Source organism: Protopterus annectens, chromosome 8.part0, assembly GCF_019279795.1.
Source record: "Protopterus annectens isolate FY-2018-M chromosome 8.part0, PAN1.0, whole genome shotgun sequence".
Lineage (NCBI taxonomy): Eukaryota > Metazoa > Chordata > Ceratodontiformes > Protopteridae > Protopterus > Protopterus annectens.
The window spans coordinates 831,421,864-831,493,952 of record NC_056741.1 but is presented as its reverse complement, the minus strand read 5'-3'; positions in this window follow the sequence as shown (position 1 = coordinate 831,493,952).

The following is a 72,089-nucleotide window of genomic DNA, read 5'->3' as shown; positions in this document are numbered from 1 at the left end:
GGCATGAAGGATGGGTTAATTTTGAGGGATACCCTATCTGCATGGAAGATGAAGGGTACCACAGCCATAAGTGCTTGCAGCTCAGAGACTATTCTGGCTGAAGTGATGGACAGAAGAAATACTGTCTTCCAGGAGAGAAATTTTAGCTCTGCATAAGTAGCTGGTTCCAGATGGGGAAGGGTTAGCTTTTTCAATACAAAGTTAAGGTCCCAAGCTGCTATTGGTGCCCTTCTGGGTGGCCTCAGGTTGCTAGCCCCTCTTAGGAACTGTTTGATCAAAGGGTGTGAGAAAAGGGGCTGCTCAGTGGGAAAATGAGCAGAAATAGCAGAGACATGAATTTTAATAGAGGAAAATGAGAGGCCACTGTGTAGTAGGTCTGCTAAGTAATCCAGGATGAGAGGGAGGGAGGGATTTGCCATATTGGCTCCCTTAGCCTGGATCCAGGTGCAGAACCTTTTCCATTTATCAGCATAAGTCTTTCTGGTGTAAGGACATGTGACATCATGGATAACATCCAGAACCTGTTTACTGAGGTAGAGATGACCGCAGGATCCTTAGACGAAGAGGAGTTTTGCGGCATACCTGATTCTGAAAGGGTCTCGGTAGTGACCTGTGAATCAACAGAAACGGGCATCGGGGACTGCGAAAGTGCCTCACTGAGTAACAGAGAACTGACTACTAGCTTAACATAAGCGTCATTGGTAGGTTTTGACCTGTGCGGTCTGTCTCTGTCTCTATCTTTACGTTTTTTTCAGAAGATCTGCTGTCAAATGGCTTACTGAAGCCATATTGGAATTTGAGGACTGTAAGTGAAAATATCTGGCTACAATAAGGGCCCGACAATGGATAGTTCTGGCATTGAACAAAGCACAGAAGCGACAATAAGGGACGTTGTGGTCTGGGCCTAAACAAGTGATGCAGTAAGTTTGTCCCACACAATCACCATGTGATGTGATGGGCACCCTGTCCACATCAGGCAGGGTAGTTACCTACACCTTTGCATGCATAACCTGGTCAGCTGGATGGTTAACAGCACATACAGCCGTGGGATACCAACTGCATCTCTGTTGGATGGGGACATCAGCTGCTGCCTTGCATGCACATGGGCTCAGATGTGGCCTAGAGATATGGCTGCTCAGGGACCATAGCCTAGTAACCAGGTATGGTACCAGGAACATCTTATATGTTCAGACTGCTGTTTCTGTTTATGTCTTGCACCATGGAGCTCAGGTTGTGACTCAAGAGTCTCTCAGCCTCCCACTTGCAATTAACAAGTACACAAACAAACAGCTGAATAAAGAAATAAGGGAAAACACATCAAATGATTTCAAACAGAGATTAACTTTAATTTCTGGTAACTTGGAGAGTACAGTGCACATCTATTTGTTGTTTTTATTACATACTGAAACAAACAAATGGTTGCTAACAGATACCTTGTTATGTGTGTATATAGTTGGTAGTCTTACAGTACATAAATCACAGTAGGGGTATTCAGACAGGAAAAATAGCACACTGTGGAAAGCTAAACTATGCAGTCAGTGTTGATGTGCAGGGCATGTGCAATTCAAAGGTATTTGTAGCACAATCATGGTAGTATAAAAATTGGTGTGGTCAGTAGTTTATATTAATGACCATATAATGACATTCAAATGAGAGTGCTTATAGAAATACATTCATCAATTAATTGATGTTTTTGTCTGCATATATATTCTATATGCAGCATGTACATTTGTAAGATACCTGGTAACTGTATATTCGTTTGATAAGTTTATTGGTATATAGTAGGCATGGAGTTAAAAAACATTAATAAACATAACCAGCTAAGCCCAAGCACTGTTGAGTGAGCTAAGCTCCATGGTTAAGAAGCACCATGCTATATACCCCAGAGAGGATTAATGATTTACAGGCTATTCGTTCAGAATATTACTGAATACAGACCATGTGTAGTATTGCTTGACATGCACAGGAAGTTTTATTGAGTAAGTATAGGATTCCTTGTGGTAGAAATCTGTTGCCAGCCATTTTCCATTTCTGTCTATAAAAGATTACAGTCTTTGTTGGTGGTGTGCATATTGCATAGCTGTTAGAGGTCAAGCAGGGTCGAATGGGCCATGTACCATATGGATGGACAGTAGTCTGTCTGCTGAAGAATGGCATACAGAGCAAGAACTGCACATTTCAAAAATACCATTTGAACCCTTGATATAAGTATCACCATGAATAGTAGGCAACATTAAGGGTTGTGGAAGAGTGTACAGCTCAGCAAACTTTGTGGCCTCAGTGTAAATATCATAATTTGGGCTTTAACTCAAATTTTACGTTATGCCTTTGATACCACAATACATTGCAGGTAATGTCAGCATGTTCCAAGAGGTGATATACAAGACAGGTGTTTACATTCACATGGAAGAGCAAGAACAAGGTTCCAGGTGATCAAACATGCAGGAATCTCCAGTCAACAAAGTATTGTTGAAAGGTACGATGTATGTCTTACAGGTAATACCCAGTTTCTGCAAATAAGAAACAACAATGTTAGGTGTGGTAAAAGAGGTTATTTTTCAGCTATCTTTCAAAAGCATTGTACTACCATCTTCCTAATCTCTTAATGTTCTCCCATGATGTCCTTACCCACTGAACATGAGAAGCTGCCACTAAGCTAAATGAGTGTGGAATCTAACTGAGAGCAGGGTACATGTTTGGGGTATAAACTTCATCACTCCACTGTTTTCTTGAATACAGCCCTCACCTGAAGATGGATAAGCAGGATACCCTTCTCATGGCAGAAAACTACTCCTTCTTAAGTGCCATTCTATGACGAAACTGTGTGAGTGGACTTCTTTGTTGTAGTCACAGCGTTTGGTAACATTGTACCCATTGGACTACATTCTATTCTGTGGCCACTGGTGCTTCACACCCTGATCAGTCATAAGTTGCTCCTATTTATCCTTAGAATATTCTTATTTTGACCAGCTAAATTCTCTACATAGGGCTGATAAACAATAGGCTATGAGAAGCAATCTGTTGTATTACTGATGACATGTATTTTGGAGTTTGTCCCATAAGTCTCACACCGCCTCACCCTGGCTTTGTACAGCCAGCTGATAGCTTGCCAGGTATAATGCTGCCTTCAACTTGTTTTATTCAGCCTCTAACAGTAGCAGAGTGTGTGCCCTCCATTATTTTACTGCTATGAGCCACACAACTGGACAACCTGGCACCTTCCTGGTGTCTCTAACTGCTGTAGTACCCTTCTGTAAGCCACCTAATTACCATTACTGTGGGTGTTAATTATCTGTTATTCTTGTACAGCCACTGTACTGTGAATAAATTTGTATCCGCACTGGTACTGCTGCTGTTTCCAGTGCCACTCTCTTGAATTGACCCCACTGTGAAAGCAACATAGTGTAGAATGTTCAAGTATTCTTCACCTCACCTTTTTGTTGATTGCTCCCTGCCTGAACTATACATCTGTTTTCCGATTTTGAGTTTGGAGTGCCTTGTTTGCCTTCTGTTTGTATATCCAGGAATAACTCAAACTATGTAGTGGCAATTAATGTTTACATGTAATTACTCTTGGCCACCTACTGCTGAGCTTGCTTTCTCCTAAGTTGCTCTCCGAGCCAATTCTTAGGAATATGGCAACAGTTATCCTGAAAAAAAAATCCAGTGCAGTATGAGAGTGTGCCAACACTCAAGTAAGATTACGATCTCTAAAAACTTAGGTGACTGAAGGAAAGAATACTCTTGTTACTTGATAGGTTCATTGGTGGTTACTAGGATACTGACCCAAAGGTCTTTATAAGCCTTTCCATGTGTACCCTATATAATACTAGAGAAACCCAATATAAAGGATCTAGCCTAAACTCAAAATCTTAGTTAACAATGGCTGCACATATCTAGGAGGATCATAGGTGAAATCCTGGCAAGAAATTTATGGTTTCCCATCCAGTCATCCAGGCTACACATAAACAGGCTCATAGAGGGGCTCTGTTTGATGTGAACTGGTTTCCTATTCATGAGGAGTGGCAACCTCAGAGACATATCTGTCTCTCCAGCAGGTTCTATTTATGTTGAAGGCCAGGTAAAGGTCCCTGGAGCAAGTGACCCTTATCCCATTAGTCTTGCGGATATGCAGCATTTCAATTAAGTTTGGATCTGAGATTGCTGTATAGGCCAGGCACAAGTCTTCTCTAAGTAGTCTGTATGCTACTGAGTACAGTGACAATGACTTGAGTCTGTCAATGCATGACATGTGATGGAGACCCTGTAATTTCTTGGTTAGAAATCTCTGGGGTCTCTCAAGTTGCTGCAGGTGCCAGGTGAGGTACATACAAAGGGAGCATTGTACTCAGTTATTGGCCTGATGAGGGTCGAGTACAGGGAGTTATGACCTGTTTTGCTCTTGAGGCAATGCCTTTGCTAATGAGGTGAGCAATGTAGAAGGCCTTCCTTACCACAGTAGACACATGGTGGTCAAAGATTAGGCTACAGTCAGCTTGCATTCCCAATTCTATCAGTGCTGAGTTGTTACTTAGGGTATTATTATCTATATGGTAGTCTGCATGGATATAATTTTTACCGAATGGGATGATAATGCATTTTTTAGCATTGAGTTGGAGTCCATGGCTTTGACACCAATCATTCATTTGTGTAAGTCCTTCTAAAAGTATATTGACATCTTCTGGGCATAAAATGATTACACCTAATTTGCAGTCATCAGCAAAGTTAGGCACAGGCCCTCAGTTTTGGCCTGAAGTTCTGAGAAGTATATTCTAAACAATAGGGGCACAGCACTGACCTCCACTGCTGACAGCTCTGCTGGTCGAGGTAAAGTCCCCAATTTTGACTGAGTGTTATCTGAAAGTCAGATGGTTAGCAACATACCTGACAATGTAAAGGTTTATATTCAACTGGGAGAGTTTATCAGTGGTGCCTGAATGTGGGAGTGTATTGAAGGCCTTTGCTAAGTCAAGGTAGGTTGTATGCACAGATTGGTCTTCATTTATGCCTCACCTTGGTGATGCTTTTGAAGAAGTCTACCAGGTTTAACAGGTATGACCTCTTTGACAAAAGCAAATGTGTCAGATTAAGGGTATGGAGGTCATCTATGTCCTTATTTATAGGGTTCATGATGATTTGTTCCATGGCCTTACAGATAAGGCTGGTTAAGCTTATGGATCTGTAGTTTCTATAGTCTGAACCACACTTTTAATATTGTTGTCAAGTGGCATATGACGAATGGAAAAAAAACTATTACTTGTAAAACTAGCAATAAAGGGTCAGTGGCACGAATGTTGTAAGGAGCAGCTATACTGTCACCTTAGTCAAAATGCCTCCTGCATGACAGTGAATGAGTGTCTGCATGTATATATATTCACAAACACACCACATGTACAGGTGTGTGTACATCTGTGTATATAAACAGAGACACAAACAAATTCAGAGACAGGTTTTTGTGTGTGTGTATGTGTACAGTGTGTGTGTGTGTGCATTTTTTTAGCCTTTTGTATGGGTCTCCACTGAAATGGGCCTTTGGCTCAGTTATAACAAATGTCAAATAAGAAAATAAATAAAAACACACACATATATATATATATATATATATATATATATATATATATATATATATATATTGATCTATAACAAAGATATACAGCAAATCCATTTTAATCAACCAAAGCAATGCATATGATAAACACATAATGACATGGCATATGCATTTATTTCTTTAAATTATTATCTATTTCCTTCTTGATAAGGGGGTAAGTGGTCTCATCAGCACAGCCATTTAAGTTGCAAAAAAGGCAAGTTTGAGAAAAGTTATGTGAATTCCAATATTACAGGTGAAGTATACCATTAAAACAAGTAGGTGCACTGCATGCCAAGGCCTAATAAAATGCATGCATTATTACATATCCAGCCTACAACAAGTAGGTCGCTGCATACAAAGGTCTAATAAAATGCATGCATTATTACATATCCAGCCTACAACAAGTAGGTCGCTGCATACAAAGGTCTAATAAAATACACACATTATTAAATATCCAGCATGATTCCACAGTGGTACAGTGGTAGTGTGGTTACCTCACAGTAAGAGGTTCTCCCGTTCGATTCTCAGCTTGGCTTGGCAGTGCCTTCTGTGTGGAGTCTGCATGTCCTCCCCGCAGTTGGGTAGCGTTCGAAAGACATGCGTGCATAAATGGGCGAGCCTTTGTTGAAGGTTGGGCGTTGAGTTGGCACCTCGGCGTTTCATACAAATCTACTGCCAATCATTAGTGGACCGGAGTTCCGCTGTGGTGACCCCTTACCGGGAAAAAGCCGAAAGACAAACAACAGCAATTAAATATCCAGCATATACAAATTTGACTGACAGTCAAGAATGCCTTGAATTACAAGCCGGTCAGTAAGACATAGCAAGGCTGTGGTTTTACAACCACATGAATATAAACTTAGATTACATATTTCATACATACTTATGCACACAGATAGGGAAATAGAGAGACTGCATTTACCTCAACTTTCAAATGGTAACCAGTGCAACTCTACTGCAGTCAAATATTCAGCAAAAGAGTGAACGATCCAAACATTTTACCACAATGCAGGAAAGATAAAGATAAAGAGAAAGATAAAGATAAAGAAAATAAATTCAGTGGAATGGAATCCATATTATACAGACAGTCACTGCGAGTGATTCATGAAGGGTGTCACCTAATGGGAAAATACTTTTAGTACAGTAACAAGATTCAATTTCACAGTTGTCTGACATTTTTTTTTTTTACTATTATTATAAGATTTTATTCTTCTAGAATCTTAGGATATTTGCAACTCAGGGGATTTGTTTCCAAGACGAAAATGTCCAAAGCAATGCTTCCTGTGAAATGTGGAGAAACTGTGTTATAAATATATGTCTGCATGAGTACATGCACTAATAAGCAACACTGTTGCAGAACATATGACAAATAATTACCAGTGAAGGGAAAAAGCATGTAGCAACTAACATAAAACAAAAGCAAACAAAAGAAAATACAATTGCCTAAGTTGGGATAAGCTTTCCACTAAGTTTTACAAAAAGCAAGCACATACTAAAGATGTAATTTCACTGCTGCAAAGGATGCAGGTTTGAGTTTGACTAGATAGCATCTCAGGCTAATGCTAAACCAGTCATTCAACTAATAGTCTCTGGGTAGGGAGGGAAGTTCAAAACAACAAACTGTAAATTCTAAGCAGTTCCTATCATAAACATCCAACAGTGAAGTTTGTGAAATCTAACCTGCAGTATGCACACAAGCTTGTCTGAAAATTCTGACTCTGTGTGAATATGTGACTTACACTACACTAAAAGGTAAACAAAATAGTCTGGTAAACAACTGATTTTAGAAACAAAATAATGTCTCTTTATAAGAATTGCATTACTGCTGTGCTTTCTAGAGTAGCAGCAGCAGTCTGGTCGTAAAATGTCTGAAAGGCTACTTTTCTGAATGGATAAAATGCACAGATTACACCAATGAATGGCTCACATGGAAAGCTGTTGTCAGTAGAGCTGCAATTTGAGATGGAATGTGGCTAACTCCTTTGAAGCTTCCTGCAGGCACACTTCCCCTACCCCCCTCAGCCACAGGTGAGCATGCTCAGAAAGGCAAACTTGAAAAGTAAACAAAGGCTGAATCAAAACAAAAAATCCCTGGGATTGTCCCTTTAAGTCCCCACCAGTCGAGTCCAGATAAAAAACACTGGATTCTATAAGCAGGATTGCAACATGATGACAGGTAAATTAATCAGCATGGCTGTCACCTCAAATGTATCCAAACAAGGAGCTCTGGAAGGCACACCCAGTGGATAGTATTGAAAACTGTATAATTGTGTTGTATAACTGTGTAAGTCCTGGATAATAATTATATCCTATTTGAAGGAGAATACTATAGACAGTCAAAAGGTGTAGCTATGGGGGCGTCATGTGCCTCCGTTTTTGCTAACCTAGTGCTCTTACAATGGGAGCAAAATTTTGTATTTAATAGACAATTTAATAAGTATATGACATTATACGTTAGATTCCTGGACGACATCTTCATTTTGTGGAAAGGTCCGGAAAACATAATTCAGGACTTTATTTTATATTTAAATGAGTGTACAAGTTTTCTCAGATTCACACACACATACAATAATAGGGGAATTAATTACCTGGATACATATATAGAGAAAGGAAGTAAAGGTTTTAATTCTAAAATATATAGGAAACCTACTTTCAGTAACTCTTATTTAGAATATTCCAGCAACTACCCTACTAAACAGAAAAACAGTATTGTTAAGGGACAGATGATTAGGGTTGCAAGAATGACCTCTGAAAGGAAGGATCTAGATGACAAACTAACCCAGGTTTCTAGAATGTTTGAAGAAAGGGGGTACCCAAAAAAAGTGATTCAGGAATATAAGGAATATGTCATAGGAGAATGGGGTAATAAATATAAGCCTTTATTGGGTGACGAAAAAGGTGTGGAAGAGGGTAAATATGTGAGAGAATTAGAAAATGTTCGATTTGAAAAGGCCATGGTTATACCATATGGTAGTAAAGCAAAAGAGGTTGAAAACATTATTAACAAAAATTGGATCATTCTTAAAAATAACACCAAATTATGGGGTACAGGGGGAGATAAACCCAATTTTGTGTACAAATTAGGGCCGAATTTAAAGAGAAACTTTGAAAGTGTAAAAGGTAAAAAAACCTATGGTGGTACCAAAAAATGTGGACATTGCTCTCAATGCAGATATATATATAGTAATGATCACATAATTTTAAATAATGTGTTATTGTCTAGAATTAATTTTGTTAAGGGTAATTGTCAAACTAGAGGAATAGAGTATTTGGCTATTTGTAAATCCTGTCCGGCCTTTTATGTGGGACAAACAGAACGAAGGCTTAGGGACAGGATTTATGAACATACATATCAGATTGCCACAAAGAATTTTAACAATGCATTATATAAACACTCTATAACTTGTAATGGTTTTACAGAGTTTAATTTTGGAATTTTAGAGAAAGTTTTACATGATCCAAGGGGTGGGGATTACAGAAGCCACATAGATGAGAAAGAAACTTGGCGGCAAATTAAGTTACAAGCTGGGCAAATGCCTGGCTTGAATGAAATTATTTCTATCAAACCCATTTTAAACAAAAAAGCTTTAATTGGGAAATAATTCTAAAGGTTTTAACATGATTCTGTAATATTTATTAAGTTCTTACATAATTTATGTATTTTATGGTAGGATTTATTTAGAATGTTTTAATATAGCAATAACCCACGCCTGGGTGTGGGTAATGCTAAATTTACCCACGGTTGGCATGGTTTGGTCCCGAGGGCGAAGCCAGAGGGACCAAACAAAGCCAACCGTGGGTAAAATTAGCATTACCCACACCCAGGCGGTTATTGATTATACTGACATTATTTAAGAAAAGAAACTGTTACTTTACTTAAATAATGGCATAGTATAATGCCTGTTTACTGCCCTTCCACAGATGTCTGGCATCCGCGGCAGTTCTGATGTACTTGGCGCCTGCCCAGTACATCAGAGTTGTGGAAAAAGCAACGGAGAAAGCAAGATCTCCGTTGCTTTTAGTCTCGCTATGTTAAATGAGTTTAACATAGCGAGACAGTTTAAAATAAGCAACGGACATCTCCGTTGCTTATTTTACTGTCTCGCCATGTTAAACTCATTTAACATAGCGAGACACTAAAAAGCAACGGAGATCTTGCTTTCTCCGTTTTTTAACACTGTTCGCTATGTTAAATGGGTTTAACATAACGAGACAGCTTTAAAATAAGCAACGGCTCCGTTGCTTATTTTAAAGCTGTCTCGCTATGTTAAACCCATTTAACAAAGCGAGACAGTGTTTTAAAAAAACGAGTTATACTAATGGAAAAAAGTCCGGGCGACCAGACCTTTTTCCATTAGTATAACTCGATTTACAACGGGCACGCTGGCCAATCAGCGTGCACGTTCTGGGGGGTCATAGTATAATAAATGTTTTACACATGTTGTTCTTTAACATTGGTCAGAAACCTATTTAATATTAATGAATTTTGCAACATTAATTACTTGTGATGTCATAGTAATTGGCTATAAATGGAAGATTATGGGAACGCTTATTGATTCTGAGGAAATCCCTATGTGAGGGAAGAAAGTGCTCAATCCAGTCGTTCTGTTTATTGTTTTTTAACTTGTTAGTTGTTAATAAAAAATTCAAGTAGTTCCGTCTCAGCAGTGACATTTGTTTTGGTTATTGTGGACTTTGCACTGTTGGGTTCGCTTTACATTGTTTTATTGTCGACTTCTGAACCCTGAGATGGATTCGCTTGATGATTTTCCTGGCATTCTGTCACCCATTAAAAGGGAAGAGTTCCACCAAGTTCAATCGGAACTTGCGCAAATGAAAGGGGAGCTCACGCGTTTGATTGAGCTCTTCACACAGTCGGAAGGGGCTGTTAAACACACACAACCAAAAAGGAAACGTTTTTCGTCGCCCAATGATGACGACATATTAGGCACACAGCGAGGCGAAAGGCCAGGCGTGGATACTTCTGATAGCGAGGCGAATGCCAACTGAAACTTAAGCCCCAACGGTAATTTACAGATTGTTTTGGACCAAAACATTGACAATCAATTTAAAAATCAAGACAATGATGGTAGAACGGGAGCGAGACCAAAAATCAGGGAACAAGGCAGAATGCATTATACTAATGGGAAAACTAATGGGAACTCTAATAGACCTGCTGGTTTTATTGAACGAGACGGAAGCAATTTAATGGACAATACATGTGCCTCAACAAGAATAGTGAGTAATGGACAAAATTATAACAATAGAATAAGAGGAATGAGAGGGGAAGGAGTTGATTATGATTATGTTTTTAATAAGCAATATGGGTTTTCTGACCAACAAATTAGCGAAAAATATGGAAAAAATGCTGTTAATCTTGATGTGAACACAGAAGGTAACCTAAAAGAAATTATATATGGCTTTGAATCTAAACTTTTTTTATTAAAAAAGTTACAGCTGGAAAATGGTTATCTGGCAGAATGTGTGTTAAAAAAGATTATACCAAAGGGACTTAGGTTGTATAAGTTCCCATTCGGGATTGACTACAATGACAGTATAAAAGCAGATTTTATTGACATGTTTGATAGACACAATTTGGAATTTATAGAAAAGATTATCATTTATAATGATAAAAAATTTTGTGGTTTGATAGAACAAATGGAATTATTGAATGGTAGGATAAAAAATGACTTGTTTTCAGAAATGGAAGACTTATATTACAGAAAAATTGAAAATGTGGATTTTGAATGTGATAAATTGTTTCAGACAAAATGCAAAAAACTTAAACGAGATTTGGAAGAATACAAGAGTAATAAGGCATACATTTTGAAAAATGATAATTATGATAAAAAAATCAATAAAGGATGGTATAATAAGCACCATGAGCATAAAGCGAACATAAGATATGCTGAAAATAGAAGAGAGAATTTTGAACATTCTAATAACAATTATGTAGAGAGTAATGACAATTACCATTTTCAGTTTCGACAAGATTGGGATGTGGGCCCAAGGGACAACAGAGGCAGGTGGAACACAGGGTGGAAAACTTACAGACAAAAGAACAAGGAATGGTAGATTTAATAACACAAGATGGGATAGTTTTTACCATGGGAGGGTACCACATTTACAACTTTACAGGAATCGAAATACAAAAAGAACACTTTAATTTATGTATGAAAGGTTTAAAATTTGTTCTCAATAATCCCTTTGATTACATAGAAACAATTGTAGAATTAAAAATGTTTACAAGGAAATTAAATCTAGCCCACATGTTTGATGATCGAAATATATCTAGAACAGTATATAGAAATACAGAGTTGAAAAAGAAGAGTACTTTTAATCCACCAATAGGCCCCACTTTAAGTATTTTTGAAAAAACAATTGAGGAAGAAATCTATAAGCTAAAAATATTGAAAAACAAGGTTTCTCACATTATAATTTAAGTAAAAAGGAAAATGAAATTTTAAAAAAATTTAGAACTGATGAGACTATTCGAGTTATGAAGCCAGACAAGGGAGGGGGGATGGTATTTTATAATTCTCTTGAATATTCCCAAAAGATTTTTGAAATTCTCAAAGACTTAAACACATACCAACCATCATTTCTTAACGAAGTCAACATAAGTTACAAAATAATTGATTATTATTATTTAGAAGATTATTTGATTGAAGAGAGAATTTCGGGGGACCTATATAGATTTCTTAAAGTTTTACAACCTTAAATTGCAACCATTTTTGGTATAACAAAAGTGCATAAAGGCTTGGATCCTCTGTCCTTTAGACCCATTGTTGATGGCAGGGGATCAAAAACTTACCCATTTGGAGTTGTTGTAGACTCTTGGTTAAAACATCAGATTTTTAATAATGAACACTTATTAAAGGATTATTGGGACTTTTTATCAAAAATTAAAAAAGAGTTTTGGGAAAAATATTTGATTTTATTAACTATTGACGTGGTAGACATGTTTTCTAGCATCCCAAAAGAAGAAGAAGACTTGGAATATTTTACAGAGAGTTTAAACAAAAACACCCATTTAGACCGTAATAAAAATGAACTATTAATAGAATTTATGGAGATAGTGCTGGATAATAATTCTATCCTATTTGAAGGAAAATACTATAGACAGTCAAAAGGTGTAGCTATGGGGGCATCATGTGCCCCCATTTTTGCTAACCTAGAGCTCTTACAATGGGAGAAAAATTTTGTATTTAATATTAAATTTAATAAGTATATGACATTATACGTTAGATTCCTGGACATCTTCATTTTGTGAAAAGGTCTGGAAAACATAATTCAGGACTTTATTTTATATTTAAATGAGTGTACAAGTTTTCTCAGATTCACACACACATGCAATAATAGGGGAATTAATTACTTGGATACATATATAGAGAAAGGAAGTAAAGGTTTTAATTCTAAAATATATAGGAAACCTACTTTCAGTAACTCTTATTTAGAATATTCCAGCAACCACTCTACTAAACAGAAAAACAGTATTGTTAAGGGACAAATGATTAGGGTTGCAAGAATGACCTCTGAAAGGAAGGATCTAGATGACGAACTAACCCAGGTTTCTAGAATGTTTGAAGAAAGGGGGTACCCAAAAAAGTGATTCAGGAATATAAGGAATATGTCATAGGAGAATGGGGTAATAAATATAAGCCTTTATTGGGTGACAAAAAAGGTGTGGAAGAGGGTAAATACGTGAGAGAATTAGAAAATGTTAGATTTGAAAAGGCCATGGTTATACCATATGGTAGTAAAGCAAAAGAGGTTGAAAACATTATTAACAAGAATTGGATCATTCTTAAAAATAACCTCAAATTATGGGGTACAGGGGGAGATAAACCCAATTTTGTGTACAAATTAGGGCTGAATTTAAAGAGAAACTTTGAAAGTGTAAAAGGTAAAAAAACCTATGGTGGTACCAAAAAAATGTGGACATTGCTCTCAATGCAGATATAGATATATAGTAGTGATCACATAATTTTAAATAATATTTTATTGTCTAGAATTAATTTTGTTAAAGGTAATTGTCAAACTAGAGAAAAATAGTGTATTTGGCTATTTGTAAATCCTGTCCGGCCTTTTATGTGGGAAAAACAGAACGAAGGCTTAGGGACAGGATTTATGAACATACATATCAGATTGCCACAAAGAATTTTAACAATGCATTATATAAACACTCTATAACTTCTAATGGTTTTACAGAGTTTAATTTTGGAATTTTAGAGAAAGTTTTACATGATCCAAGGGGTGGGGATTACAGAAGCCACATAGAAGAGAAAGAAACATGGTGGCAAATTAAGTTACAAGCTGGGCAAACGCCTGGCTTGAATGAAATTATTTCTATCAAACCCATTTTAAACAAAAAAGCTTTAATTGGGAAATAAATCTAAAGGTTTTAACATGATTCTGTAATATTTTTTAAGTTCTTACATAATTTATGTATTTTATGGTAGGATTTATTTAGAATGTTTTAATAAATGTTTTAGACATGTTGTTCTTTAACATTGGTCAGAAACCTATTTAATATTAATGAATTTTGTAACATTAATTACTTGTGATGTCATAGTAATTGGCTATAAATGGAAGATTATGGGAACGCTTATTGAGTCTGATGAAATCCCTATGTGAGGGAAGAAAGCGCTCAATCCAGTCATTCTGTTTATTGTTTTTTGACTTGTTAGTTGTTAATAAAAAATTCAAGTAGTTCCGTCTCAGCAGTGACATTTTTTTTGGTTATTGTGGACTTTGCACTGTTGGGTTCGCTTTACATTGTTTTAGTATTGAAAACTGATTATGTGTGCATGCAACTTCATATATATTTATGTGTGTGTGTGTGTATGTGTGTGTGTGTGTGTGTGTGTGTGTGTGTGTGTGTGTGTGTGTGTGTGTGTGTGTGTGTGTGTGTGTGTGTATATGTGTGTGTGTGTGTGTGTGTGTGTGTAGATATATATATATATATATATATATATATATATATATATATATATATATATATATATATATATATATATACATATATATATATGGGTTCTGGACGTTTGCTCGAATGAGCAAACGTCCAAAACCCAAATGGCCAGGCATATTTAGGTGAAAGTGCTTTTCACCGAAGAAGCACTTTTGCGTAAGTATGCCTGTTGCCGAGGCTGTATTACGGAGTGGGTAATGGAAAATTCCCTCTCCCCCACTGTAGTGTGGTCTCGGAGGGAGAATATTAAAGTGGGGGGGTGTGGGGAACAGCCCTCCACATGGGGGGTGCAGGGGGGCTTGCCCCCCTGCTAAAATGTTAATGTAGTGTTTTTTTTTTCTAACTTTGTAACACGCTTTAACGAAAGGGCTTTTTCGATAAAAGCGCTTTTGTTAAAGTGTGTTCGGTTGTTATGGATTTGGATGTTTGCTTATTCGAGCAAACATCCTAGATCCATATATATATATATATATATATATATATATATATATATATATATATATATATATATATATATATGTACATATATCAGTGTGGTTCATTTCGCCAAATGCACATTGCGCCGAATGTTATTTCAGCAAGACCAAATCACCAAAAGCACATTTCTCCGAAAACACATTTTGCAGAAAGCACATTTCACCAAAAATAGAAGTGGCAGTGTATATGCCCTTTGCCCCACTGTAGTGTGATCCTGGAGTTAGAATATATAGTAGGAGGGGTGTGTGGGGCACTCTCGTAACGGAAACTGCATAGTATAAAACAAGGTAGGTGGGGGCTATGCCTCCCACACCCCCTAATGTCGGGGGCTGCGTCCTTCACACCTTCCTACTATATAGTCTAACTCCTGGATTGCACTACAGTAGTAGTCCATTAGAGGTTTTTAATTGCCCTTGTGGGCCATTTTTTTCAGCCTAGCCAATTTCATGTTCAAACTTAAGAATCAAGTCCTGTACTTTGTGTCTGTGATGTAAACACCTTAACCATTATACCAACCCCAAGCACAGTAAGTGTACATATAGATCCTGGCCATTATACTGACCATTATGTATCAATGACTCACCTTTCCAATATATCAATGGAAGTAGCTAATTCTGTCTCATCAGTGACTGACTTACCTCACTGCTTTGGAAATGCATTTTTTTTATAATCTTTATGCTTGTCTGTGTTTGTAGAATAATGCTATCTTGCATTATCCTTGACTTAATTCCTCTTATTCAAATCTCTGCCTAAGTTTCTTTTTCTGTAAGATGGTGGCTTGTGGATGTGATACATTTATATAAGACATTTTAATAATTTTGCTGTGGCCTTCACATCTAAAATATACATACTACAATATTTTAATCTGTAAACTATCCAGCCCCCTGCTATCCAGCCCCCTGCTATAAAGCACGCTTTGGCGGGCTTTTCTGGCTATAGAGAACTCAGCACAGCTCCTCGTGGTGTCCAGCAGAGTTCCTAGAGCAGCAGAGACCAGAAAAGACAAACTTTCCAGATTTTAAGTATTTTTTTCTGCATTTTCGACTTTTTAAGCCTTTCGATTGCTACTTCTGCCTGTTTTATTCTGCTATTACCTATTTTTACTGTTTTTCATAGCTTGAACTGTTTATTGCACTTGCTTGTTTAAGTTTTGCTTAAAAGTTAAACAACAGGCTAATACACTCAAGTGTACTAGCTTTTGATAGCATTTAGTCAAAAACACAGCATTTATTGTATTTTCTGCCTTTCTGAAAAAACTTGAAAAAAAAAAAAAAATACTCTTGTTTTCCATACTTTTCTAATAGTTTGTTCCAGTGATCAGATTTTGCTGATCCCTGGGCTTTGTCTTGGTTCCTGTTTTCTCCATTTTCCTTGTTTGGTCAAGGGGTAGTTTCTTTACTCACTAGTGGGAGTAGGGAGTACTGAGCTGCCTGTTTGTCCTTAGAGGAGTGGTTTAAAGCAGTAACTTGTAGTTTATTGGCCATTTTGGGTCATTTCCTGTCTTTTCCAGCCCCCTGCTATAAAGCACGCTTTGGCGCGAATTCGCGCGATTTAGCCACTGTTGCACACTAGGGCAGCGCCGGTTAAGCAGATTTAAACTATTCGGGCTACCTAAAGTCCACTCTTCAAATTTTCCCTTAGAACTACCTTCCTCGAACTATACTACTGATCAAATCAGATCATCCTTTAACTAAAAAGATCATCTCTACTTGACTCCTAGTAGACTATTCTCTATCTGTTAAACCTAGCACTTGCTCCTACAGTACTTATTACCTTGATACGGCACTCTTGTCATAGATAGTACCCCAAAAAGGCAACCCCCCAATTCTCGGTCACCCACATCCCCCGGAATCTTTTTTTAAAGTTTTTGTCTATCCGTCTAGCATGTCGAGGGATCAGTTGCTAGTGTCCTCTCCTGCTCAGCTGGTGAACCTGGGAATATTGAGGCAATGTTACAATTGCCTCATGTACACAGACAGCCCTCTCCTCCTCCCACAAAACACAAATACATGCGAGAGATGCAACTATACGGCCAAACTGGAGGCTGAGCTCTCTCAACATAGGACTGGCAAGACCAGTCAGGAGGAGAAGGTTACCACACACACTATAGACCCAGTCTCACATAGTACCATTACAACCTCAAATCATACACATAAACACACAAAGACATACTCGGAGGCTCTGATCAAAAATCTACCAAAACAGCAGAGGCCACCAAAGCAGACACCCAAACAACCACCACCTCAGAACACAACACCTGCAACACATAGACCTCACAGTCAGAGTGTCAAACAGTCACAGCCCTTAAGGCCAAACACAATGCCTGACACACTAGTCATTGGTGACTCCATAGTCAGACACACTGGCGTCCCGCTCACCAGACTGAGTAAGGAGAAGGTCACAGTAAGCTGTCTGTCGGGCGCTAGAATCCGCCACATAACGCAAGCACTCAGGTCTCTCAACAGCAGGTACAAATATGACTCAGTCATTGTCCACGCTGGTGTAAGCGACCTGAGGCGTACCTCCTTGGACTACATGAAAAGAGACATTGAGGAGCTCTCTGATTATGTAGCCCAGGCAGGTATGACCCTGACCTTGAGCAGTATCCTACCTTCACCAAGAATGATGCCACAATACAGAGATAAGATGATCAGCTTTAACAATTGGCTTAAACACTGGTGTCATTCAAAGGGGATCCAGTATCTGTCTGCCTGGGATGACATGCTGGACAAGCCACGCTGCCATGAGGGACGGCTTGCACCTGTCACCCTGGGATTCTGGATATTGGCAAAGGCTCTTGCCACCCCATAGTGCCTTTTTAGGCAAGGCTCAAATTCTAAACCTACCACCCTAGAACACAAAAAGGAAAAAACTAAGGGTAATGCTGCTCAATGCCAGAAGTCTAAATCTCAAAATGCACGCACTCGAGGCCCTTCTCAGTATGGAGAACATCGATGTCTGTGCTGTGACAGAAACCTGGTTCAAGGCTCCTGAGAGCACCCCAGCGATATCAGGTTTTACCTCATATCATGCGTTCGGCCCCAAAATCCGGACAATACCAAGAGAGGAGGGGGGGGTATCCATATTCATCAAGGACACCCACACCTCAAGACTGGTGGCAACGCATGATGCATCGGAGACCATCCAGGTGCAATTAACCATAGGCAAGACTGCTCTGCAAATTGTAGCATGTTACAGGCCACCCTCACAAACTCAGGAACCTCACATGGCCTTCCTGAAAACACTAGAGGGATAAATGTATCACCAAACACCATCATACTAGGTGACTTCAATTACCCTAATATAGACTGGGAACACTACTCAAGCCCAAACACCCTAGCCCAAAAGTTCCTGGAATTCATAAACTCAAATGCCATGGAACAACTAGTCACCATCCCCACAAGAGGAGATAACATACTTGATCTCATCATCACGAACATGGGAGCACAATGTTCAACACGAAGTATACCCCTCACTGGTGAGATCAGATCACAAACTAATCTCGCTGGAGGTCTTCATCCCACCCCACCTGAAATAAAAAGACCACAGTAAAGAACTTCTCAAAAGCCGACTTCACACTTCTAAAGACTACTGTGGTCTCCTTTAAGGCCCCGAGCGGGAAAACAGTACTCAAGCCGCTGAATCACTTACAAATGCCTTCTACCAGCACCTGCAGGACTGCATGGATAAGGCAATCCCAAGCAAAACAAAGACTCTTTGTACCAAAGGCAAGCGTCCAGTCTGGTGGACCCCAGCCATAAATAAACTCTACAACAAAAGGAGGAAGCTACTACAAGATAGAGCAAAATCCTTAAAAGGTAAGACACCCTTGATCACTATAAGTAAAAACTAAGAGCTCTCATAAAATCATCCAAAGCAAATTTCGAGAGAAAAATAGCTAAAGACTCAAAAGACAATCATAAGGCCTTCTTTAGCTATGTTAGAAACCTAGGAGGAAACTCCCAGATATGCTCAGAACTAGTTCAAAATGATGTGAAGATTACTGATCCTACAGACATTGCCAACATACTGGCTGACAGGTTCAGTGCAAACTTCTCCCCTCCCCAAAGGAGAGATATCTATACCAAACGATTTCAGCCCCCAAACATCTCCAGCCCAAGTGAGAACTGCTCTCTCCAAAGCAAAAACACAGCATCCATGGGACCTGATGGTGTCCCCGGCTGTGTGCTCCACGAACTCAATGAGGAATTAAACCCACAGCTAGGACAGCTGTTTAATCAAAGTCTTACCTCTGGATACGTACCCAGGTAGTGGCGCACTGCAACTGTGGTCCCACTTCACAAAGGCGGTGCCTCCACCGACCCTGGAAATTACCGGCCCATTAGCTTGACAAGCCTTATCTGCAAAGCCATGGAGAGGATCATAATGGACCTCATAAATAAAGACATAGTGAATTTGCAGACTTTGGATCCAACCCAGTTTGGCTTTGTCAAAGGCAGATCATGCCTTTTAAACTTGGTTGACTTTTTGAAACAGTCACCAAAGCCATTGATGAGGGAAAGGCAGTCCATACAGCCTACCTCGATCTGGCTAAGGCCTTGATACAATACCCCACTCGGGTATCATTGAAAAACTCATCAGCTTAAATGTTAACCCATACATCACAAGATGGGTTGCAAACTGGCTGAGTGACAGAACCCACAGGGTCAGAGTTGCTGGCGCCATGTCAGACTCAAAGCCTGTCACAAGTGGTGTCCCACAGGGCTCAGTCCTGGGCCCACTCTTGTTTGGCATCTACTTTTCCAGTAAAAGCAAACACAGGAGGGTTATGGCTGACAAAGTTTGCAGATGACTGCAAACTGGGCCATAGTAGAAAACACATCTGACACAGATATCCTTCAGAAGGGTCTCACAGAAACGGATAACTGGTGCCAGAGCCACGGCCTAAAGTTAAATGCCAAAAATGCATAGTCATACCCTTCGGGAAAAACAAGGTTACCCTAGCTACCAAATAGGTGGCAATCCACTGAGCACAGAAGAAGTTATCAGGGACCTGGGGACCCAGGTTGATAGTAGTCTGTCATTCGACACCCATGTAGCTAAAGTAGTTAGGAAGACCTTCTACATTGCCCACCTTATCATGAAGGGATTCTCATCTAGATCAAGGGAGGTCATAGTCTCCCTTTACTCATCACTCATCAGACCAATGATTGAGTACAATGCCCCATTCGAATGTATCTGACCCGACACTTGCAGCAGCTGGAGAGGCCACAAAGTTCCTCACCAAAAGGATAAAGGGTCTCAAAAATATGTCCTATGCTGCCCGACTGAAAGAACTCCAGCTCTATTCAGTCGCCACTGCTCAGAGGTGACCTTTGCCTAACATACAAGGCCATGTCAAACCCAGATTTGATGAATATGCTTCACCTCAAAAATCTAGATCCATCAGAGCCACAAGGGCGGAGACTTAAACCTCGACACGGCTATTAATAGGACGTGCTGGAGGGATAGATTCATCACCCAAAGACTCCCTATGCTGTGGAACAAAATCCCGGTACATGTGAGGCAGAGCACCTCGCTGGCCTTGTTCAAGAGAAATCTTGACCAATGGATGGGAGATCGCAGATATACCCCAGGGATTACCTCAGTGTCACTGCTCGACAGAGGCACAGCAAAATAATGGGTATAGTTCCCCATACTAAAGGGGTGGCGTAAGCCACAAAACGATGGGCTAGGCTTGTAAATGCCCTTGGGCAGATAGCCTAGTATGAACCTATGAACCTATGAACCTATTTAAACTCATTCTGGTCACTGTGCAGAATCTGAGTGTCCAGAACTAAATTATTAATTTCACAGACTCTAATTGTACCCTAACATAGGCATGGAGTCCAGTCCCATCATTATATTAGAAACCCAAAACACCTTGAGAAATTTAACAGGCACAGGTATTGGTTTCTCAACTGCAGCTTCCTCAAATTTGATTGACGTGCAAATATGTAAGAACCTCAGCACTTTTTAGTGGGTCGTTTGGGTCTCTTTTCATGTAGAATATCTGTGAACATAGATCCTCTTTGTTTTGCATGCCTTCTACTAGACCAGTTATTATCAATGACCAGTATAAAAGACAAAGATCTTGAATACTTGTTAATTACTCCTAGGATTCATTTAATTTCAGCTTTGTACATTTCTCACAAGTCTGTTTACCAAATCCATTTTTTCAGATTGTAGCATTCAAATGTGGCAGAAGCAAAACAAATGATGAATTCAAAGCACATCAGGTGTCTCAAAAAAGGAAGTAGTAGTCCACAAAAAACAAAAAAATAACAGAGCAAAAAAGAAGCATACAGGTAATAATGTTGACTGCTGAGGAAATGCATGAAGTTATGTATTGTTACTATTACACAAGAAGCCCAGCATTTCTGGACAGACGACATTTAGAAGTACAAAGCAAATGAAGTACTAATGATATGCGAATGAGGATGGAGGAAAAATCTGTGACTATCTTATATAGATTTGGAGCTCTTCCCACCTTTGTCCTTTTTATAGTCACTTTTTGATGCACATCAGTATCTTGTGAATAGGCCTAATAAAAAGTGAAGTCACATCTTTTTCATCCACTTTGCTGTTGGTGAAGATGCTTGCATTTGCTGTCAGATAAGCTTTCTCCGACTATGCGATACTCATTTCAGTTGCACCAAAACCAGGTGTGTCCAGAGTTGCTAATTGGTGTAAAAGGCGAAGATATTGGCAAAGGGTAACCCGACCTTTGGTGATTGGGAAATCTTGTATAGGTTTATAGTTGATAGGGGTACAGAAAGACTTTGGAGAGTTTGTATGGCCCACAGACCGAGATCAGCTAAATTCTAATATCTTCTTAATGCAATATCAGTTACAGTTTAAAAGTAAAAATAAAGAAAAATATATATATTTTTAAACCTGAGCACTGTAGTGTTCCCGGCAGACAGGGTATAAACTGTAGCGACTGTTTGCTACATTGGTAGTAAACAGTTGCCTCAGTTTAAATGAAGAATTTATTTTTTAAATAAACTATGTTGGAGGCGGGGCACAGAAATGGGACCTGAATGGGTGGGCCAGGAGGGAGAGGGTGTGTGTCATGCATTTGGCCAACTGGTTGGTGTGGCAGTAGAAGGAATGTCTATTGTTGGCTCAGGGCACTGGATGAACCAGCTACACTTTGGCAGACCAAGAATGGAAGATGTGGCCTTCTTAATACTGTGGATACCAAGTGTTTGTACACACTCACTATACTTTTCATTGCAACCTTCTTACAGAGACAAACTAGGGATATATTGAGTATCTCACAGGCTGCTGCCTGGAAGATGCATCAGCAGTTCTCAATATACTCTTGGCACATGTGGATCAGTACATTTATTTTTCTTTAGAGAGTATGCAACCTGTATATTGCTACTCTGACTCAAGAATTGAACCTTAATGTACAGGTAATGCCTGCTGAAAAATAAGTCCACCACTTCTTGGCAGCATATTTAGCTGTTGTGGAGCTCGGACTGTAACAGATCTAATATCCGCCATTATTTTACACTTGCTAAATAGAGCTTTTTTTGTTTAGTGAGTGTAGAATTACAAAAAATAAATTAATAAATATAAAGTGTGTGAGTGTATGCGTGCATGAAAATAAGAGTGACAGTGGCTGAGCCATTATTTTATACTCTCTAAGCAGTGGGTAGACAGAACCCTTTCTCCACAACAGATGGCATCCATGGGCCTGAGTGCCTCCAGCAGGAGGTCATTCTCAGTTCAGCTGAAATTTTCCATCATCTGCTGTCTGCCCCATATTGATGACTTGATCATATATTTGGAAACAGGAGACATAACTGTAGGTCTGTTACTACTAAGGACAGAATGTCACCAATAACAAACAGTGGGTTGCCATAGGTATAGTCAACCTCACAAGTTTGGGCAGTGATAGAAATGCAGTAGCTGTCACAGATACACTGTTTTATAGACAGTGGGTTAATCCAATGATGTTCCAGGTCAGTGGTAGGGATAGACATGTGCATATATACAGCTGAGCTGGCTGTCATACAGATACCCACAGGAGTATATAGGAGAAGGATAGGCTTCACAGACATTGTGTGTAAGGGATAACTAAGGGGTCACATGTGACAGGAGGTTAATTGGCTTTGATTTTGGGGTTATGAATGATGAGGCTAATTATAGTTGTCCTAGTGTATGCATAATGCATGCCTGTTTTGGGCATACAGGATAATGTAAGGGTAGACTGTCTTCTTACAACTACAGTGTAGATATATAGCTACATATATTATGTCTGGGCTACATGGAGGAACACAAGACATATAAGAACTACATCATACCATAGTACAGCAAAGCACTGTGCACATCAGGACTATGTCTCATTTAATAATAATAATAATAATAATAATAATAATAATAATAATAATATTTATTTGTTCATCCATCCATAGATTAATATATGATTACTAGGCTTGCACCCTCAGGGGACATTTTTAAGTCCAGGCATTCTTACCAAATGTATCTGCAAAGTTTTGATACCCTGGGGTTGCTTTAAGGCATACATGTAGGCTTGAGCATGGATGGTTAAGCATTTTACAGGCTGCGTCTGTCTAATAAAGAACTACATGCTAGACTGGGGTAAATTTCTGATTCCCCATCCCCTGGTCCATGTTATACTTGAATTGGGTTAGGAAAACGTTCTGCTCCACATAAATGGGAAGCCTGTTCCAGAGAAGCAGTAGTGTCTGAGATGCATACATCTCCCTCCAATATGTCCTATTTATGTTGCATACAAGGTTTAGGTCTCTAGGTTGGGCAATTCTGATGCTACTTCGTTTGCAGATGTGCAACAGGTCCATCAGAGCAGGATCAGAGGATGGCAACCAGGTAGGCCCATTGGACACACATACTCTTATCAGGGGTAACCTAGAAGCAATATCTGGTTAAGTAGCTTGCTCAAGGTCACACAGTAGGCAAATGAGGGCTGAGGGGTCCAAACCCTGTATCACAGGAGCTACAGTTCACAATCTTGACCCTCTGCACCAACTGCAGACATTTTTCTTTATGTTTCTCTGCTACCTGAAACTTGCTTCAGACTGCAGTACTGATGCTGCTGCTACTGCTGCTTCTTTTTTTAGGTCATGGTTTGGCATTTAAAATGGCAGCATGTCTCCTTGAACTGCAACTATATACTGCACTATGCATGTATTTCTACAAATGAAACTAGGTTTCACATATGCTTTTGAACTGGTGTATTTCACTGAATTGCATAGCTGACATGATACTAAGCTAGGTTCTACCACACACCACTGATATACAATGTCCAGGGCATATGCATAAAGCCAGCATATGTATGCTTATTGTGTTTCAATATGATACTAAGCTGCATTGCTCATGATACAGAAATGTTTTTAGTGTGAATCATGGGCTACCATTCTGTTTTACATGATATTTGTAGCAATGGATCCTAGTGCAAATGCTGCACACAGAGTCTTGCCTGGTGTACTGAGGTGACCACAATCAAGCATTTCTCCTGCATAACCAACTAGGGGAGAATTTCAGAAGATGCCTGCTCCTGATTCCTTTTGGTTCAGCTTTTGACTGTGACTACTGCCATCCCAGGTCATGAGCAATGCGACACTTTCAAGCATTATTCTATCTTGCATTTATATGGGAGTGTATTTTTTGCATTGCTGCCTGTATATCACTTACACTTGCATCCAGACTGTTTTTCCTCTTTTGTCTTTCAGCATAGACAGAATAAAAGATCAGACATGCTGGCTGCTGCAGGAGGCATCTGAGATATTTGGAACAGCAGGGTTAATTTCTATATTAGCTAGTGACCTGTACTTTATTAATGTGCCATTTGTACAATATCTTGTATATGTCGGCATTCCTATTGTGTCTCCCTGCTGCAGGTCATCATACCTATGAAGTTCATGTGCATTAGCTGTCAGTTCCAACTGTAGCTGCACCTGTGGTAGGCGAGAGGATTGGGAATGACTTACCATGCATGTTTCTGTCCTCTCTCAGGCAGGCAGTCCAGCTTAATAACCTTCTTTGGCAAAGCAATAAATGTTGCAGAAGGTACAGGAGGTAGGTTGGAATGTGATGGCTCACAGGATAGTCGCTACCATGCCTGTCTTGGAGATCATCACTGGTGCAATTGACTACCAGACCCTTGACATTGGACCACATGATGAGAGTGTAGCCTTTGCCATGGCCTCCCTGACACATTTCAGCAACTGGATGGGATACTTCAACATCCATCTGGACCAGTTAGCAGTCAACATGCTTTCTATATCCTGACCTATACCCAGTGAAGTGTATGTCCCCTTATTGTGCCACAATCCAACAATTTTCCAACCACTTTTTGTTTCTGTCGAGCCTGTGTCTCCTCCTGCTAGAGTGTGCATGTCCACCTATTTGTCTCTAGTATTTTGTGTTTCTGTGCTCCTAGTGCCTACTCTTCCTCAGCTTTCCTTCTTATTTCCTTATCACTCTTTTCACTATCCCTTTTTCCCCCATAAATAGATAGAGAGAGAGATAGATAAACGGGATACCTATCCTTACGACAAAGTGCCCTACCTTTTCCACCTGCATTTTTATACTTCCCTACTTCCCTTCTGTGTGTAGCTCTTCTTTATATGTTCTGTCATTTCCTACTGTCCTTTAGACCCCTTCCTTCCCCATTTTCCAAATGACTGGACATCAGACTTTGATATATGTTATTACTGTGTAACATTTGCTGACAACCTGTTGCACTGCATGCCAACGTATGTACTGCCAGACACTCTGTCAAAGTTAGAATTAGCCTGTGTTTGGTTGTTCCTTTGTTCTACAACTTATATCTTACACTGCTCCATAGCGGTAAGGTTGTGGCTTTTTAGCATTGCTCTTATTTCCACATCAGAACATAGCTTCTTGCTCAGATGTACAGTTTATCTCCCTTTACAATGCAGTGTATCACCCCAATATAGTGCATACCTTCGTCTGATGAACAGCATATCTCTCTGAGTCCTAGCCAAGGTGTTATTACATTGTTTAAAACTGAATTCCCTAACCACATCTATTAGATACCAGTTAATGGTAGTCAACATGGGTATGTGTGAAAAATCAGAGGCAAAACTGCACAATAAGTGATTGCCAAAAATGCACTGTAATAGTGATATTAACCATTGTCTGTCATCAACTATTTATCATTGCCCATGCAGAATACAGTAAGCTGGACCTGGAAAGTTCACTATTGTTGTCAGGCATATTTCCATATTCATTTACAAACTACAGCTTAGCATACTAACCATAAAACCATACATTATACTGGAAAAGTGTTACTGATACAGTAACTGTAACTTATACTCCTTGAGAAATACAGGGTGTTATTTATATTGTCAATTATGCAAGTAAGCATGATTTGCAGATTTCTGTATTTAAAAACAATCATCCAGATTACAATTGCTTTCAGATCTTAAGTATAACTGAGCAAATCAACTGCTGAAATAGAAATAACCAGACCACCTTACTTGTCACTTCAGCAATTTGTATGCAGAACAAGAAACAACCAAACATGCATTAACTGACTGATCAGGATTAGGAAAAGAACATGACAAGACTGTATATTTTAGCCTATATTCAATTTATATGTTGAATAGATCATTCAACATGCTGGGTTAGGTGAATGAAATGCTGGAATCAAAACTGCAGGGAGAAGTATTTACAATCTCAGATATGCAGATAATACCACTCTGATTGGCTGACATGAAGAAGAGCTGAAGGGCCTGTTGATGAAGATGAATGTAGAAAGTGCAAAAGCTGGCTTGTCTTGAAATCAGAAAACAAATAATAAAAGTAGCCTTATCAGTTCTTAAAAACAGACTGCAAAAGTCAATAAAACATATAAACTTAAAACTAAAACATGCAGTGCTTTCATCTTACTGTCAACGGAGACTTCATAAAAACTTCATTAGAGCAACAATTGCTTTAAAACTTTTAGTTTAAATAGGAACTAGTCACATGAATTATGAATAGATCACATCCACAAATCACACCACCAAACATAATTTATATTTAAAACAAACATCAAAAGTATATTCCTAAGTGATAGTGTTATAGAAATGTTTAATAACAGAAACAGTTCTACTCAAGATGCTAGTTCTCATAATTTGCAGAGATCTTGAATGGATGTACCATTGAAGATTAAACTTTAACCCTTCACAACAGTTGTTTTTTGGTACGGTAGCTGTGATTGCTAACACTGGAATTAATGCTACTTCTTTTCTGGCCAAACCAGTACATTGTCTCCAGAATTCAGAAAACACAATGAGCCATGACAATATGTCTGCAAATGGCACTTAACCCTTGAATGGGTAACTGACTGATTAAAAATAAGGAAACTGAGTTTTGAGAATTGAAGGATAGTTAACAATACACATAAGTGAAATACTTAAGCACCCAGTGTTTTCTTTAAAATTCTAAATTTATTTTGGCTGCATTGGATATTTTGAGATATGAAAAAATTATTAAAGGTAGAAAGCAAAAGAAGCTGAACTGTGTAGGCTAGTAAACAGTGAAGAGAGATCATACTCTGTGAAAACTTTGAACCACTTTTTTTCCCTTTGTGTGACAAATAAAAATTATCCAAGAAGCACACATCACCAGGAGGGTGGTTCATAAGTCTTATTACAGCGCTCAGGCCTAATGGCAAGTTAGGAACACTGATTTCTTTAAATAAGGCATATAAATCGTATTCACCATCCAGGTATCCAAACATTTTAAACGTTTCTACGTTCTTTGACGAATGTATTTATATTGGAATATTATTCCAAAGAAATATAATTATATTTATAATAAATTAAAATTTTAATTTAGTCTTAAATAGTGGAATTTGAAAGTTCAAATTATTATGCTTTACATTCTTTTCATTCACAAAATGATACATATTAAACATTGCTTGAAAAATATTATAGGCTAAGATTAGCTTACCACAATGGTATCTACAACTTATTGAATAAAGTTGTAGATGCCTGTGCCTAGACTCATAATGCAGTGACCTAATAGAGCTTATTCTTTCAACAAACTTTCTTTGAAGTCTTTCAAATTTTTTCAATTGTCCCTATGTGAGAATGCAAAAAGTGTTATTATATTCCAAAGTTGGTCTAATAAATGATATTAATATTGACACTAAACATTTCTCTTCCTTTGTAGTTAGTGATTTCAAAATAAATCCCACCCCTGCAATACCAGGCTACAATTCTTACTACACTTTTCGGCCACAAAACCAAGACCAAAACACTAAAGGTGGAGGAGTGTCCGTATTCACCAAGGATATTCACACCTCCGGGCTAGTTGCCCAACACAATGCATCTGAAATTCTCCAGTTGCAACTGACACTAGGTAAGACTGCAATCCAAATTGTAGCTTGCTACAGATACCCCATCATACCCCAAGATTCTCACTACACCTTCCTAAACATACTGGAAAATATTAAGATACAACCAAACACCCTAATACTGGGTGATTTCAACTACCCTGCCATTAATTGGGACAACTACTCAGTTACCAACTCCTTTTCCCAACGGTTCTTGGAATTCACAAATTCCAATGCCCTGGATGAACAAATCCAATGTCCCACCAGGGGCTCCAATATCCTATACCTGGTCATTACCAACATGGGAGATAGATGCTCCACATCAGTGGTCACCCCCTCATTGGTCAGGTCTGACCATAAGCAAATCACCCTTGACATCCACATCCCACCCTCACCCCCCAGTAAGGAAACCTCCTTAAAAAACTTCTCCAAAGCCAACTTCATGCTACTGAAGTCAAAAGTGACAAACTTCACAACACCCACGCAGATGGGATCTGGAAGTTCGACTGCAGAATCCTACACTAAGGCACTGTATGAGCACATCCACTCATGCATGAATCGTGCCATCCCAAATAGAACCAAGATGCTCTTCTCCAAAAAAAGGAAGCCAATCTGGTAGTCCCCTGCTATAAACAAACTATACAACAGAAGGAAGAAACTGTTGCAGAAAAGAGGAAAATCCCAGGATGCAAAAAAACTCCCTCACCAGCCTCAGTAAGAAGCTGAGATCCCTCATAAAATCCTCAAAAGCTAGTTACAAAAATAAAATTGCCAAAGATTCCAAAGACAACCACAAAGAATTCTATAGTTATGTCAAGAATCTAAATGGCAATGCTCAGATCTGCTGTGAGCTACAACAGAATGGCATTAAATATACTGATCCCAAGGATATTGCCAATATCCTGGCAGATCGATTTAGTGCCAACTTCACCCCCCTCTCACGCCCTAAAGGGCCCATCTCAATACCAAAAGATTGCCAAATTCCAATAATCACAGCCACACAGGTAGAAACAGCACTGTCCAAAGCTAAGAATGCAGCATCCATGGGACCAGATGATATCCCAGGCTGTGTACTACATGAACTACAAATGAACTGGCACCCCACCTAAGTGTCATGTTTAATCATAGCCTCACCTCAGGCTTTCATGCCCACTGAGTGGCGCACAGCTACAGTTATCCCACTCCAGAAGGGAGGATCTGCCTTGGATCCTGGGAACTACCGTCCCATCAGTCTGACAAGCCTGATCTGCAAGGGCATGGAACACATTATCATGGAACTTATAGACAAAGACGTTGGCAACCTTCAAACACTGGACCCCAACCAGTTTGGGTTTGTGAAGGGCCGATCTTGTCTGCTGAATCTGATTGACTTCTTTGAATCAGTCTCCAGAGCTGTGGACGAGGGTAAGGCGGTCCACACAGCCTATCTGGACCATGCCAAGGCCTTCAACACCATCCCCCACTCTGGAATCATAGATAAACTTACTAAGCTGGGCATAAATCCCTACGTCACTCGATGGGTTGCCAACTGGCTTACTGACAGAACCCAGACTGTAAAAGTAGCCAACTCCAAATCTAGCTCCAGACAAGTGACAAGTGGAGTACCTCAGGGTTCAGTCCTGGGACCACTTTTGTTTGGCATCTACTTCTCTGAAGTACAGGCCAACACTAAGGGACTCTGGCTAACCAAGTTTGCAGATGACTGCAAACTGGGAGCCATTATTGAATCCCCAAATGATGTGGATATTCTACAAAAGGGCCTTACAGAAACAGATGCCTGATGCCACAGCCATGGGCTCAAGCTTAATGCCAAGGAATGTATAGTTATCCCCTTTGGAAAAAAACATGTACCCATGAACTACCACATAGGTGGCAGGACACTAAACATCGAAAGTGTGATGAGAGACATAGGGACACAAGTGGACAGTGGTCTCACTTTCGATAACCACATCGCCACAGCAGTCAGGAAATCCTTCTATGTGGCACACCTCATCACCAAGGGCTTTTCATCCAGAAAAAAGGAGGTCATTGTCCCACTGTACTCATCCATTATTAGACCCATTATAGAGTATAATGCCCCATTTGGTATGTACCTCACAAGACATCTGCAACTACTCATCCCTTATTAGACCCATTATAGAGTACAATGCCCCATTTGGTATGTACCTCACAAGACATCTGCAACAGCTGGAAAGGCCACAGAAATACCTCACTAAAAGAATCACAGGCCTAAAGCAGATGCCATATGCTGACCATCTAAAAAAACTCCAGCTATACTATGTGGCATATCGTCTACTCAGAGGCGATCTCTGCTTAACATACAAGGCCATGTCAAACCCTGAGCTGTTGGACATGCGCCACTTAAAGAAATCCCAATCCCTCAGAGCCACACACTCCAGGGATCTAAACCTTATCATCACAATGAACAAAACATGCTGGAGGGATAGGTTCCTGACCCAGAGACTCCCCATACTCTGGAATAGACTGCCCATACATGTCAAGCAGAGCGCCTCATTGGTTCTCTTCAAAAGGAAGCTTGATGATTGGATGGGAGATAGGAAATTCACCAAGGGATCATGTCAGTCACCCTGCTAGACAGTGGCCCAGAGAAGTAAATATTGTGGGAAGAAATTTACAGGGAATTCTTATGGCTAGGCTTGCATAGGCCTTAGGGCCGATTGCCTAGTACCAACCTATGAACCTATGAACCATCTCCCTAAAGTTTTATGACATACATTTTTAATATGATTATCAAATGACAAGTTAGAAGTTACCAAAATTCCCAAATGATTTTACTGTTGGATACCTTTAACAAAACACTGGATAGATACACTGAATGATTTTTAAATCTCCTTGTAACATATATAATTTTACATTTCTCAGTATTAAACTTTAACCTTGATAACTTCACCCATTTTGATAATGTATTCATATAAGCATTCAGTGATTCACAATAATTATCATTTTATATAGCAAAACCTATTTAACAATTGTCAGCATATTTATATGTTCAAAAGTCACTATTTTGGGGCAGTTGAAAAAAATTATATTAAAATGAATGGTCCCAAAACTGAACCATGTGGTGCACCTAATTTCACTGGCAAGGAATCAAGCAATGTTCCCTTGAATCTTACATATGGTTCTTGAGCCATTCAATACTATCTAATAAGATAGCTATTTACTTTCATTTTTGCAAACATTTCTTAATTTTCAAGAAAAGTAGATAATCAAATGCCTTACATAAATTGAGAAAAGTAATGCCTGGAAAAAGCCCTTGTTCCAAAGCTTCTATTATATACTCAGAAAAAAACAATCAGATTAGTTAATGCAGATCTTCTCTTTATAAATCCATGTTGTTCGATACCTAAAATGATAAATCAGTACCTGTTATTATTAGTAATTATGTTAAACATCTCTTAAAACACTTCCTCAAGGTGGAACCAAAATTTATGAATCTAAAATGTTCGATACAAGTCAAAACTGGACTGTAGATAACCCCTCTTTTATGTGACATGAATATAATTAAAAGATTTCAAATAGAAAGAATATACTAAAACAGACAATGTAAGAAAACCTCCCTTATTTAATACAGGCAGTGGGGATATTCAGACAACAGATTTAAATGAAGGCAACACTGAAGTTTTATTCTTGGGTGATTCTTTTTAAGGCCTTTAGTAAAGGAGCTTTCCAAGTTGGATAAGGCTTCTCATACTATTTCTGTTTTACTTGAGTTAAGACTAATTGTTACACTCAACATGTTAGCAAAATTAAGCTTAATCAAGCTGAAGTATGACTTATATGTACTACATGTTGGAGTTAATAATTTAAGGTTTACACCACCAAAATATATGAAAGAATACTTGTTGGATTTAATAAAGGTTTTGGAAACAAAGGGAGCACAGTTTGTTGAGTGAGATCATTCCTTCTTGAGTGACTACATGTGTTCAAAAGATCACGTGTACTATCTGGTTAAGGGAATTGTTTGTGGTGCACAATATTCACTTAATTAAATATTGGGAAGAAAGTTGCTGTGATTAGAGGCTGTTTTCATGGGATAACACTCATATGAATGAGTATAAATCAAGCTTTATGGCCAGCAAAATTACTTCACAGTTGGACATTTTTCTGGAAGAAGGTGTGAAGTTCAATGCATTTTGTGAAAAATCTAAGGAAACTGTTAACTGTTTTCTTTGTAATGTTAGAAGCTTGGGAAATAAATTTGAAGAACTGTTGGTATTAATTCTTAGGTATCAGGTCAACATCATTGCTATTACCTGGAATTCTTCATGTTATTTAAGGGACTTTGTTAAGTATGAATGCACATATGAAAATCTTACAGCAGACAATATTGTACTCTAGGTACATAAATTTATAACATCTTGCCTCTTGAAGTCTGAGCAGCATATGAAACTTTAATTGTTTACATTCTTAATGGTACTTCTATACATTTTTATACAGATCTTACATACCACCCATCAAGTATAGGCAGTAGTTCTCATTGGAAATATCTAAAGAATCTAAACAACCCTCTGGATAAAAAGGGTGAAATATTACTTACTGGGGATTTTAACTGCTCCAGATGTGATTGGAATAAAAATCTCATCTCATATCTTGACAAGGAATTTTTAATATTTCACATTTTCATCGGACAACTCAACCAGTTAAATTTAATACTAGAGGAAGTAACACACTGGATCTTGTTATCACTAAAGTACCCCAAAAATTTGATTCTTTAAAGTTCCATTCTCTGCTGGGTACATCTGACCACTGTTCTGTGTATATTTGTATTAGACACAGCAACCCATTCCATATTACAATCACTGAAATATGAATTTGATAAAGGAGCCTTACACAATTTACCTTTGTAGTTAATGAAGACTGACTGGTCAAGCCAGGTACAGGGTTTAGACAACTGCTACAGATATCAGAATACTGAAGAATATCTGCAGGCTTGTGTTTATTCCTCAGTGACAAAGACAATAACAAGTCATCATTTCTTTATTGGAGGAATAAATCCTTAATATAACTATTTAAAAAAAAGAGAAGTTATAAACATTTTGGAAATTTTCAACTGACATCAATAGGAAAATACTTAATAAGAATAAGATTTAAAAAATAATGTTAAGGATGTCAAGGATTGGTTTGAAAAGAAAGTTGATTTTTGATTGTACGATCAAGAAAGAATTTTATAAATATATAAATAATTCAGGTAAGAGAGACAATTCAATATTTGATAATGAAACCACTAGAAATGTTAGTAGGGTAGCTAACTAAGTTAATCATTTTTATATTTACATTGAATTGACTTCCATGAGTAATTGGCAATGCAATTTAGTGGCAAGTTCTTGTCAAAATATATCTGAATCAGTCATACTAGTGGCCTATTCAAAGTTAAAGGATACAACATCCATGACCTGGACCTGATTCCAGTCAATCTGTTACCTATTGTGAAGATTATACTTACACCTAGATTAACTTTAATATTTAACAAACTACTGGAAAAGGGTAAGATCCCTGAATCATGGAAAATATCACGTGTAGCGCCTATTTATAAGAATACAGGCCAGTCTGTTTAACTTTATTAATTGTAAAGCATTTTGAGAGATGCTTATTGGACCTTATGACTAATTCTGAGAATAGTACAGATACACTAGATATTGATCAGAATTGTTTCACTAAAGGAACATCAACACTGAGCAACTTAGCTAATTTTTATGACTATATAACAGATGCTCTTGATATTGTCTCCTGAAGCAATGTTTGACTTATCCAAGGCTTTTGATAGCCTACCACATGTGGCTATTATGGAGTCTTTAAGTGATTATAAAATAAACAGTTACATTGCAACATGGATTGGAAATTGGTTGCTGGATAGAAAACACAGCATTATGTTTCAGAGTGTTCACTTTACTTATCTAGATGTAAAAGCAAGCATTCATCAGTGATCTGTGTTATGTCCTGTCTTGTTCAATCTAATGTTATCAACATTTCCTAAGAACAAAAAAATACTGTGTATCAAAGTACACTGATGATTATAAAATTGATTTACACTACAAAACCCTTCAGATGTAGATGAGCTAAATGAATATCCAAAATTAGTGACCGGGTAAAGGACATAGGATTATCAATTAGCATAGGAAAGTACAAAGTTGTGTAGTTTTCAAATAAAACTATTAAACAGCCAGTTTACTTGATGGCTTCTCAACTGTAGGAAGTCCGTGAATATAAAGATTTTGGAATGCTGATTACATCAAAATTTTCTTTTAAATCTCATTCTGAGCTCATAAGTAGCCAGAGCTGCTAAACATTTGGGGTATTTGTTAAGAAAATAATCAATAAGGGACGAACATGTTAGCATTAAAAACTGATATAAAACCTCTCCTGGTATATAGTAATTTCTTCTGTGCCTATACAAGAAGACAGCTGAGAAGGCTAGAAGACATTCAGAGAAAATTTAAAAAAAGAAAAAAAAATACAAAGCTGAACAACATGGGATATGGATTATGAAGTGAGACATTAACATTATTTAAGTGTCTATTATAGGTATATTCGAGCTAAATTAATCTTAGTATACAATATTTTTACAATCCAGTTCTACAAATCATGTTCATTTTAGAGCTTAATGCTGGCATTAAAACACATACACATAACAATCTTCAGTTTGTGATGAGGTCTCAGTATACTTCTGTTAGAATGACAAAACTATGGAATGACATCCCATTTAATGTTCAACAGTCTAAGAGCTTGGAAACTTTTAAGGAATATTTAGATAATTGTGCTGGTAGAAAGGCTTACATACCATATTTGCTGGAATCAACATTTCTTCATGAACTTACAAACTTCTAAATACAATTTTTCCAATTTTTTTAAAGATAATAATATGAGAGATATTTCATTATTTTGGTTCATATCATTGTTCCATAAAATATTAAACATAATATGAAGAGCTTGAATAACATATCTTTAATATTAATAAAAGCATTAAGTCTGAATATACTGATGAGCATTTATTTATTTTAGATAATGCCTTAAAATTAAATTTGTTATAATGATCAGGCATACTCGCATAACTTTAATTTCATCATAACTTAATTGTGAGTCAGTAACTGTATCCCAATTCAATGTGAAAAATTAATTGAATTAATTATATAATCCAAAGATCAGTTATATCAACATTATTTATTCTAAATGAGTTAGTTATAACAGAATTATTCTTCAATGCATTAATATACCTATAAAATACTTTCTTATTCAACATATCATTAACTAATCTAAGCACATATTTATTTAGTGTTTCCATAATCTTCAACGTTATATTCCTAGAAGTTTTACTACAGACTGTCTCATTCCTTATTGCTGAATACTTTTTATAGGACTTTAAATTGTCTCTTCTTCCTTTTTAAGACTTAACTCTTTATTCCACCATGGATATATATATTTTTTTATCTTTAGTTGACAAAAATACTGTTGATTTAATACTACCTATTAATAAATCTACAAGTGACTGATATACATTCTCCACTGGAAGGGTTTCAAGTAACCTATCCCAGTCTTCATTTTGACATTATGTATTAGTTGACTGCAGTCAATTTGACCCAAATTATATTTTGAAACTTTAATCAGATTACATTTTTAAACAAACCAAAAAAAACATGTTATTGAATAATGATCAGAAATTCTAAAGGCATAATAACCTCAAAATTCATAAAGATCTCAGGATTATCTGTTATAACATAATCCAACAAAGGTATCCATGACTATTTGGTCAAAACATTACCAAACATTAAGTTAATAAATTTATTCTCAAAATGTGTTTTACTAGACTCTTCATACCATAATATTACTAGATAATTAAAGTCTCCTAACATTATTATGTTCTTATGATCTGAAAGACCCTCCAAAATATATACATAACCAACATGAGCATTATTATCCATACTAGAAGTTCTATAGCATAGAATAACATAAAAATTAATGGAACTCCTTGCATCTTTAATTTTTACAATCAATTGTTTTAATGTGGGTAGCACTTTAATTAATGTGGATGGGACAGAAGAATGAATCCATAATGTCACCGTATCACCGTTGCCATTTTCTTGCAAACATTCATATTTAAAAACTAATCAATATGAAGATATGAAAAATTCCAAGAGTCTACTATTGCATTGATTTTTTAAATTATTTTCTTGCACTAGTCCCAGTAACTCACTAAATTTATTACCCAAACTACATGTGTTACAAAATAAACATTTTACAAATGTATCAGGTCTTCTAAAAGATGCATCTGCTTATCCAATAGAACTTCCCCTAAAATTCATTAAATAATCAGTTATTTTACTTGAAATATACCTAGCTCCATATCTGTTCAAATGAAATGTATCCCAGGAGTACATCCTATAGTAAGTAACACAGTCTTCTCAAAATTTGATTAGTTTTAACCCATACATTGTAGAAAGTTTCCTCTCCCATTTATTAAACATAAATGCCTTAGTAAACACATAGTCAGACAAAGATGGAGTTATTTTGCATAAAGCAAATTCAGCATGGGAAGTTTCCATCTGCTCAACTATATCCCTGATTATTTTTTTATCAAGTAGTTCAGAGGAGTTGATTTCAAGAAATTTTTGCCAATTATAATAATGTATGAGCTATATCTTGACCTACAAGTTGTAAATGTATACATTATTTTTTCAACATCATCCAACTTCAGTCCCGGTAGAATTGGCACAGTAATCAAATTTCTATCAACTTTACACAATTGTCTAACAATAGGTTTTAACATTGAGTTACTCAAATTTTCACTTTTAAGTTTTCTAGATACAGGAGACTCTTAGTCCACATTAATAGCTGCTGATACTGAAGGCTTCAATGTTTCATCACAACCACCACTTACAGTACACATTACCTTCTTTTCTTTTGCAATGCAATATTCTTATTTTCTAAATTTTGTAGTTCTACCTCATTGCAATCAGATAACTCAAAACAAGTCTTCTCTGATTTTTGTTTCATATTAAGTATATGTTTATCAGAAGCATTCACATGATCTTTTCTCAAAATTTTAAATAATCAAGGCAGGATAAAGACAAGTCTGTTTGCTGGAGTGATAAAACATCTCTCTCTCTCTCTCATCAGTTGTTATTATTTCCTTATCAATATTATTCTCTGATACCATTAAATCACTCAGTTCAATAGTTTCAAAAGTATTTATACTCCCCATTGCACTTTTGTCAACTTTGTATAAATCACTTTCACTTATGCACTGTAATTCTAACTTATTATTAACATCTTGTCCATCAATCTAGTTTGGAGAGGACCTTAATAATTTATGACATTTTCTCTTTTGTTCACTCTTTGCTTTATCTAAGGACACTTTTTCTCTTCATAAATTTCACTGCTTTAGAGGAAGAGTCATTATTTATTGGCTTCTTTTGACTAGTTTGTTTTATAATATTTTTTTAGTGTGAACATTATCAATTTTAAAATTCCCTTCTATTATCATCTCCAAAACTATTTTATTTTATATAGAAACTGAAGATTTTGACAATTCATTCAGAAATTTGCATTAATTTCTTTAACATATATTTTAGACAGTCTGCACTGAGTAATATATATCCTATTTCAATCAAGTCCTCTGAAATATAACAATTTAGCAAATCCATCAATTAGAATTATTGCAATTTATCAAATACTTCAAAACAATAAATAAAAACATGAGCTGTTTATTTGAGTAATAAAGAATAGCGTTAATGTTTTTACTTATTGTTTTGAAGTATTTGATAAATTTCAATAATTCTAATTGATATGGATTTACTAAATTGTTATATTTCAGAGGGCTTGATTGAAAATAACTGGGTGATCTCCACATTTTAAAAAAAACAGGAAAACATATGTAAATAAAAAGAAAACCCTGGTATCTTTCTTCAAAACAGGAAGACAACAAACACTGTTCAGTCGAGTACAGATTTCTTTTTAACAAGTAGATTGCCTGTAATAGGTTGATAAGTAGCCACTCCCACTTAGGCAACCAGAAAACAGCAATAAAAATAATTGGTTCTCCATGTCTTTAAAAGACAGGAGACAGTACCTAAATAAAAAGAAAACCCTTGTTGCTTTCTTTAATACAGGAACACAGCAAACACTGTCCACTTGACAATAGACTTATTTTAAACAAATGGATTGCCTGCAATAGGCTGACAAGAAGTCAGTCCCATTTAGACTACTAGGAAAAAAGAAAATCAAAATGACTGACTGCTCTCCACAAATTTAAAAAGATGGGAGAGAACACATAAATAAAATTAAAACCCTAGTCTCTTTCTTCACTCCAGGCCCATCTGGTTCTTCCTTTTCAGAGGTAACAATGAATCTACCTGATCCTCGGTGCTCATCCTGATTGGTTACCCAGAGAAAAAGTAATTTCCAAGCAGGTTCGTTTTTTCATCAGAACCAGTCAGAAGAATTTTTCCCCAAGCTGGAACCATTATCAGCAAACAGGAGTCCATATAATTCTTCAAGAAAGAATACACACTGGGAACAAGCCTGGAGGCATGGCAGGAGAGTGAGATTTCAGCACCAAACAAATCAGTGACTAACATTTGTATACCAAGTGGAACAGACTTGTCTAGTATTTTGAACTTAACAGGATGGACATTTTTATGAATATGAGCTATATGTTCTCAGAAAATGGTTTTCCTTTGTGCCAGCAAGAAGGGCTAATTTAACAAATGTTTTAACTGCAATGAAGCTATGTGCTAGAACATTAAACTTACAATATATTTTTATTCAGAGGAATGTAGGGCTGTCATTTCAGAAACTAGATTTAGTTTAATAAGTTTTACAATTTGAGTGTGCTAGAAAGGCAGGCCATAATACATTTAAGATCTCACAAAGATTTTAGGTACATGAAGATCGGAAAATTGTGGTGATTAAGAAATCTTTGATTATAGGTTAAAAATGTGTCAGTTATTAAGTGAATGTGTTTATTACACAGAGGTTGCATTAAATATGAGTAATGATTCCTACTAAAAAAATAAATGTTTGTCTTTTTGGACATGTTTCAATATGATATAACTGTTGATTTATACAATTTTTTGCAAGTTCCCTCTCCCACAATTGGTGTTCTCTTTGGAATGCTCAGTGTACATAAGGACAATTTAAACCCAATGTTTCAAATTATAGTCTCTGTGATGGGACCAAAACCAAGACCCTAGCTATATATGTGGAAGAAAAGATCAATGCTGCTCTTGAAAATGGGGAACGATACAGGGGCTTTTGACATTTTCTGAGGAAAATTGGCTAATGTAAATATTAGTGCTGGTTCTAAGTCAGTTTTTATGGCAACAGTGGATATTATTTCCCTGTATACACGTGTTCCACAAAATATGGGGATACATTTTATAAAGAATTGGTTTAAAAAATATATAAACCTGACCAATGTTCATATTAATATATTGTTTTGCATTATTTACTGCAGCTATGGCTATAGCATGATTATTACCCTCAGCATTTTCTAATATTGTCCATAGAGAATGGGATAAGAGCATATTATATAATAGTAATTTCTTTGAAATAGTTGTTTTTATGTTTGTTTTATTTATTTATTTAGATTTTGTTGATCAGATAGTCCAACTGAGCAGTGGTAGCCCCATTTCAGTGAAGGCCCAGGGTGAAAAACTCTAATAACAAAACATACACATTTAGATAATAGAGAGAAATGTAAAGCTTAAAATTACAATATGGGCATACACTAACTAAAGGGCAGCTAGAATCTGCAGCAAGTAAAGCATAGAGTTATTACATGTTAATACATGACAAATTGGCATACACTGTATAGTTGAAATTATACAATGGTAGCTCATTAGTATTCAAAAATGTGCACTCTGCTTGGTCAGTCCAACCAGCGTGCTCATTATAAAATCCAGCATATACCAACAGAAAAAAAGTCTAGCCACTGAAGTCCGACCGAACTTTCTTCTGTTACCATGTACTATGGAAGTCAATGCACCATAGAATAAATTCTGTTATTCTAGCACCTTTCTAAGTTTATAAGAGCAACATTTACAATAGGGACCATTGTTCCCCTTATTTAAGGCTTTAACATTGCTTGAGTTAAGAGGTCAAGAGGTACATATGGCGGCAGAGAAAATACAAGGAAATCAGGCATGTTCTGCAAAATAAAGAAACATGCATGATTTTCATTGTAGTTTTGCCCTGTTTCTCTCATACATCTAAATTGTCTGGATTTTGCAGTTTTTATTTTCAAAAAAAAAAAAAGCACTGGATATCTTCCTTTCTCTGTTGGCTGCTTTCCAAAGTACTGACGTACTGTGTAAGCTTGGAAGCATTAAGTCCCATATGCACGCACAGTACATCAACAAAGTGGAAGAATGCTGAAACAGCATGAAGGAACACCACGGCACCTTTATACAAATACATTATTTAAGGAAAGTAAGTAATTTTTTCTTAAATGATGCCATTGTATAATAACAATAATCAACTTGTGGGTGTGGCTATATCGAAGATTTATCATGGTTGTTGGGCTTCTCCCTCATGATCATACCAAGTCAGCTGTGGGGAAATCTTCAATATATCACAGCTGCTCATTGGTTACTGCTTAAATGTCAAGTTACAGTTTTGCATTTATGGGTAGGAGAAATAAGACAGAAGATGTGTGGGAGATATGAGTAGAAAGCAGAAAAGAAGTGATAAGAGTAGAAAAGATAGGGCCGGATTCACGAAGGCTTGCACGGAGTCTAAGAGTAGTGCAAGACTCCATGCAGCCTTCGCGATCCAGGAACAGCCCAAAGTCCGTGTAAGAGACAAGCTAAAATGGCTCTTACGTGGAGTGGGCGTGGATAAGCTAATCACCTCACTTGCAGCCGAATAGCATGCAAATGAGGATGATTAGCGATCCAGGAAGCCCAGAACAGCCCGTGTAAGAGCCGTTTTAGCTGCAGAAATGTACTCAGTTGACAACTGAGTACGTTTCTGCAAAAACTGCAACGGAGCCATGTCAGCTCCAAATAAAGGGTGCATATGTGTCAGGCAGCATGCCAATGGCCAAATATGTGGCCATTGGCAAAGTAACCTGATGCAAATATAATAAAAATATAATTTTTTTTTTCGGCGATTGCCGATGTTTAAACCCAGCGCAGCCCCGTGCAAACAGTCTGCGCTGTATAAAACATAAAAACGAAGGTTTTAAACCTACAAATGTAGGTTTTATGCAATACATGGAATGTCAATGCAGGGACCAGCAGACCAAAACCAACATGGCCACCGTGTAGTGGTTGCTAAGGGGGGAAGCTGAGTCTAAGACATGTAATTAAGCATTAGTAGGCAATCTGATGGAAATGAGTGTAAGGATACTGAATTCCACTGTCACATAGCAAATGAGCACAGTCTGAGTAGTGTAAGAGTTACAGAAGGGGGAGGAACAGAGTAGGAGATAGGTGACATCACAGGGGGGAATGGTAGAAAGAAATGCAGTTCATTGGAGGTCAGAGTTACATGACAGATGTCAGACAGATATCATGGAGAGAGGTGTGCCACTAACTAAGCATGAGAAAGTCAAGAAATGGAAGGTGTACACTGTTGCCTACACCAAAGTTTCTTGCTGGATGTGTATGCGCACGTGTGTGCACCATGAAGCACGAGTAAGGCAGTGTGCGCATGTGTAAGACAGACTGAGCATGTGGGAGTGTGTTGGGAGATGTTTAACACTGTTTGCGTGGGAGTGCATGCGTTTTAATCCGAATAAGCAGATTCTGAACCGTGTAAGTATGTGTGCGCGTGTGTAAGCCACTGTGAGCGTGTTTCTGCTGGTTTACACACAGCTCCACCCTGAGGAAACAGAAAGGAAAAAGGAAGCAACAGATTTAGTAGGAAGCTAGCAGGGAATACTGCTGGAGCTAGCAGGTGAAAACAATTAGTTGCAGGCAATTACACAAGCAGAATAGTAGCCCAGCCCAGCACTTAAAACTCTGCAAACAGCAGTGCAGGATGTTTCTCTCAAGAGACACTACAAGACAGGATTTAAGTTATCAGAAGTGAAAACTGAAAAAGCTGAACTCAGAGCAGAAATGTTAGGGGCTGCCATAGCTGTCATAATGAGACATAGGCGACTTGCTGAGGGTGGTGACAATGCAGATGGTGCCAGACAACCCACAGTGAGGAGACGGAGAAGAGTGTACAGGCCCAGGGTCACCTACCACGGGTTACATGAGCTGGAGATAGTAGAGCGCTATAGAGTGGACAGAGACCTCCTGCAGCAAATAGTGGAGCTGTGCAGGCCACACCTCACACACAGAACCAACAGAGGGGAACCCATCCCAGTGGAAACCAAGGTATGTGTTGGCCTAAGAATACTAGCAACAGGTACCTTCCAGAGACCAACTGGTGATATGATGGGGATATCACAGGCATCAGCCTCCAGGGTACTGCACCAGTTCCTGGATGCCATGTCAGCACATGTTGGTGATCATGTATATTTCCCCAATGCCAGTGAGGTATTGGCCAGCAATATGCGTCTCTTCCAGCAAATAGCGGAATACCCTGCGGTAGTGGGTGCAATAGACTGCACGCACATACGCATCAAAGCACCAGCCGGTGAGCAGGGTAGGGCATACATCAACCGCAAGGGCTTCCCCTCCATCAACTGCCAGGTCATGTGTGATGCCCAGGGCATAATAATGAATGTGTGTGCTGGCTGTCCTGGGAGCTACCATGATTCCCACATCTGGCATTTGACGCAGCTGTACCAGACATTTGCCAATGGGGACATCCCGCATGGACACCTAGTGGGGGATGCAGGTTATGCACTGGAGCCGTGGCTGATGACCCCCATTAGAAATACACACACACCTGAACAGGAACGCCATAATGAGGCACACGCACAAACACGTAATGTAATCGAGCGTGTGTTTGGGCTGCTCAAGTCACGGTTCTGGTGTCTGGACACATCTGGTGGAGCCTTGCAGTAGACACCAACTACATGTACCCAAATTGTCATGGTATGTGCTATGCTACATAATATGATCTTGTGAAAACAGCTGCAGCAGGACCAGCATAGGGCCAGGCCAAACAGCCCCCCACCATTGCCAAGGCCATCACAGGCAGAGCGTGACTCAGAGGAGGAACAACCTGAGCCTGCCCCAGTAGGCAGAAGGAGGCATGCCCAGTATGCCCTGGACTTGGCAAAGGGGCAATGCATAGCACATACACTGGCTCAGTAGGAACCCTGGGAATGATACCCCTCTCTGACTCACTCATATAGTAACAGGGATGCCTAACATGACACAACCTGCTCTCAAACATGTACAGGGAAGTGTAATATGCGCATCCGACAGAGGCAGCCCTGCAGCACCACCTGAGGCATGAATGCTATGTGTTAAGTAATGTAACACCATGTACTATATGCACACCTGAGGACCCTGACTAACATCCTACCCTCACCAAGCATCATGCCACAACATGACAATGAGACGATCAAGTGCAATAATTGACTGAAGTATCGCAGTTAGTCAAAGGGGATCCAATGTGTGCCAGTCTGGGATGACATGCTGAGCATGACATGATGCACCACCTGCTAGGACTGGCATGCACCTATCAGTGCAGGCCATATGGATACTGGCAAAGGCTGTTGTTACCCACAGTGTGCCCTGAATAGGTAAGGCTCAAAACACAAACCTATCTCCATAGGTATCAGAAGGGATAATAATAAGATAAGGGATAAGTCGAAACAGCAAGATGCATGCAGTCTAAACTCACCCAGTATGGAGAATGTTGATATCTGTGCTGTAACATAAAAACTGAGTCAAGGCTCACAACAGCACCCTAACACTACCAGGTTACACCTCATACTGTGCTGTACAGCCTCAAAACATGGAACAAGCTACAAAAGGAGGGTGACTAGCAAGAATTGTCAAGGATAACCACACCCCCATGTTGGTACCACAACAAAAAGCAGCATGGACTAGCCATGGTCAAGTAACAGTGGCTAAAACTGCCCCCCAGTTTATAGCCTGCTACAGACTACTGTCCCAACACCAGGAACTGCACCTGGTCTATGCTGGAATACATGAATATATCAAGTCCTCCAAATCACATTATATTGGGTGACTGAAAATACCCAGACATAGACTGGGAGCATTATACTAGCTTCAACAGTGTAGGACAAAAGTTCATAGAATCCATAAACCAAAAGGCCCAGGAACAACGTACCACTCCCACAAGAGGGGTAAGCATACTGGATGTGATAATCAGCAACATGGGTACTGGATGGCAAGATGAGAAGTGTATTGCTCACTGGTAAAACCAGACCATAGAGTAATCACACTGGATATACAAATCCTGACTACAGTCCCTGGCCAGAAAACCACAGTTGAAAACATGTGTTAAGTAATATTTGCACTCCTCCAAACTGATGTGGAATCCATTAAAGGTCCTGTGCAGGTGCAAAATATGGGCCACACCTCAGAACCTGTAATACAGCCATTCCATGAACACTGCCAGGAATGCTTGGATTATGCAATCCTAAATTAAAACAAGACACAATGCCATACACGCAGGCATCTGGCATGGTGGACACCAGCCATAACCAAATCATGCCAGAGAATGAGGAAGCTACTACATGATAGAGCAAACATCAACAATGAAGTAATCACTGATCAGTAGTATGGCAATAAAATCTGTCCACACATACAATCCACTAAGGCCAGCCACAACAAGTTGAATCTGTGAATCCTGAGGCAATGTTACACCTGCCCCAAGTACACAGACAACCCCCAACTCCACCCAAGAAATACAAATATATGTGAGAGATGCAACCATCTATCCAAACTGGAGGCTGAGCTCCCTCAACTCAGTACTCCCAAAGCTAGTCAGGAGGAGAAGGTAACCACACACACCACAAACACAGTCCCACATAGACCTATCACAACTGCAAACCAAACACATAAACACAGAAAAACATTCCCGGAGGCACAAATTACAAACACAGCACACCAACAGAGGCCTCTAAAGCAGACACCCAATCAAACAACCTCCAAACATAGCACATGCAACACATAGTACACAAAGCTGGTGTGCCAAACAGTCACAGGCCAGAAGGAGAAACAACATGCCTGATACAGTTGTAATAGGTGACTCCATAGTCAGACACATTGCTGTCCCGCACACCAGACTGAACAAGGGAAAGGTTACAGTAAGCTGCCTGTAGGCTGCCACAATACGCCACATAACAGAAGTATGCAGGTCACTCCAAAGCAAGTAGAAATATGATGCAGTCATAGTCCATGCTGGTGTGAATGACCTGAGATGTACCTCCCTAGACTACATGAAAAGAGACATAGATGAGCTCTCTGATTATGTAGTCCAGGCCGGTTTGATACTCACCGTTTGCAGCATCCTACCCTTACCAAGAATAATGCCACAGTACAAACACGGAATGATCAGTCATAGCAAGTGGCACACTTACTGGTGTCATTCCAAAGGGATCCAATGTCTGTCTGCTTGGGATGTCATGCTTGACAAGCCACGCAGCTGTTCTTGGGATGGCTTGCACCTGTTACCCCTGGGTGTCTGGATATTGGATAAGGCCTTTTCCACCTCCATAGAGCCTTTTGTAGACAAGGCTGAAAAGACTGACCCACCACCCTAGAAAACATAAGTGGAAAGAAACATAAGGGTAATGCTGACCAATGCCAGATGTGTAAACCCCAATATGCATGCTCCCAAGGCCATCCCCAGTATGGAGAACATCGATGTCTGTGCAGTGACAGAAACCTGCTGCAAGCCTCCTGACTGCACACCAGCACTACCAGGTTATACCACGTATCATGTGTCATGGCCCCAAAACCTGGAACAAAACATAAAAGGAGGGTGAGTATCCATATTCAGTACAGACACCCATACGTCCAGGTAACTGACAATGCACAAGGCATTGGAGTCCACCCATGTGCAACTAACTGTAGGCAAGACTGCTGTACAGTCTGTAGCATGCTACAGACCACACTCTCACACACAGGAACCCCACCCAGCCGTCCTGAAGACACTGGGCAGTATGAATGTCCCACCAAATACCAAACAAGGTACCACAAATTACCACATAGGTGGTAAACCATTATGTATGGAAGGAGTAACCAGGGACCTAGGGACACAAGTGGACGGTAACCTGTTATGTGACACCCACATTGCCAATGTGGCTAGGAAAACTGTTTACATTTGACACTGTATCAGGAAAGGATTCACATCTACATCAACAGAGGTCATTGTGCCCCTATACTGTTCTCTAATCACACCCATAATCTAGTACAATGCCTCATATGGGATGTACCTTACCTGACACCTGCAGCAGTTAGAAAGACCTCAAAGGTACCTCACCAAGAGGATAAAGGGTCTCAAATATATGTCATATGCTGCCTGGCTGTAGACACCCCAGCTGAATGCAGTCACATACTGGCTACACAGAGGCATTGCATGTCTGTTGTAGAAGGCCATGCCCAACACAGGAGTAATGGACATGCTCCACCCCAGAAAACTCAAATCCATCGGAGCTGTGAGAGTGAGAGATGTCAACCTCAACAAATAATGAAATAGGATGTGCTGGTGGGACAGATACATAATCCAGAGGCTCCCCACACCCTGGACCAGAATCCCACTCCATGTTAGGCAGAGCCCCTCACTGACACTCTTCAACAGGAATCTTGCCAAGTGGATGGATGATTGTAGAGTTACACTGGGGGTCTTCACTGTGTCATGTCCAGACAGAGGCACAGCAAAGCAAATCATAAATGGCCATAATATTCACATAGCAAGGGTGGCAAAGCCACACACACTCTGGCTAGGCTAACAAATGCCCTAGGGTGGATAGCCTAGTATGAACCTATGAACCTATGAAGATACAAATTGTACAGGACACTAAGGATAATCCCAAGGCTTTCACAACTAATGGTAGGAACCATGTTGGGAATTCACAGATATGCTCTGAATCACACAAATATCACAAACACACACACATATTGCCAACATACATCCTGACAGGTGCAGTGCAACCCTCCCCAAATGCAGAATATCTATCCAAGCAGACTGCTGGCCCCCTGACATTGCAGATGCTGAGGTAACAGCCAACATCTACAAAGCAAAACACACAGCAGCAATGGTATGAGATGGTGTCCTGGGCTTAGTGCAATATGGACTCCAAGATGAATGGAATGCCAAACCACACTACTGCTCAGTGTCAGCCTTACCACAGAATATGTACCCAAAGAGCAGTGTACAACAACAGTGGCCCTTCTCAACAAAGGTGTTGCCTGAATGGATACTGAAAACTACTACCCCAGAATCCTGAGAAGCTTGGTCTGCACAGCTATGGAAAGGATCAGCATGTACCACAGACATAAAGATATTGGGGACCTACTGACACCGGACCCTACCCAGTGTGGCTTTCTTAAGTGCAGATCCTGCCCCTAAACATGTTTGACTCAATTGAAACAGTCATTAAGGTCATTGATGAGGGCAATGTGGTCCACACAGCATAGCTGGACCTTGCAAAGGCTTCTATACAATACCCTATGTGTTCATTATAGATAAGCTCACCAGCTTAAATATAAACCCCTATGTCAGTAGAGGGGTTACAAACCAGACCAAGGACAGAACAGACATGGTCAGACATGCTGCAGCCATGTCAGACTACAAACCAGATATAACTGGCATCCCACAAGGCTTGGTCCTGGGATCTCCCTCGTCTGGTATATATGTCCCATAGGTACAGGCAAACATGGAAGGACTGTGTCCGAACATGTTTGCAGAGGACTACAAACTGCTCACCACATATGATCCACCAGCTGACACAAGCATCCCACAAAAGGGCCACATAGAAACAGACAACTGGTGCCATAGCCATGTCAGCAAGCTAATTGCAGAAACGTGTATAGTCAACCCCCGTGGATATACAGTAAGTGCCCACCAGTTACCACATAGTTGTTAACCCATTATGTAGTTAACATGTAATGAGAGACCTGGGGACACAAGGTGATAGATATCCTGCATTGGACAAACATGTGCTGTAGTGTTTACAGAAACATACCATATACCCACCTAATCATGAAGGTTGTCAGATGTAGATAAGGGGAGGTCATTGTGGCTCTGCAGTCATCCTTCATCAGTGGTACAATTGACTACAATAGCCCCTGTGGGATGTACCTCAGCAGACATCTCCATCAACCGTAAAGTCCCCAACAGTACCTCACCAGGAGTATCAAAGAGCTTGCACAGATGCCATGTGTTGCCTGTGTTGCTGGTATCAATAAACATGCTACACCTTGTACAATCTGAATGGCAGTGAGCTATGCACATGAGAGACCTGAACCCCAGCACTGACTTACATAGGACAAGCTGTACTGCATGATCCATAACACAGAAGCCACTCCCACCTATGAGTGAACCCCCAGTACAGGCTACCCATAGAGTCACTTATCAATCTTCCTCAATAGGAATTTTGATGAGTGGATGGGAGATGGTAGCTTTATCCTGGGTATCACTGTCATGTCACAGGTAGACAGAAGCACAGTATACTAACCATGACATATGTCATGGCAAACTCCACTTACAATGTGTGTTGAAGGACAAACACACTCTCCAACTAGTATTAGACATGGACTAGGGCACATCGCTAGAGTTTACAAATGTACACCTATCTTGTGAAATACACTACCAATGTTGGACAAGCCTGGTTTAAGTAGTTCATATCTGAACAGAATGCAACATGGTCAGATGTACACAACTGGCCCCTAACCAGGCTGTTGTGCTCACTATCGAAATGTAAAGCAGTGATAGCACTAAAGCCCAGGATACTGTCCACCAAAGTCAAAGTACTACCAGTACACTATACAGTACTACAGTGTTAGGTCAGTGTGAAAGGATGTTGACAACTGTATGCAAAGTATCCCATGCAAACACTGCAGGCACAGTATAATCCTGTTGTGTTCACACACAAAGCAGTTGTACAGTAACTACACAACATGACACACAACACACAAATGGGTGATATTTGTTGAAGTTCACACTCATCCACAAATGTGGTGGGCTGCAGAGTCCAACATATGGAATGCTCACACTGGGCATGCTCACACACTTTGATAAATGAGACATATGTCAGACAACATGCCATGGGAAGGCTGAACTGGGCATGCTCACACACTTAGGCCAAATCTCAGTTTAGCAGTTGAACACACATATCTGGTATTTTTATGTGTTATTCCAAGAACCAACCACATTACAGCAGTCTGCCCAGTGCACACAGTTAAATGACTACAGAGACATACGTGATATAGTGGATCCCTCCCATATGCAAACATCTTCCACAGATGCACAAGTTGTTCATACAGACAGGGAATGCTATGGCAATAAAGATGTGCAAACAGTCTACCAGCAACAAATAATGTGCATTTGACAATTAAACATATGGGTGTAGAGGTCAACACTAGGCTGTTTGCCCTAGGGAATGACAGCTTAGCCAGAGTGTGCTTGGTGTCTGCCTCCCCACAGGATGCACATTCCCCTTTCTAAACACCGATGATGTCAGCACCCTATAAGTACAGCAGGAAAAAAGAAACTTCCCAGTAATGCGAATAGCGTGCTCTGCTAATGCATCCGTCACAAGTGTCATAACATAGTTAGGTAGGGGTTTGATTCCTGCAAATGCTCAGTATGTGTGTGAGTAAGTGGGGTTGGTGTGTGTGTGTGTGTGTGTAAGTCTGTGGGAGAGAAAAGTCCCTTTTGGCAACTAGGAAAACACACTACAGGATGCACATTCCCCTTTCTAAACACCGATGATGTCAGCACTCTATAAGTATAGCAGGAGAAAGAAAACCTCCCACTAATGCAAATAGTGCGCTCTGCTAATGCGTCCATCACAAGTGTCATAGCATAGTTAGATAGGGGCTTGAATCCTGAAAATGCTCAGTGTATGTGGGAGAGAAATATCCCTTTTGGCAACTGGGAAAACACACTCCAGGATGCACATTCCCCTTTCTAAACACTGATGATGTCAGCACCCTATAAGTACAGCAGGAGAAAAGAAACCTCCCAGTAATGCGAATAGCACACTCTGCTAATGTGTCTGTTTTGAGTGTCATAACATAGTCAGATAGGGGTTTGAATCCTGCAAGGGTGTGTTATTTGCTGAGGGTGGTTAGTGTGTGTGGGGATAATGTCCCTTTTGGCAACTAGGTGAACAGACTACAGGATGCACATTTCCCTTTCTAAATACTGATGATGTCAACACCCAATAAGTACAGCAAGAGAAGATAAACCTCCCAATAATGCGAATAGCGCGCTCTGCTAATGTGTCCGTCGCAAGTATCATAATATAACTACGTAGGGGTTTGAATCTGGCAAGTGTTTGTCTAAGGGGGCGTATTGTGTGTGAGGGAAATGTCCCTTTTGGCAACTAGGAGAACAGACTACAGGATGCACATTTCCCTTCCTAAACACTGATGATGTCAGCACCCTATAAGTACAGCAAGAGAAGGACAACCTCCCAGTAATGCAAATAGCACACTCTGCTAATGTGTCTGTCTTGAGTGTCATATCATTGTCAGATAGGGGTTTGAATCCTGCAATTGGCAAGTGTATGTTTTTGGCTGAGGGGGGTTAGTGTGTGTGAGGACAATGTCCCTTTTGGCAACTAGGTGAACAGACTACAGGATGCACATTCCCCTTTCTAAACACTGTTCAGCTGAAAGCCATGGCTCTGGCACAAGTTGTCTGTTTCTATGATGCCCCTTTGGAAGATGCTTGTGTTGGCTGGAGAGTCAATTATGGTGGCCAGTTCGCAGTCATCTGCATATTTGGTCAGCCAAAGTCCGTCCGTGTTGGCCTGTACCTCCAATAAATATATACCAAACAAGAGAGGTCCCAGGACTGAGCCTTGTGGGACACAACTCGTAACTGGTTTGGAGTCTGGCATGGCTCCAGCAATTCTAACCATGTGGGTTCTGTCCTTGAGCCACTGTGCAATCCATCTAGTGACATATGGGCTTATATTTAAGCTGGTGAGCTTCTCTAGAATGCCCAAGTGGGGTATTGTTGTGAAGGCTTTTGCGAGGTCCAGGTAGGCTGTGTGAACCACCTTCCCCTCGTCAATGGCCTTGGTGACTGTTTCAAAGAAATCAACCAGGTTAAACCTGGTAGTGCTGGTGTGCTCTCAGTAGCCCTGAACCAGGCATCTGTTACTGCACAGATATCAATGTTCTCCATGCCAAGGAGTGTTTTGGGTGCATACATCTGGAGGTTTAGACTTCTGGCGTTGGGTAGCATTACTCTTAGTTTCTTATCCCTTGTGATACCTATGAAGGTGGGTTTGGCATTTGAGCCTTGCCTAACATAGGCACTATGGGGGTAGCAAGAGCCTTTGCCAATATCTGAAAGCCCAGGGGTGACAGGTGCAGGCCATCCCTAGCGAAGCAGGTAGTTCAACAGAAGATGAATATGTGAAGGTGTAGTGCCTGTGATTAGTTAGCAGTAGCATATATGACTGCTCACGTGGACACATGCCAGGTAAGTCATATGCACTGTGTCACAGGCAATGTACATGTGAACAGGACAAACAGTGACATCCTGTCAAGTGGGACATGGGCATACATATAGTAAGCTATGCAGATGGCACTAGGAATCCACAGAAGCTCTATAACTATGCATTGCAGGTGTGATCAGTATTCCAGGGTAATTGCACACAAACATGCATGCAAACAAAGCTACAGTAAACAGGGCTGCATGTAGTCCATTGTACAACAAACAAGCTGTACCAGTTCCAGTAAGTAACACTGCAAATATGCAGGCACTATGCACATGTACATGGAAATACACGGGTCAGATGGCTAGGGTCCAGTCTCAGTGCACACAAGTGTACAGACCATGTACTGTCAGGATGTACAATAACTGGATGGAAACCCATGTGCTCATACCTGCAGTAATACACATGTCAAATAACAGACACTGAGCCTTCACTCAGTGGTTCCATACTTGGTAGGATGTATGCTACCTGGCCTGCCACCACAGTATCCCTGACATATATGGGGACTCTCCCTCCTGTGACAATTAGTTTTGTGTGTTGGGGCTGTCTAGTATGGTATGAGATGTGAGCATGCAGTGTTAGGGTGCTCCTGTGTGTCCTGTACCAGTCGTGTAGTACTGCACACATATCAACATCCTCAAACATCTGCATTGCAGAGTCCAGTGTGGGCAACATGCCACTTGCAATTTACATGTCCATCATTGCGTATTACTACATTCATTACCTTATCCCCTGTGCTACCTATGTATGTAGCCTTCTGTTGACATCATTACCACCAGTATGCCAACATGTGCAGATGATACACTATGGTACTTACCATGGGTGTAGACAACAGGACATGACAATCACACACTTACTACATCAGGCATGCTGTGATATACCCACAATTAATTAAGCACACAGTACTGTTAACAACATGATACTATTACTACACATCTATGTGGTCACCTGTGCATCAGCAACATGTTAACCTGTACCTGCACAGTTGTTACAGATTGCAGGAGGTGGCACAGTTTCATCATATGCACAGGGTGTGAACTTGGTATGCCTGAGTCAGCCACCGATACCACCAATTGACATGTATGTGTATGTGTGTTGGTGAGGGACAAAAGTAGAAGGTGGGGCAATGTTGATGCAGTGTGTGCATGTATGCGGTAGCCCTAGGTGTTGTCAATTTGCATGTGTGTATGGATGCACACAGTTCCACCTCATGGCTGCCATATACTGGTGTTTGTGGACAGCCACAGACTGTACCTGCCAGGTCATACAGATCAGTGTCTCTGGCCACGGACACGGTACCTGTGCCTTGCAGGGGTGCTATGGACCATATCCAGTACCAACCCAGACTGGGTACTGTCATCAGAAGCAGGTGTTCGTTGACTGGACACAGATCCCTGTCGGGCCCGGCCAGAGCCACCTGCACTTGGTCTCCTGGGGCGGTCTGATGACAGCACAGACCCAGCATTGCTGGGGCTGCTGCTGGCACTACGGGGGCGGCCGCGGCCCTGTTGTCATCCGCGACGACTGCCAGCTGCTGCTGTTGCTGGCATACGGCCACGTCGATGCCTCAACTGCCCACCATCGCCCTGGCTCATGGACATGTAGTTGTGGAACCGGTCTAATATGTCCCTACAACGTCTGTCTATGACATCGGTGAAATCACGGATGGCAGCCGCAATGTCACGCATACTGTCAGTCATGGCTGTGCGACATGCTGTCAGCTCCCTCAGACCCTGTCTGGTGTACCGTTCCATACGTGATTGTGCCTGCATGACAGCCCGAAACATAGCTGAGGTTGTAAGACCTCTGTGGGCACATCTGACAGGGGCAGTACGCCCACAGATGCTACGACGAGAACCCCTGGACATCTGTCTGTGTGGTACCATCTCTGGGCCATGCCCATGGCTGCTGTGTGGGGAGGCATGTGCCACAGATACCACATTACCCTGGTCAATGCCCACTGTATGCTGTCCATCACCTAGGGACATTGGTGACAAAGGGTGTATTGGCAGGATAACTGTGTGCATTGATGGGGTCGACAGCTGTGTACTGTCAATCGGCTGACCAATGGCGGACCCTGGCATACTTTCCTGTGCCATTGCACAGATGTCATCATTATCAGTACCCACGGCACCTGATTCAGGTTCTCTGCTACATGACACCACAGCAGCAACAGAACCTGTGGGAGGGAAACAGGAAACACAGTTTACAATGTCTACACATTACCAGTGATGCACACATGCACACATGCACACATGCACACATGCACACATGCACACATGCACACATTCACACGTGCACAGGTGCACAGGTGCACACATGCACACATGCACAGGTGCACAGGTGCACACATGCACCCGTGCACACATGCACACATGCACACATGCACAGGTGCACACATGCACATGTGCACACATGCACACATGCACACGTGCACACATGCACAGGTGCACACATGCACACATGCACACATGCACAGGTGCACCCATGCACAGGTGCACACATGCACACATGCACATGTGCACACATGCACACGTGCACAGGTGCACAGGTGCACACATGCACACATGCACAGGTGCACAGGTGCACACATGCACATGTGCACACATGCACACATGCACAGCTGCACACATGCACACATGCACACGTGCACACATGCACACATGCACAGGTGCACACATGCACATGTGCACACATGCACAGGTGCACACATGCACACATGCACAGGTGCACATGTGCACACATGCACAGGTGCACACATGCACACGTGCACACATGCACACATGCACACAGGCACAGGTGCACACATGCACACATGCACAGGTGCACACATGCACACATGCACACATGCACACAGTTTCACACAATTGTACAGCACTCAGTATGCGTCATATCAACACACAGACACAGACACACCTACATGCATACAAAGAGCACTACTAAGTGAGCCAAATAGTACTATTACTATCAACACTGTTACAGGAATTGTTAATACACACTCACCAGCATGGATAGGCTGCATTGCTGTTATACCAGAGGGTCCTGCAGATGTGAAGAAACTAATGTCAGTGGGCACAACTGTGCCATTGTTACTGAGTATGATACAGGTCAGTAGTACAACAGTTGCCTTTCACAGGTCAGCTGCTAATATTGAGGATATCACACTTGCACATTAAATACTATGGTGACAGCTACAAACCAAGGACACACCTCACACATGCATTAACTACCAGTGTACACAACAGTCAACTATACATATGGCATATTACCTGCACGTTCACTGTCTTGCTTCTGCGTGGCTCCAGCCTCCATCATAATGCATGTCTGCTGCTGTTGTTGTTGCTGGTGGACTGGAGCCACTACACTCATGAGTAGTCCCTCCAGCCTGGTGAGTGGGGGATGTGTAGCCACCCCACCACCTGTGGTGACCTGTTGCCTGTGGATATCCGACGCACGCTGATGGACATGTCTGATTAAATCACTGCAGTGATGTCGTACCTGCTCATATGTCCTATTATGCATGCCTATGTCATTTACCCGACGGACAAGGTCTTGCCACAGTGCAGCCCTCTCCTGCTGATTCTGGCTGGTGCGGGAAAAGAGTATTGCATAATCCCGCATCAGGCTCTGGTGTATCTCCTCATCCTCACCTGTGGAGTAGGTGGGATTCCACGGGTGGGCCATGTACCTGAGAAAGAAAATAACCTGGTATCAGCAATATATGTCAGCAGAATTTGGCACACATACTACACATGCTACTCGACTGTTATGATACAAAATATCTCACATATGTAGCATCTGTCTGTCTATTGGTGGATACACATGTAGATGGCCAGGTATCAGTGCTCAGCCAGCAACTGTGCAACAGTACCTGGCACACTCCATACGACATACTACCAAACCCCAGCAGTCAGAACACTGATTCAGGTCAAGAGCACCTCCTCACTCTGGGGGTTTGTATCTAGGTACTGTATGGCCTACATCATCAACTACTGTGAGCTGACCACACACCGATTGCCCTGGATATACATATCCCACCTCCACCACCAGCACAAATGACTATAGTGCATAACATTACAGATACAAACTTTACACTTTGTAACAGTGACATGGTATCCTTTCAGCCCACTGGGCCAGTGGCAGATACAACCCACAATGCTGACCCCTACACAATTGCTTTCTACAGACATCTCCGAGAATGCATGGATCATGCAATCCCATATATGACCAAGACACTCTCCACAAAGGGACAGCATCCTGTCTGGTGGACCCCAGCCATAGACAGATTGTATTACAGAAGATGGAAGCTACTGCAAGACAGAGCATAATTCCATAAAGGGAGGGCATGTCTGAGTAGCACTAGTAAGGATCTATTTTCCATCATACAAACATCCATGGGCAACTTTGAGAGGGAAATCAAGAGGGACACTACAGATAACCAGAAGGCCTTCTTCAGTTATGTTAGCAACCTGGTCAGGATCCATCCTCTATGCCCATAGTTAGTACACAACAACACATATTTCACTGGCACCACAGATATTGACAACATTGTGGAAGACAGGTTCAGTGCAGGTGTCACCCCACCCTCTCTCCCAAAATAAGACATAGTTATCTCAGCTGACTGTAACCTCCCTGTCATCACAGATGTCCAGGTGAGAGCCACCCTCAGGACAGCAGAATACACAACATGAATGGGACCTGATGGTATCCCCAGTTGCATGCTACATAAACTCTGACAGGAGCTAAACACACATATAGAAGTGCTATGTAACACTAGCCTGACTACAGGATATGTACCTGTACACTGGCGCACAGCAGCAGTGGTTCCACTCCACGAAGGAGGCACCTCAACATACCAATACAATACAACACAATACATTACATTACAGTACAATACTATACAATATGCTATTGCCCCTGGGACTACAGCAGCGTACTGTTCTGCTACCCTGACCATTGTGACACATGTGGTGTGATGTTACCTGCTGCTGTCACACAGTTACACAGGGTGACTCATATGGCATATTACCTATCTGACTAACATTCAGCAGGGGTATGTGTGACATGTACTCATGGGGAGTCTTGCTTCTTAATACTGTGTGGTTTATTGCAGGGTATGTCTTATCTGTGGGTAGGAACTTTTACCTCTACATGTGCACTCTATTGCAGTGGCACGGACGACACACAGCAGACATTTAGGTTGTGGATGGTGTGAGGTGTTACTATGGTTGTTGGACATCTGTCATGGGTGTGATTTACATATGTAAATCCAGGAGTGGTAACCTCTATGTGGGTAGTATATGTGTACTCTGTGGTGTTGTCAGTCACTGTGCATTGGTAATGTGTTTGAGTGCATTGTCACAGTGTTGTACATGTCACTGTGTCCTTCTCCATATCTGTAGTTGTCATGTGAGGTCCATACCATGGCATCCATTATGTGGTGTGGAGGGGTACACTAACCTACATGTCCATAGCTGACACACCAGGTCCGCTGACACATACCATGTGTAGGTATTCCAGGGATAGTGTGCCACTGTGAATATCATTGGGGCCACTATTGTACACATTTATGACCCTGTTCACCCCTGACACATGCAGTGGTGGGCAGCCAATCACATATCTGGTGGTTACTGGTGTAGGTGATCTGGAATGTGGTATGGTACTCCGGTTTTGACACTGGTGTTCACTCCAAGCCTTTGTCACCAGGCACCTGTTGCAATACATCTGTACACGTGTGCCTCACTCAGAATTTATATACATCTCTCTATCTCTCTCTCTCTCTCTATATATATATATATATATATATATATATATATATATATATATATATATATATATATATATATATATATATATATATATATATATATATATGTCTGTATACATATACACATATATATATTGATGTACATATATTGCTATAGATGTGGAGGGGGGACACAGAGGGGTGTGAGTGACAGAGGGGTGGGACAGGCTGTGTTGCAGGTCGTCATATACAGTCATACCTGTAGATAGTCAGATCAGTCTGTCTATGTATATGTATCTACATATATCTATATCTGTATGTGTGCATTACATAGATATGTTTGTACAATATTCTATCTACATCTGTCTATGTATTCCTACATCTCTCTCTATGTATGTATACATATATGCATATCATATATATATATATATATATATATATATATATATATATATATATATATATATATATATATATATATATATATATATATATATATACACATACATATGTTGACATACATACGTATCCATATGTTAGACAGGTATATCAACATATTTGTCTACCATACTGTATACACACACTAACATACTGCTAAACATACATAACTGTGAAACCTACTTTGTACATGGCACTACAACCTACAATCAACCAACATTGATATGTGCACATAGATGCTCTCACATACAAATGTATGTACAGCCTTCACTGATAGTTGCTGTATGTCCCCTGCCCTTTACACATCTTCATATACATATGGATACTGACCAATGACACACATGGAGGGTTCACAGTATGTAGACCTTTATAGTATTACTTTACATTACCTGTGTTTGTCACAGCTGCTTGTGTTGCCGTCTGGTTCTCTGTCCTGCTGCTCCACTTCCCAGTTGTCAGCTTTCAGGTAGCTGTTGCTGAACAATTTGTTTGTGTCTGCTTAATTGCAATTTTCTCTGTCTCTCTCTCTCTCTCTCTCTCTCTCTCTCTCTGTCTGTCTGTCTCTCACGTCCTTCTCAGGGTGCAATGAAAGTATTGCATGTGTGGACAGGGAGTACAGCATACTTTTGTAGGTATCTGCATATGCCCATGTGATGGCCTCTGCACCAATTGTTAGCCAGCATTTGCTAATTGCATGCAGCCAGTTGTGTACTGATTGCAGTTCTCACTGTGATTTCAGAACAGTGCTATAAAAAGGTATGTGAGATAGGCATAGCCCTTTCAGATTTTAAGGGCAGGGACCATGCTGTTATGCTGTGGACAATGTTCTGTGAGTGTAAAGGTTGGTATCTCTCTCATATTTCCAGGTGTGTTGTAGATTAACATTCCTCCATTCATTTCTCCAGTTTCCTGTACTAACTGTGTATGTACACTGACACCTACAACTACTACTACTGTTAATGTGTGTGTGTGTGTGTGTGTGTGTGTGCTTTCCTTTCACTTTTGCTTGCACTTTGTTGCTAAGGCTTCAATAGTTGCCCTTTACAGTCACTACTTGTATGCCTGCTAGGTGTCTTGACTGCAGTGTGCTGCTGTAGCTTTCCTATTTTCCATGTACATTCACACCTTGGAATGCTTGCTATATCTGCTAGGGTGTTACAGCATGCAGTGTGGTCTGGCCATGGTGTGGGCCTTGACATCTATTAGGGTATTTGAGTATGCTGCTGAGCAGGCCCCAGAGACTTTCAGGTTCATCTGTTATGTGCCTCATGGAATGGTACATATCAGTGGGGTACACCCATTAAAATGTCTGGTATGCTGCAGTTGTGACTGTGGGTTGGCATGAGCATATGTATTACTACACTTTTTCTGCCATGCAAGTGATGAATACTTTCAGGACTCCATAGTTACCATTGCATGTGTTACACCTTTCTGCCTACTGTTTGTACATTTCACATGGGTTCTGTGGGGCATCCCTGTAAGTCATTCACTGTTGCTATGTCTAGGCTCTTAACTATTCAAATATGGTGGTGTCAGACCTGTCATGTGTACAGATATTTGCAGGTTGTCCACATTTCTGCCTCATAATTTGGTCAATATCTCATGCACACCTTTTTCTGGCAAGTCACTCTGGGCTCAAGTCAGAATATGGTGACAAACATTCAAGTTTCAGACTGCATACCCTTCCAAACATCCCACAAAGTGCAGACCCTGTTACTCTCTGAACTGTCTGTGTTTGTTGTAACATTATTTGTAATGTGTCCCTGGTTTTGGGCCTTTGCTCCACATATTTTATTACTTGGTCCAGATGTGTTCCTGTAAGAGGTTGTGGTGTATGGGCAGTGCTTATCCTGCTGTGAGTATATGTGTGGCTTGCAAGGTGCTATAGTGACATTATTACGTACTAGCTTCCAACTAGCATGGCTGTTTCTGTTCACACACTACTATTATGGAAATCCACTAGTTTTGATAGTAATTCTAAATGGCATGCTTTGTGTACTACACATCTATATTCCCTTTACATTCATTCCTACTATTACATGATATATTTATTTTAGCACAATGTTCTTGTGTAAGAGTCATGGCTTAGTGGTAAGTCATGCAGATTACTGTTTCCAAAGTCCTGGGTTCAGGACTCACAGTGAGATTTTATTTTGCTTTTGAGCTGAGTACAGGACCTGTCAATCAAAGTGACTAAGGCACTTTTAAGCAGTTGTAACCGGGTTAGCGCTGGTTTGCATGGAGTTCACACATGCGCACTGGTGGTTAGCTCTGCGCACACCCACTTACAACCGCTTAAACGTGCTTACTCTTGCGCACAACCGCTCTATTTTCTTTGAAAGAAAAGAAAATGGCGAGACAGGAAAGTGGTGAAAAAGGGGTCACAAAGAGGGTAAGACAGTAGGGAAACAAGCTTGGGATGTGCAGGAGGGATGTAGGTAAGGCCCATAGCTGCCCATTTCTTCATCAGCAACAGCTGTGCATATGTATGTAATTTGGTATGACATTTGAAACCTTCCACCCGAGAGAAGTGTCAGGACAACAATAATACTTGTTGTACAGCCAATTGTAATTGATAGGTTCCATGTCCAGTAGACATGTGTGCGGAATGGGCAGCTATGTATGGGGCGTAATTTTTTTGTGGGTACAGAGTGCCTTTTTTTTTTTTTTCAGGTGAGAGTGGTATGTCAGGTGAAGGAAGTCGGTACAGCTGGGGAGGTAGGTTGGGTAGGTAAACAGACAAGACAAACAAGACACATACCGGGGCAGTGTATGACACATGTGGGGGGTTTACGCAATTGACGAGGACGGAGGTTTGGATATCCAGAGCCCATGAGCCCACAGATGGCAACAGTGGAACTGATATCCCCACCCATAGGCAGTTGCCACTGTTCCTTTACTGCCCAGGATGGGGCTGTGCTGGGGACTGTGTAGGCGGGGCAACAAGCATGCCTGTTAGTTGCGCCACCCATGCCTCGAGCTGGCATAGGGGCTCGAGAACAGAGTCCCGAATCTCCCTATGCACCACAGTCCGGACGCTACGGAGGGTGAGTGGTGGTTCTCCTCCGGCCACACTTGCAGAGGGGGGGTGAGCCCCCTCCCCTGCAACACTTCCACCTGCAGGTGGCACAGGGCCACCGGAGGAGGGTCCGGACTCGGCACTTGTGCCAGGTGCACTCGCCAGCTGAGGTGGGAGAGGTGGGTCCGCTGGAACCCGCCTTCCCTGTCGTACTATGTTTTGCATTATGTCATGACAGTTTAGGTTAGTGACATATAATACCATTCACAATTAGTTGTAACAGCATGCATTAGTATTCCCATTAACCAAACACCTAGATATTCACACCATTGAACAGCATGCATAACACATGCATAATTTGAACAGAAATACACAGTCCAACAACATGCAGGGTTAATTGATGACAGCAGGCCATCAGGTGTGGATGTATGAACAAGGCAGATGCATCAACAGACATGCAAATATATATGACCCAACAGGACAAATGTCCAGGGGTGTTAATTGTGATTGCACATACCATTTTCACGTGGAATGGGTTATATGTGGTTATAGGGTGGGGTGAAGAAAGTAATATTAACACCTTTGAATAACAATACATATGCTGTACATTTCTAATAGCTACAGTTATATACACACTAGTGTTCTAACTACAGTTTCCTATATGATAACTATTTCAACTTGGTGATAGGACTGTTACTGCAACATCAATATACATTTTATGGTTCTTCATACACATTCATAGCTAGCTTTGTCCAGCTACATCATCCTGCTACATTTGCTTTATATAGCTGTAGACAAGTGTGGATGTTTGGTATATCAGACAAACATCCTATCTGCATATTGCAGACTGAGAGCAACATATCCAGATTTTGGGATACACATTCCAGATGCAGCAACACTTTGAACAGATTTTGCTGTTTGGTTTTGAATCTCACATGCATTTCATTCTGTCTTGACTGCAGTATACATTATTCAGGGGTTATTACTACTGTATTGCTGGATTCATGGCACTTTCTCACACTCTCTCACTTGCTTTCATTTTACTATTCAGGATGGTACTTCTAGGTTTTATTGACATGTTTTACCAGTAGTTATTACAATCCTTTCCAGCACTCTCACTTCTGTCATGTTTCAGTATTTCCACAGGGATATATTTCACACATGTGATTTCATTATCTTCTGCAGCTATACTTTTCAGCCTGCTGCAGGTTGTGTACTATTTTCCTACAGGCAGGGCATTTTTATTTCAGAATATATGTCGGACAGTTTCATGTTTAGGTTACACTTACAGGCTGAAACACACTTTTGTAATCAAGCAATACTTTCATACACTTACACACTGTTACTTGCAGATTTTATTCCTTACTGACTACACTGCACTCTTTTGCTGACTGTCATACTTTTATATTTCTTTACAGTTACTGGTAGTGGATTACTGACCTGCCTGGTGGCGCAACCGCACCAGCCTATCGCCATAGGCTCTGTGGTTCACAGAACGGACACCTGCAGCTGGAATATAAATGAAGTAATATTGGAATACACGTCTCCATAATATCAGCTAGTTTAATTTCTTACATACATAATTAAATGTTACTTACTCAGTAGTGGTGCTTTGGGTGTTTGCCAGGCCTCCTGGATCCAAAGGTTGAGTTGGTCCTGCTTGCATCTCTTCAGGTCCGCATGGTGGTGACGGACCTGCTCACCAGTCCTTGGAATCCCTGTGGCCCTGGTGAGATCATGAGCCAACCGGTCTCACACCTCAGCCCTGTATGCTCCCCAGAGGACCTGGCCCTGCATGAGTTGGGCCTCATGATTATGGACTAGGAGTCAGACCATGTACCTGGACTCCTCAACACCCCACCTCTGTGCTCGAAAGCAACTACCCTCTCCTACTCCTGTCATTCTGCCTGCAGGTCAGTTCTACAATTGTTTATGCTGTGTATTCCCGCCTATGGGGCTTATATAGTCTGTTTTTCCCGCACATATCTGTGATTGGCCATTTTGGAATTGTATCAACTTCAGTAAACCTGCATTGTCATGCTCTAGTTTGTATTCATTCCTATATATTAGCTATTATTGCATTTACAGGTACTGCTGTCATGGCTTAGTGGTTCTGTATCTTGACTATGGTGTATAGTATCCTGGGTTTGATCCTGGCCCCTGCTTTTTATTTTTCATTACTGTCTAGACATGCTGAGGGGTGTGTCTGTGTAAAGGCAGTTTTGATACTGCTTGTTCAACGTTGCCCGTCGGTTAGCTCGTTTGCGCGGTGCGCAGCTCTGCGCAAACGGGGTACGCTGGTTTAAGCCTCATTTGGCTATCGACACACATATTACGCTCAGCTCAGTTAGGGGCACATAGATTTAGCATATTAAACTACTGCTCAGCTACGGGCACTCATTTTGCACCAGTTAAACCACTGCTCATCTACGGGCACATGCACTCACTCTGTTAAACTGTAGCTCAGTTATGAGCACATCTGGCATTTTTTCTTCTTTTGTTACCTCACATGTCTTCAATATAAATGGGCTATTTCATTACATTTTACATAAATTGTGGTTTTATGTGTACATATTTGTCAGGGACTTGTTTCCTGCTTATTTTGAAAAAAAAAATTGGTGTTGTGGGGGCTCGAACCATGAATGCCTGCTCTTCAGCCAACATCTCTACCCCTACGCTATTGCTTCATGGCTTATTTTGCATATTTATTTCTTATATGCTTTCCCACTGACTGCTAACTGTAGCTGCGCTACGGGCACGCCCGCGCAAATGAGCGCACTCACGGTTAAACATCTTTACAATTTAAAAAAAATATATAACATGTTCATTTATATATATTTTATGTTCATAGTCTGTGGGGGCATGTGTTGTGTTGTGTTTATTCACATTTCCGTGGACTCTGTTGTGGGTGTTTACTTTGGGCACTTTTACACTTCTGGGGGCGTGTCCGCTTGCGGGGCTCAGCCTACGGACATGCCCCCTACTGTCTTACATGGACCGTGTTAGACTTAGGTGTGATTCAGCATGCTCTCATGAATATGCAAAGCATGTTGACATCACTCCTTTTAACTGCAGCCTCCGTGTAAGAGTTATAACTCTTACACGGAGGCTTCGTGAATCCTGGGGATAGTGAGTGACAAAATGTGAACAGTATGTATATTTGTTAGGCAATAAAGAGAAAAAGAAAGTTGTTACGAAGTTGTAAACACAGAAGGTAATGAGTATGAGCTGGAATTTTGCTACAGGGAAACACTTGTCAGGGGTTAAGCAGAGACAGTAGAAGTAGCAGTAAGGACAAAGGGATAGAAGACAGCAGGAGATTTACATTGAGGATTTGCTTTGCTGAGATGTATAGGGGTAATGTAGGTGTGTTTGTGCAATGGCCACAGTAGTCTAGCCTGGGGAGGTGCAAGAGCAGAGCCAAGTGTTTTAAAGTGCTGTTTTAGCAAATATTTGAATCTGGATAGGCTAATTTGTTTTCTGATAGTGGTAGGGATAGAATTCCAGATTTTGGAGACATAGTTTTAGTTATGGTTAATAGGGAATTTTCCATGTAGTGGAGTGAATTTATAGGGAATGTAAGATTTCAATAAGGCTTGGTGTGCAGGACAGTTTTGAGGTTTGTATATTATATTGTGAACAGTTGCAAAATGGGTCATACAGAGACAGTATGGAAGTTCTACCCATCTGAATTTTTGAACAGAAATATTGAATTTCTCAAACTTACTTATACTATTTCTTTTGACAGTATTTATTTTCTTGATGTGATGGATCATTTTGATTCTTCTTCTTCTGGTTTTCCCAGCTAGGGGTCACCACAGCAGAACAACAGTCCTCAGAACAATTGGCAGTGGAGTTTTACGGTGTTGAGTTGCCAGCCTGGTGCCCAACCTTCCACAGAAGGCACATACACTCATAGGCTCACACCTCTGGCAAATTTAGAGTGTACAATCCACCTACAGCATGTCTTTGGGATGTGTGAGGAAACCAGAGCACTTGGAGGAAACCCACACAACCACAAGAAGGACATGCAGAGTCCACACAGAAGGCACTCCAACTGAGAATTGAACAAGAAACCTCTTGCTGTGAGGTGGCAATGCTAACCGCTGCACCACCGCAGCCACCCATGTGATGGTTAATTTTGATATTAATTAAAAATACTTTCATCTAATATTTACTACAAGCCAGTAGTTAGTTTTAGATGTGGGGCATTTTCCTGGTAAGAGGCACTGGGAACTAATGTTGGGCGGCACGATTCCAGGGCACTTCTATGGGCTAGGCTTGTAAAGGTTCCAGGGCCATTATCCTAGTACACACCTATGAACCTATTAAGTCTTTAGGAACAGCTTTTTTGCATTTCTCTAGTCATTATCCTTTGTACATTAAGAAAAGTATTGTTAAAGGGCAGGTGATTAGAGCTTCCAAGCTCTCTATCATTGACGGTAAGTTCTTGGAAGAGATGAGCTTATTAAAAAAATGTTTTTGGAAAGAGGTTATGTAGCAGTGGCGTTGGATGGAATTATTGGTAAGGTAAAATTAGAGAAGAATATACAAAATATACACCTTCTTTTGGGCGGAAGTTGTGCATTTAATTCAAATAATTGCAAAAACGGTCAGAAATATATCTCTATGGTAATTATACATTGTTGTGATAGTGAAAGTATAAAAAAAATATTATAGTTAAATGGAAGTTTTTTGGGGGGGAAATGACAGAATGATTTCAGTGTTGAGGAGCAAGCTAAACTGTATTAAAAAAGAAAGAAATATGAAATGTCTGCTGGAAATGAAATACTTTTTCATTAAGAACAAATTATTTAAATATACAAAGAAAAAATCATGTATATGTGTGCTTTTTGCACACTGTAGGTTTATAATTGGTGTCTCATTTTTATTGCACTATATAGAAAAATCTAGTTACATTAATGGAGTGTTTAACTGTAACAGTTATGGGGATAGTGTATGTTGTCATCTTTACTGCTTGTGACCGTTTTATGTTGGAAAGACTTTAAGGAAGCTTTTCAAATGTATTTATGAGTAACATTAAAGTATAAAACCAAGGACGTGAACAATGCGTTGTTTAAACATACCATCACTCAAACATTTTAATAGTAGTTAGTTTTAGATGTGGGACATTTTCCTGGTCTGAATTATTATTTGAGTATTAGCTGTATTTGAAGCTTAAGACAACAATGGGCAGGATTCACGAAGGCTTGCACGAAGTGTAAGACGTGCAACACTCCATGCAAGCCTTGCGATCCAGGAGCAGCCCTAAACTCCATGTAAGAGACCAGCTAAAACGTCTCTTACATGGGCTGGGCGTGGACATGCTAAATACCTCACTTGCAGCCGAAAGGTATGCAAATGAGGTATATTAGCGATCCATGAAGCAGAAACCAGTCCGTGTAAGAGACGTTTTAGCTGCAGAAATGTACTCAGTTGACAACTGAGTATGTTTCTGCAAATTCCACAACGGAGCCATGTCAGCTCCAAAAAAAGGGTGCATATGACTCAGGCAGCATGCCAATGGCCACATATGTGGCCAATGGCAATATAACCCGATGCCAAAATAATAAAAATATAATTTTTTTTTTCGGCGACAGTTTAAACCCAGCGCAGCCCCGCGCAAACGGGCTGCACTGTATAAAACATGAAAATGAAGGTTATAAACCCACATATGTGGGTTTCATGCAATACATGGAATGACAATGCAGGGACCAGCAGACCAAAAACAACATGGCCACCGTGTAGTGGTTGCTAAGGGGGGAAGCTGAGTCTAAGACATGTAACTAAGCATTAGTAGGCAATCTCATGTAAATGAGGGTTAGGATACTGAATCTCACAGTCACATAGCAAATGAGCACAGTCTGAGTAGTGTAAGAGATACATAAGGGGAGGAATAGAGTAGGAGATAGGTGACATCACAGGGGGGAATGGTAGAAAGAAATGCAGTTCATTGGAGGACAGTGTAACATGACAGATGACAGACACAGATCATGGAAAGAGGTGTGCCACTAGATAAGTCATGGAAAGTCAAGAAATGGAAGGTGTACACTGTTACTTACACAAAAGTTTCTTGCTGGGCATGCATGCGCACGTGTGCTCGCCATGAAGCGCGAGTAGGGCAGTGTGCGTGCGTGTAAGGCAGACTGAGCATGTGGGAGCGTGTTGGGAGATGTTTAACACTGTTTGCGCGGGTGTGCACACGTGTAGGGCAGGCTGAGTATGTTGGAGGCTGTTGGCAGATGTATAACAGTGTTTGCATGGGTGTACGCACGTTTTAACCCGAATAAGTAGATTCTGAACCGTGTAAGCACGTGTGTGCGCGTGTAAGCCACTGTGAGTGTGTTTCTGATAGTATGCACGTTGCTCCCCCCTGAGGAAACAGAGAGGAAAAAGGAAGAAACAGAATTAATAGGAAGCTAGCAGGGATAACTGCTGAAGCTAGCAGGTGAAAACAATTAGAAGCAGGCAATTACACAGGCAGAATAGTAGCCCAGCCCAGCACTTAAAACTCTGCAAACAGTAGTGCAGGATGTTTCCCTTAAGAGACACTGCAAGACAGGAGTAAGCTAATAGAAGTGAAAACTGAAAAAGCTGAACTCAGAGAAAAAATGTTAGGGGCTGCCATAGCTGTCATAATGAGACATAAGCGACTTGCTGAGGGTGGTGACAATGCAGATGGTGCCAGACAACCCATAGTGAGGAGACGGAGAAGAGTGTACAGGCCCAGGGTCACCTACCACAGGTTACATGAGCTGGAGATAGTAGAGTGCTATAGAGTGGACAGAGAGCTCCTGCAGCAAATTGTTGAGCTGTGCAGGCCACGCCTCACACAGAACCAACAGAGGGGAACCCATCCCAGTGGAAACCAAGGTATGTGTTGGCCTAAGAATACTAGCAACAGGTACCTTCCAGAGACCAACTGGTGATATGATGGGGATATCACAGGCATCAGCCTCCAGGGTACTGCACCAGTTCCTGGATGCCATGTCAGCACATGTCGGTGATCATGTATATTTCCCCAATGCCCGTGAGGTATTGGCCAGCAATATGCATCTCTTCCAGCAAATAGCGGAATACCCTGAGGTAGTGGGTGCAATAGACTGCACGCACATACGCATCAAAGCACCAGCCGGTGAGCAGGGTAGAGCTTACATTAACCGCAAGGGCTTCCCCTCCATCAACTGCCAGGACGTGTGTGACGCCCATGGCATAATAATAAATGTGTGTGCTGGCTGCCCTGGGAGTTACCACGATTCCCACATCTGGCATTTGATGCAACTGTACCAGACATTTGCCAATGGGGACATCCCACATGGATACCTAGTGGGGGATGCAGGTTATGCACTGGAGCCGTGGCTGATGACACCCATCATAAACGCACACACAACTGAACAGGAACGCCATAATGAGGCACACGCACAAACACGTAATGTAATAGAGCGTGTGTTTGGGCTGCTCAAGTCACGGTTCCAGTGTCTGGACACATGTGGTGGAGCCTTGCAGTACACACCAACTACATGTACCCAAATTGTCATGGTATGTGAAATGCTACATAATATTATCTTGCAAAAACAGCTGCAGCAAGACCAGCATAGGGCCGGGCCAAACAGCCCCCCACCATTGCCAAGGCCATCACAGGCAGAGCATTACTCGGAGGAGGAACAACCTGAGCCTGCCCCAGTAGGCAGAAGGAGGTGTGCCCAGTATGCCCTGGCCTTGGCAAAGAGGCAGCGCATAACACATACACTGGCTCAGTAGGAACCCTGGGAATGATACCCCCTCTGACTCACTCAAATAATAACATGGATGCCTAAAATGACATGACCTGCTCACAAACATGTACAGGGAAGTGTAATATGCGCATCCGACAGAGGCAGCCCTGCAGCACCACCTGAGGCATGAATGCCATGTGTTAAGTAATGTAACACCATGTACTATATGCACACATGAGCACCCTGACTAACATACCCTCACCAAGCATGAAGCCACAAAATGACGATGGGATGATCAAGTGAAATAACTGGCTGAAGTAATGCAGTTAGTCAAAGGGGAGCCAATGTGTTTCAGGCTGGGAAGACATGCGGAGCATGACATGATGCACCACCTGCTAGGGTGGCATGCACCTATCATGCCATGCCCCATGGATACTGGCAAAGGCTGTCAGTACCCACAGCATGCCCTGAATAGGTAAGTCTCAAAACACAAACCCACCTTCATAGGTTCTACAAGGGATAGGAACTTAGATGTAATGCTACCCAATGACAGATGTATAAACAGCAAGATGTGTGCAGTGTAAACGCACACAGTATGGAGAATGTAGATACCAGTCCTGTAATAGAGAACTGGGTCAAGGCTCACATCAGCACCCTAACACTACCAGGTCACACCTCAGACTGTGCTGTACAGCTGCAAAACATGGAACAAGCTACAAAAGAAGGGTGACTAGCAAGAAATGGCAAGGATAACCACACCCCCATGTTGGTACCACAACAAGAAGCAGCATGGATTAGCCATGGTCAAATACCAATGGCTAAAACCACCTCCCAGTATATAGCCTGCTGCAGACTACTGTCCTAATACCAGGAACTGCACCTGGCCTATGTCGGAATACATGAATATATCAAGCCCCCCAAACCACAATATATTGCTTGACTGCAAATACCCAAACATACACCGGGAGCATTATACTAGCACCAACACAGTAGGAGAAAATTACCCAGATTCCATAAACCAAAATGCCCAGGAACAATGTACCACTCCCACAAGAGGGGTAAGCATACTGGATGTGATAATCAGCAACATGTGTACTGGATGGCAAGATGAGAAGTGTACCCCTCACTGGTAAGACCAGACCATAGAGTAATCACACTGGATATACACATCCTGACCCCAGTCCCTGGCCAGAATACCACAGTGAAAAACATGTGTAAAGCATAGGCTGCAGCCCTCAAAACCGATGCTGAATCCACAAAAGGCCCTGTGCAAGTGCAGAATATGGGACACACCACAGAACATGTTATACAGGCATTCCATGAACACAGCCAGGAATGCTTGGAGTATGCAATCACAAATAACAAGACACACAATGTCATACACGCAGGTATCTGGCATGCTGGACTCCAGCCATTACCAAACCATGCAAGAGAATGAGGAAGCTACCACATGATAGAGCAAACATAAAAAGGGAAGTAATCACTGACCAGTAGTATGGCAATAACATATGTGCACACATACAATCCACTAAGTCCAGCCACAACAAGTAGAATCTGTGAATCCAGAGGCAATGTGACACCAGTCCCAAGTACACAGACAACCACAACAACCCCCAATAAATACAAATATATGTGATAGATGCATCCATGTATCCAAACCAGAGGTTGAGCTCCAACAACTCAGTACTGTCAAAACTAGTCAGGAGGAGAAGGTAACCACATACACCACAAACCCAGTCCCACATAGACCTACCACAACTGTAAACCAAACACATAAACACAGACAAATATTCCTGGAGGCCTTAATTACAAACACACCACACCAACAGAAGCCTCCAAAGCAGATCACAAGCAACCACAACCTTCAAACATAGCACATGCAATGAATAGTACGCAAAGCTGGTGTGCCAAACAGTCACAGGCCAGAAGGAGAAACAACATGCCTGATACAGTAATAGGTGTCTGTATAGGCAGACACACTGCTGTCCCACTCACCAGACTGAACAAGGGAAAGGGTAGAGTAAGCTGCCTGCAGGCTGCCACAAAATGCCACATAACACAAGTACGCAGGTCACCCCAAAGCAATCAGAAATATGATGCACTCAATGTCCATGCTGGTGTGAATTACCTGAGATGTACCTCCCTGGTCAACATGAAAAGAGACATGGATGGTCCCTCTGAGTATGTACCCCAGGGCGGTATGACACTGGCTGTGTGCAGCATCCAACCCTCACCAAGAATGATGCCACAGTACAAACACAAAATGCTCATGTTTAACAGCTGGCACAGTTACAGCTGTCAGTCCAAGAGGGTCTAATGTCTGTCTGCTTGAGATGTCAAGCATGACAAGCCATGCTGCTGTTCCAGGGATGGCTTGCAGCTGTTACCCGTGTGCGTCTGGATACTGGATAAGGCCTTTGCCGCCTCCATAGAGCCGTACGTAGGCAAGGCCAAAAAGACTACCCACCACTCTAGAAAACATAAGTGGTAGGAAACATAAGGGTAATGCTGACCAATCTTGAACAAAAACACACTTCTGGATTCCGAAGAATCCAAATGAAAGCTCCAACAAGAAAAAACACAAAAAAATGGAAGCAGCCAAACTGGATTTTACTTTTCTTTACTGGAAATTCTGGTACCTCGGCCTTTGCCTTCACATGGAATAACATCACTTTACATCCAGGCCATTTACACTTACCTAGGGGAAGGACCAAGAGCTCATTATATTATTTCACTTGTGGAGTTTTGCCTCACACATAATGTTTTTGAGTTTAACAGAAAATATTTTTTACAAAAAGAAGGAACAGCAATGGGTGCTAGTTTTGCACCATCCTATGCTATCATTTTTATGGGACATTTTGAAAATACATTTTTATATACAAAGAAGTTTTTTCAAAATAATGTATTGATTTATAAAAGATTCATAGATGATCTTTTATTCTTGTGTAAAGGTAATCCCCGAGATTTTGATGAATTTATTTTTAGTTTGAGATCCAATCCATGTGGTCTAGATTTTACCTATGAAGTTAATGTTAATACTATGAAGTTTTTGGATGTACAATTTTATGTTGGCTTAGATGGAAAGATACAAGCCTTTCCATAAAAGTACAGCAGTAAATATTTTTTTACATGCCACCAGCATGCATAATAGTCACTTAATCAATTCTTTACCTTTAGGTGAATTCAAACGAATTGCCGGTAATACATCCGAAGTTA